The sequence below is a fragment of the Anopheles gambiae genome, chromosome 2 (genome assembly GCF_943734735.2).
Source record: "Anopheles gambiae chromosome 2, idAnoGambNW_F1_1, whole genome shotgun sequence".
NCBI lineage: Eukaryota > Metazoa > Arthropoda > Insecta > Diptera > Culicidae > Anopheles > Anopheles gambiae.
In genome coordinates, this window is record NC_064601.1 from 66,263,406 (window position 1) to 66,334,486 (window position 71,081).

Sequence of the window (71,081 nt, forward strand, 5' to 3'; positions counted from 1 at the left end):
GACGAGTACTTTTTGGACTGACTGTATTTATGTTATCCATCCAGCGATGGATAGCATGAATTGCTCGAAAAAGATTCGTCACAGGCTGCTAAATTTTCCTTACTTCAGTGAAAAAGTGTTTGACAGATATTTTCTAGCAGAATATGCCGTGTCTGAACGCGACTGTTGTACATTTTTTACAGCAATGTCATGGCCAAAGTGTGTTGATATATCAGGTGGGCTTATCCAGTGCAATTTTACGCCTAAAAACGAAAATAGGAATAAAACCTGGTTTGACAGTTACATCCATAACAAACTGGATGCTTTGATGATTTTTCTATGGACTCACTCCTAACTCTATCCAATTTTTTTACAATTTTACACGATATTTGAGATCAATCGGTGATCTGTTGAACAGGACCAAAGGATATATACGCACTGGTAAGTTCCTCACTTTAAGTATAAAATCATATTTGGTACGGTTGGTACCAATTCAATAATTGTTGCCTATGTATCAGATTTGGCGAAGGAAATGTTTTTTCGGAATCTATAGCCTTCAAATCTTCGTTTTAATACAAGAACTGGCAGTCACGTTAGTCTTTTTTTGCTTCTTTCTTCGTGCTACGTATCAGCGTCGAGCGAGTAATAGCATAACGAATGGCTACTATTTTGACCGGTGTTTCATTTCTCGCTTATTTTAATACTTTTTTTAGTTGCTGATTGATTTATAGCATCGGAATACTCTTATTTAAGGTATTTGAAGAAATCTATTCATCACCAATTGATATAAGAAGTAAAATAAATCAATAAATTCGGTGTCCATCTTTCCCTACCACAAGGTGTCCGTCTTTCCCGCTTTTGTGTCAGGATGTTTAAACTACCAGCAAACAATATTTTGTATTGCTTTTATTCTCGTTCTTTCGCCAGTTTTTTCATTAATGATCACGACAACCCATTCATAAAATAAAACTTCCGGAAATATAAACAATACAAGTTGTAGAGCTTAAGATCGGCAGTAGTCAAATTAGATCATCAAGGGTGCACATGATTGAAAATTTGTTTTGTTCGTGGATTTAACCAATTTTATATATATTATGCCAAAAATGTTCTCAAATGTGTTGTTTTACCTTCAGTATGGATTCTACATTGTTGAATTACTCGAAAATTACCTTTTTCATGCATTTATGAGAAGTGTCCATCTTACCCGGAGTTTCCGTCTTTACCTACCTTCCCCTACATCATATCATATACAGCTAGGCACTTCTACTGGGCAAGACGGAATGTTGAAGATTTTTTTGCTACGGGGGAAATTGTTTGGTCAATCATGACAAAAATCAACAAACTATTGAAACTAATACGTTTCATCTTCATAAAGCATCCCTAGAGAAAAACTTACTAGCAGCGGATAAATCAACTCAGTATATAGCTTATCAAACTACTGATTCTTCTTCTTTGGCTCAACAACCGTTGTCGGTCAAGACCTGCCTGTACCACTTGTGGGGTTGGCTTTCAGTGACTTTTGGATTACCAAACGCCCCTCCCCCCCCCCCCCCCCCCCTCCTCCTCCCATAGCAGGATAGTCATTCCTCGGTCAGCACGGTCCATTTAGAGTTTGAACCCATGACGGGCATATTGCCTTGATAAACATATATTGTATATAACATATATGATAACATATATGATAAACATATATATAGTTAAAGCACTAAACCACTTCCCCTATATTTCAAGGTGAATTCACAAACTTGACATTTACAAGGATTTTAAGACAACTATTAATTTTCTTAAATTGCCTACAGAAGTAGAAGGAATTATTTTAATGCCATCTCAATAAATCTGTATTAGTCCCATCAATAACAATTTGTTCGATTTTTTCCCCTTCGGCGGTTCCAATAAAGGAATGCTCTTCAACCGTAACCATTGGACAACATATTTTTATGCAGGGGACAGCAATAAATCCAAATTAGAATTTGCATATTGACTGAAAATATGTACTGTACTAGTTTCTCCGGCAATGAAAGTTTATTCTTAAGGAACGTTTCAGACATTGCTATTAAACTTTGATGTTGATGACCACTACAAAAAATTCTATGAAATAACCTCGTCTTATTGGAATACCTTGGAGTTTAATCAAAAGGCAAATAATGTTTTTGCCCTATGTTTTAAAGTTATACAGTTATACAAGTTATACAGTTGCAGTTTGAACTCACTGGTTGAACTTCGATTCCCTGCCAACTATTGAATATGTGCTTTTTAGTTGGCACGTTTTTCTATACATAAATATTCTGAAATTCCCAAATAACCAAGATACTGAAAACTAAAAAATCAGTTGTATCAAACAAAGCCAAAACACTGTCAGTTTGGTGGGTTAAACCACACGGCTTCAAAAGCGGCCACTTCAATGTTGCTAAAGTAAGTTTTTATACACGGGCAATTCTTTTGCTAAACATGTTTCACCCCAATATTTGTTTAATTATGCAAAGGAAGCCATTAAACGTGTGGGTTTATTGTATATTAGTTGATTAATTCTATACTTAAAGTATAACAAACTTCTTTGCAAGCCATTTGTGGCTTGCAAAATACCTTATACCGGGTAGTCTCACTTTACTTAAAGCTATCTGTTGATTTTATTGTCCGTCACAAATGTGGTTTTGGTGAGAGTTATTTATAAAGATTAGTGATATGGAGGAACTTTAAAAGTTTACGCTGATAATCGCTGTCTGGTGAGAGGATGGTGTCGATACTGTGGTCCAATTTGCAGGTGATGCGTTCCGCAGTATATAAATGGCATTCGGCTAAGATGTGACGGACGGTGATGTCGACGCCACAGAAACTGCATAGTGGTGGGCTTGATTTTTGTAATAAAAAGGTGTGGGTGAACCAGGTGTGTCCTATCCGGAGTCGTGATAGGATTCTTTGGTCTTGGTGTGATGGATGGTCTCTCCATGGTGGTGTTGTGGTCCTTATGGTTCTCAAGAAAGAGCGACCGCTGCTAACCCAATAACCATTCCAGCTATTGGCGATGATGGTTTTGCTAAGGCGGGTGAAGTCACGGCATAGAAGAGTGTTATGGCAGTAGGCCGGGTGGGCAAGGTCAATACATCTTATTAGAACCAACAGCTCCAATTGTTGTAAAATTTGGTGGGTTAACGACTGAATGGACCACCACTAATCCATGTGGGCTTGAAGTGGCGTTACAGTGGGTTAAGGCACTGGTCTAATCTTGTTGCGCGTAACATTATTGCTGGCAAAATGTATGGATTTTGACAGCTAGCACAACTTAGGCACTGGTCTAATCTTGTTGCGCGCAACATTATTGCTGGCAAAATGTATTGATTTTGACAGCTAGCGCAACTTTGTTGCCGGCCAAAATCAAACCAATTTGATTTTTGTCTGGCAACATTTTCTATTTACCTTGGTCATGGTAATCGGGTGTATGAAATGACACAGCAGCAGTGTGCGTTTTGTTGACATCCGCAAAATTTGGATTTTAAGCATTTATAATACATTTTTTGGTGTATATTTTGTTTTTTCAACACTTCATTCAATAAATGAATGATAAAAAATAAACTCTGAGCTGTTAATTGGCAATTTTTTTACGCTAAACAATGTCAAAGCGAAATGTTGCCAGCAACATTCATAGACCACCTCAGCGATATGTTGCCGAGCAACAATGTTGCGCGCAACAACATTAGACCGCTGCCTTAGTTGCCGGCTAAATTCAAACCAATTTGATTTTTGTCTGGCAACATTTTCTATTTACCTTGGTCATGGAAATCGGGTGTATGAAATGACACAGCAGCAGTATGCGTTTTGTTGACAGCCGTAAAATTTGGATTTTAAGCATTTATAATACATTTTTTTGTGTTATTTTTATTTTTTCAACACTTTATTCAACAAGTGAATGATAAAAGTTTATTTTTTCTGAGCTGTTAATTGGCAAATTTTTACGCTAAACAATGTCAATGCGAAATGTTACCAGCAACATTCATAGACCACCTCAGCGATATGTTTACAATAAATATGTTAACAATGTTGCTCGCAACAAGATTAGACCGCTGCCTAAGGCCCATTTGGTTATTTGGGTTTTTCTCAACAGGCCATGAGATTTTTGTCAATTTTTCAAAATCCGGGTTTTCCATACAAGCGCATGCTTTTTAATTGCACTGTCAGCCAACTATCGAGCGTTCAACTAAAAAGCATGCCAACTAAAAATCGTTCAACCATTGAATTCTGACTGTAACTGAATGTCATTACGGCTTTGGCCTTTTTGTTAGTTCTTACATGTTTTAATATATGGCTTTTACAGTTAATTTTAATTTTAATATATATATACAGGGTTTTAATATATACAGGGTTTTACAAGTCATTTTGCAATGTGTGCTACATATTTGGTCGAGCACGAAATTTAAATTTTACTACTAGCACGTACTTGGACTGGTCCAATGTTAATTTTATCCCATCCAAGTTTAATGTTGAAAGCCCTATCGTGCAAGGTTGCCGGTTTTTGACTCATTTTATGGCGGAACAAACTCTCGAATCCTTGGCAACCAACATCAGTGAATTTTCGTTCGACCCGGAAAATGGAATCCCTTTCGAAAAGTGGTACAGCCGGTATACGGATCTTTTCGAATCGGATGCTAAGAATTTAGATGATTCCGCCAAGGTACGCCTGCTGTTGAGGAAGTTGGACACACCATCCCACGTCAGGTACGTCAACTACCCAACCAGCAAAACCGAAGCTTTTGGAAAACTTTCCTGTGTGCCAAAGCGAGAGAGCATGTCTTCTTTCTCTAGATTTTGGACGGCACAACGCCGATCGTGTGGCCTATGAACGGAAAACGGGAGAAGGGGAAACCAAAATCCTTCGAGTGACACCCACACATGCATCTGCATGCGGATTCCGCTGAACCGAGACTACCCATCTGTCTAGATCTCCCATGATTTTTTTGCTATCGCGCTCATCCGGGTGTTAGGCATCCTCAGTCTGTCCAGAACTTTCACTGCGGAAGGATGTGTTGGAGTGATGTGTGATTTCTTGTGCCCCGTAGTTTGCTCGTTTACGTTTTGTACCGTGTTCCTTCTTCTTCAATTATGGAATGATTTATCCTTGTAAATTTCTAAGGTAAGTTTCTTATCCTCGTGTATGCTTCAATGGGTACATTCAACTAACGCTTGTCGTCTAAAAAGTTACAGGTGCACGCGCATGATAATCGACGGTTACCTGTTGTCCTTGCCAACATCCTGCAAAACGATCGACGGAAGGAAAACAGTGTCCGGTTTTAAAATATCAAGGTAAGCGTTTCTATAATCCTATGTGCAAAATGTTGTTTAGCTATTTTTTTTATAAAACACGTGGATTAATTATTGGTTAATTTTCATCAAGCGATTTATGTTTATGTTTATGTTTATTTGTCTATCGATGGACAATAATGCCCTCTCGAACCATTTTAGCAATGTTTTACAATGAGTTCTTTACAGTAGATTACAATAACATAGAACATAAAAATGTGCACTATGGAACCAAATTTACCAAACACAGAAACACGATCATTAAGCTCAGTTGGCGAAATCCTCGGCTCAAAAGCGTCGCTGACTGCGTTGAAAGCACGGCGCATGAGTAGGAACGGGTCAGAGGAGCCAAATTGCGTTCTACGGTCGTCGAGGGCCAGCATTGCCCGAGTCCGGAGCGGCCTGGCCGGAACGTACAGGTTGATGGCAGCCAGTAGTGACGGAGAGTCAATACGGCCGTCGAGAAGTCCCGTGATGAACGACAACCTGGCTTTTCGTATTCGCTCACTTAGGGTAGGTAACCCGAGTAGTAAACACCTAGTCCGGTAATCGAGCCTTTGGTTCCATGAGCGAAGTGCAAATCGTGTAATTTTGCGCTGGATTGATTCCAATCGAACTAATGGACGCGCTGCAGTTGGCCACCAAACGATATTTGCATATTCCATCAACGACCGGATAAGTGAGCCATAGAGCGCCTTGGTGCAAGGTATATCGTTACGCTCGCGAGTCATATTGATAACTAGTCCTAGCATTCTGTTGCTGGTGGCTACTACGTGATCCAGCTGATCCTTAAATGATAGTTTTGTATCGAGCAAAACACCTAGATCCAATTTCAACACAGCTCTTTTGTAGAAGAGCGCACTTCAAGGACGCCAAGGATACGGCTAAACATGCGCAGCACCAGTCCGTGACGTCATTTCCAGACAGGCGCCGGCTGAACACGCGCAGCACCAGTCGAGGATGTCCTAGCGAGAAGGGCAGAAGGCGGAACGAGAAGAAGGGTAACGGAACCGCTACAATTGTAGGGGGTGAAGCATCCAGCCGTGCACAGAGTGTAAGTGTGCCAAAACGCATGTGGAAAGAGTAACACCAATAAATAGCATGTGAAAGTGTGCATAAAGCAAAAAGAAAAAGCGTCAATACTACAACCAGCAATCCGAAAATATAAGGGGAGGGATAAATACAAATGTATGCGTAAGCAGGACCAGCAATCCAAGCATTTGAATATGTGCGTCGGTTTGTGCCGTGCTGAAAGTTTTTACTTTAGCTGCTGCTAGTGTAAAAACTTAAGGAAATCTTAAAGTAAAAAAATTTCACAAGAGGCGCTTTTGGCAATTGTTCGTTGAATTCAACTTGCCGAAGCTTCCCAAAGACATCGATTTTGCTGGCACCATCAAGATACTATCGCAAATGTTCGGCACACACACCTCCATTTTTAACAAGCGGTACCAGTGCATCCAGCTAGTAAAATCTGAAGCAGAAGACATCATTAGCTACGCAGGGAAGGTGAATCGTTCATGCGAAGATTTGGACTTCAAAAATATGAACATCGATCAGTTCAAGTGCTTGGTGTTTGTGAGTGGCCTTAAGGGTCATGCCTAGGCCGACACTCGACCAAGGCTTCTTTCCCGGATTAGATGTGAAACAGCAGAAGCTCCCGTGAATCTTCAGACCTTGATTAACGAATATCAACGACTCGTTAATCTCAAGAAGGACACATCGATGATTGAGAGCCAGTCAAGCTTGAAACAAGCGGTTCACGCTGTCCAGGAGAAGGGAAGTTTTCATCATCCACACACTTCAAAAACGGAAGGTAAGCTGCCTCGCACCCCTTGTTGGCAATGCGGACAAATGTCGGAAAGTCAACGCTAGAGGAGTATACATCGTGAACCACATCGTGAATCACATTGCTAACCGTTCCAGTAACCGAAAGTACGTGCCTACTTTGATCAACGGCTTGGCTACCAGGCTCCAACTGGACACAGCAAGCGATATCACGGTGATATCAAAGCAAACCTGGAACAACTTGGGTAACCCTTCAATCATCAAACCGACGATCCAAACAATCAACGCGTCGGGCAAACCACTTCATCTGATGGGTGAGTTCCAGTGCGATGTCAGCATCAACGGAAAAACTGCTCGAGGCAGATGTTTTGTCAATACGACTGCCAACCTCAACCTTCTCGGTATCGACTGGATTGAATTGTTCAAGCTGTGGTCAGTTCCTCTCGACTCCGTTTGCAATCAAGTAAAGACGAAGTCGATCGACCAGCAGATTAATGAATTTCGAGCAAAGCATGCAAATGTTTTCAATGATTCACTGGAACACTGCAGGAAATTGAAGGTAAAGCTTTTTCTCAAACCAAATGCAAAACCCATTTTCTGTTCAAAGCGCCCAGATCCTTTCAACACCATCCGATTGGTCGATGCTGAACTCACACGGTTACAATCATTGGGCATCCTCGAACCTGTCGATTTCTCAGAATGGGCTGCTCCCATCGTGGCAGTGCGCAAACCTAACGGTCGAGTGCGCATATGTGCAGACTAGTGTTGGCCGTTCCGGTCCGAACCTAGTAAAAAAGTTCCGTTCTTTATGTAGGCCGTTCCGTTCCGATCCTTTATACAAAATCGTTCCGTTCCGTTCATTCCGTTCTTTACGTTCATTCCGTTCCGTTCCGTTCATTCCGTTCCGTTCCGTTCATTACGTTCATTCTGTTCATTCCGTTCCGTTCATTTCGTTCGTTCCGTTCATTCCGTTCCGTTCAATTCGTTCTTTCCGGTCTTTGCCGCTTCAATATTGTTAGCAAGGTGTTGTCGTTCGTGCGTTCCGTTCTTTAAAAAAACCGGCTTTGTCCGGCTGTTGCTTGCTGCATGCAAGATAACTGTTCACTCTTTCTCGCATACAGTATGTGTTGCCTGTGCACTCTCCCATGCTCACAGGAATATTCATCGCACTTCGTCGCGTATCGTTTATAAAAATCGTGATAAGCAAAACCAAAAATGGTGTTGCATTTGGCATTATGGTGCAATTTGTAACATCTAATATACTTTTTGTTATAATTTTGCTTGTCTTAACTAGACAAATAACTATCATCAAATTAAAATCTGTACTCATATGGCAGAGCGGGTTAGAAAATATGTATTATAATATGCGAATATGAACAACGAAAAATAAAATGTATTTATTTTTTATGCCACGATATCCACTTGATCTTGGCACTCGGCATGATTCCAATATTTGACCCTTTGATTCGAAGCATTCTGTTCCATTCGACAACCATTTGAGTGCCGTGATCTTGTAAACGGTTTGTGTAAAAAAAAAGTATTTGTTTTAAATAGTAAGTGAAATTCAAATAATTAGTCAATCTCGTGATACAATCGTCAATTCGTACCACTCAATAACATCGGCATGGGTAAAAGCCTCGAATAAATCGTGCCCCCAAACGCTGGGATGATTATCCTGCTATGGGCATTTAATAAGTTACTGCTAGCCAAGCCTATTATAGGATGGAAGGCTTTGACCGAAAATGGTCGTCGCATCTAAAAAGTTTTAAAAATGCTAGATAATAAATGTATGCTTTATATTAGCACAGCTGGTAGAGCTTACTGGGCATAGGTTGAACCCATCTAGATTTGGTGTCAGAACGCCTTTTCATATCCTGTAACAAGTAACAAACCCCCCCCCCCCCGGATGACAGTTTGGCGTCTAAGCTCTGGGTCGGTTCTTTTGCACCCCAGGTTCACGTTCCGTTCTTTTTGAAAAATGAACTAGTTCCGTTCCGTTCCTTTTTTTAAACGAAATTCCCAACACTAGTGCAGACTACTCGACGGGGCTAAACGAGGCGTTGGAACCAAATCACTATCCGCTTCCGACGCCGGAGGAAATTTTCGCCCAACTCAACGGCAGCACCGTTTTCAGCATCGTCGATCATTACGATGCGTATCTGCAGTTTGAGGTGGATGACGACTCCAAGAAGCGGTGTTTGCGCCTATGAGTAGGCAATCCGCTAGACGGATCTAAAATGTGTATATATTGGTGACAGACTTAGGATTAGAATAGGATTAAGGTGTCAGTGAATTGTAAATATGTATAATAAATTAGTCTTAACGTAACCACCGCAATGTTTGGAAGTGAACCGATCGATCCGAAAGTGAATTGGTTGTGAGCTAGAGAACATTTGGTCCTATCGAACCGGATTTGGAAATTGTGTTAAGTACAGTCACAATTTATAAGGCATGGGTGAAAAGTTTCGGTAGAAAATCGTTCGGCTGTTTTGTGATTCACTCAAACATGTTGATGGTGCGGTGACCCTTGTCAAACAGGGATAAAGGAAAGTTAAGTCCAACGTGGGACAAGAGCGGACTAAAGAAAAAAGAAAAAAAAAGACGTTCAAACGGACTGTAAAACGAGTTGGTAATATTGTAAGAGTTTGATTCTGTGCACCTTGTGTGAAATTGTGCGAACTACAGCTTGGCTTAGTCGGTCATTGACCAGGAGTTTTAGGAACAGCCATCGCGATTAGAGAAGTGAGTGCGCAAAGCGGTAGCATTTTGTGTTCGTGTGAGTGCTGGTGCACTGTGAAGTGCGTTGAGTGAAAGCGCGCACGCAGCGGTTGGCTTGATAGGTCATTGACATTGTATGAGTTTAGAAGTAGCCATCGTGATTCTCGTAAATTGATAGCGTTCTTGGATTAATAATAAAGTGGTTTAAATAAAGCAAAATGCCTGCGGACAAAAAGGTTACGAAACTAACAAAAAGGTATAAGGACCGCCGTACGTGGATGGAGGAATTTGTGGATTTTGTGGATAACTATAAAGATTCTGAACAGCGGGTAGAACTACAAAGTCAATTGAAAGCATTAGAAGGAGCGAAGGATGCGTACGAAGAGGCGAGGGAAAATTTGCTTATTGAAGATGAAGAAGCAGATGAAGTGCAGATGCGAAGTGATAGAAGGGATTTCTTTAAAAAGTTTCACCGTGTGAGAGGGTTTATAATGGATATGTTGAAGACTGATGAAAGTTTGCAGCCGATCGCAAATAGCACGATGGCGAATACGACTACCGCGAGTGTTAAAATGCGTTTACCAAAACTCGAGCTTCCGACGTTTGATGGTAACATTACCCAGTGGGTAACGTATAAGGATCGTTTTGTGTCTTTAGTGCATGATGTGGCTGAGCTACTGGATGTAGCTAAACTTCAGTACCTTTTAGCTGAAGGGAGAAGCTGCACTACAGTTTGAGCATGTGCCGCTGGAGGAGAAAAGCTACTCGTCAACCTGGGAGACCCTGTTGCAGAGATACGACGACAATAAGCAGCTGCGAAGGGAATATTTTAAAGCACTTGTTCAGCTGGAACCGATGAGTGCCGCAACGTCATCTGAATTAACCAGAATTGTTAACGAAACACGACGACTGGTTCAAGGAATGAAACGGCTGGAAGAACCAACGCAACATTGGAACACACCGCTCACGACACTGGTAATGTACAAATTCGATAACACCACACTAATTGCGTATGAACATTTTGCAGTGGAAAACAAGACCGACACCTACGACCTGTTGATGGAATTCTGCGAGAAAAGGATACGAATTCTAAACAGCACAGCGCTTCATAGCATCGGTGTGATCGGGACAAGGTCAGCAACAAAGGCATACCAGCGGAATCGTTTGCCTGACCAGAAGATAAACAGATTGCCGCACTCATATGCTGTCACATGCGCCGCCCAGTCTTCATACAATGACAAAAGGGTTTGTCCAGCATGTAAGGCAAATCACCTCTTGTTGGAATGTACGACGTTTGAAGGTATGTCACTTTTGCAACGGGAAGGGTTGGCGAAGAAACACAATTTATGTTTTAGCTGCTTGAAGGGGAACCATCAAATAAGATTTTGTCGGAACGAGAGTAAATGCAGTCATTGTCACGGCAAACATAACACGCTGCTTTGCAAACGACAGGAAGCAATCCAAGTGGCAGCACAGGCATCACAGGTAGAGCAGCTTACACCCAATGGAGAAGAAACGACAACGATTAATGCGACAACCAGAGTATCAGGTAGAACTAGAAACATGGTGTGGTTGTCAACAGCACTGGTATGGATATGCGGAAGTGATAATGAAGAGTTACCAGCTAGGGCGTTGCTAGATCAAGGATCGCAGTCTAACTTTATTACTGAACGACTGGCACAACAACTAAAATTGAAGAGATTGCGAATGTCCAGACCGTTATCAGGAATTGGTGCAGTGGCAGTTACTGCAACCAGTATGGTTTCTACCAGCATTAAATCGCGTGTTTCCGATTTCCAAGCAGGATTGCAATTTTTGGTGTTACCGAAGGTTACATCCGACTATCCGAGTCAGATGGTAGAAGTCAATCGATGGAACATACCATCAGGTATAGCCTTGGCAGATCCAACGTTCAACAAGCCAGAGCAAATTGATATTCTAATAGGAGACGGCTTGTTTGCAGAGTTGCTGGGTGAAGGAAAAATAAGGTTGGCGTCATATCTTCCTCGATTGCTCGAAACAAAGTTAGGCTGGATTGTCAGCGGGAAAATGACAGAGGCTATTGAGGACAATTTCAACGAAAGCATTGCGGGATGTGCGATAGATGATGATTTTAATGCTGCAATGGAAAGGCTAGTAAGATTGGAAGATATTCCTGAGGAGAAGATTTTGTCAACAGAGGAGCAACTATGTGAAGAATGGTATGATAAAACAACACGACGAAATGAAGATGGGAGATATATAGTACAATTGCCAAAGAAGGACAACTATAAAAGGGAAATAGGAGAATCATATGAAATTTCTCTAAAACGATTCGGAGCAGTAGAGCGGCGAATGAAGAGGGATACATGCTTGAGCGAAGAATATTATAAGTTTATGGATGAATATCTTCAATTAAGTCACATGACAAAGGTAACCGATGAGAGGAACAAACAGAGTATACAATACTACTTACCTCATCATGCCGTATGGAAGCTAGACAGCACAACTACCAAGTGCAGGGTCGTGTTTGATGCTTCGTGCAAAACAGACAGTGGAAGGTCTTTGAACGATATTTTGTTGAGCGGACCTCAATTGCAAGACGATCTTTTCTCTATTTTATTGCGCTTTCGATTTAACAAAGTTGCAATGGAAGCCGATGTGGAGAAAATGCATCGGCAGGTGTTAATAGATGAGAAGGATCGAGAACTGCAGTGCATTTTTTGGCGATCACATGAGTCAGAGCCAGTGGGTACATTTAAACTAAACACTGTCACGTATGGAACCGCATGTGCCCCGTACCTGGCAATAAGAACTTTAAGGCGAGCCTTTCAAGATGGTGAGAGTGGATTTCCGGCGTCAAAACGATGGAATTCCAAAGGAAGATCTAGCCAAGACAGGTGTGCACGTATTAAATGTGGGAGAAAGCATGGTCAGTACATTAGGAGTAATATGGGAGCCGAGGACGGATATAATGAGAGTACAAGTTCCTAGCATCATGTTGTCATCCAGTGTTACCAAGCGAAATGTAATGGGTGCGATCGCTAGGATTTACTATCCTCTGGGATTTGTGGACCCCGTCAAAATGGAGGCAAAAATCTTTATGCAGAAGTTAAGGAAGCTGAAAGATGTTAATGGAATTTCGTGGCCTTGGGATAAAGAGTTGCCGGAAGACTTGTATCGAGAATGGACAAATTTTGCAACCCAACTTCATGTGCTGCAAGATGTAAAGCTTCCACGGTTGGTGTGCTCGAGTGAGACGATTGAGTATCATATATTTTGTGATGCATCTGAGCGTGGATATGGTGCATGTTTGTATGTGCGAAATGTAGATCCGTCGGGAGCAGCGAAGGTGCAGCTGCTGATCTCTCGATCCAAGGTTGCTCCATTGGCAAAGCGTTTGACCATTGCGAGATTAGAGTTGTGTGCAGCGCTGTTAGGAAGCCGTCTATGGGACTTTGCAAGAAAGGGGAGGCTGCGTGGAGGGCCGTGTTTCCTATGGACTGATTCTATGACAACATGGCATTGGATCCAGTCCCCTCATCATGTGTGGAAAACGTTTGTGGGCAACCGCACGGCAAAGATCCAATTGTTGACCGCTGGATGTAATTGGCGACATGTACCGGGAGTAGACAATCCAGCCGATTTAGTGTCGAGAGGATGTGAACCATCGCGATTAATCAATAATGCGCTTTGGTGGTCGGGGCCTACTTGGCTATCAGAAGCTGAAGAAAGACAGAAGAGACATTTGTTGACTGGTTGTTCGATCGTTATTCATCTTTCGCTAAGCTTCGGCTAATAGTAGGTTACTGCTTAAGGTGCCTACAAGGTGTGCGAATGCGATCAATTCGAGAGGATGTCTAGAGGATGTGAACCATCGCGATTAATCAATAATGCGCTTTGGTGGTCGGGGCCTACTTGGCTATCAGAAGCTGAAGAAAAATGGCCAACATTGCCTGAAGCAAGAGCAATATCAACAGGCGAAGAACGGAAGGTGGAGTTAATAGCCTCTTCAGTCAATGAAGAGACATTTGTTGACTGGTTGTTCGATCGTTATTCATTTTTCGCTAAGCTTCGGCTAATAGTAGGTTACTGCTTAAGGTGCCTACAAGGTGTGCGAATGCGATCAAAGAGAGAGTCAGAACAGCATGGATCTTCAGTAGTTCAATACGAGACGCTAATTCTCACCACAGAAGAACGTTTGCGATCAGAGCGGGTATTGTGTCGACTAGCTCAGAAACAATGTTTTGAAAAGGAATTAAACTGTCTCACAAGTAAGAAGGAAATTCCCCAGTCATCTCCATTGAGAGGATATAAGCCATTTATCGACGCAGAAGGGATCATTCGGTTAAATGGAAGATTACAAAATGCTCACATGGGTATAGATGCAAAAAATCCAATAGCTGTGCCAAAAAACCATATGTTGGGAAAAATGCTGGCTGAACATTATCACCTAAAACAATTGCACGCTGGAGTACAAACAACTCTGACTGCGATCAGACAACGATTCTGGATATTAGGGGCAAGATCGATAGTGAAGAAAGTATGCCACAAATGTATTAGGTGCTTTAAATGTAATCCAAAGGGAGTGGTTCAACCAATGGCCGATCTTCCTGCAAATCGAGTAACAGAAGCAAGACCATTCGCGATATCGGGGGTGGACTATTGCGGACCTGTATGGATCAAAGCACAACATCGAAGAGGAGCATCGACAAAGGCATTTTTAGCCGTTTTTGTTTGTTTTGTAACTCGAGCCGTTCATTTGGCTGCACTCAGGAGATTTGTTGCAAGACGAGGGCTGGTGACGGAGCTGCATTCAGACAATGGAACCAACTTTAAGGGAGCAGCAAACGAGCTACATCAATTATATGAAATGCTATGCTCGCTAAAGCATAGAGAAGAGGTTTCAGCATGGAGTGCGGAAAATACAATCCAGTGGAAGTTCATCCCACCTCGTGCCCCACACTTTGGTGGATTGTGGGAAGCTGCCGTAAGATCAATGAAATTTCACTTAATAAGAGTTCTTGGAAATGCTTCAGCATCGTACGAAGACATGACCACTTTACTTACAGAAATCGAAGCGTGCTTGAATTCGAGGCCCATTACCCCACTGTCAGATGACCCGTCGGACTTTGAAGCACTAACCCCAGGGCACTTTTTGACGGGATCTCACCTGCAACACGTTATAGAGATCGATGTGAAGGACATTCCAGATAACCGTTTAAATCATTGGCGGTTGGTCAGAAAACGGTTGCAGCAGTTTTGGGTCAGATGGAAGACTGAATATCTTCAACAGCTCCATGCGAGAACTAAGTGGCATGGATCTGTAACCGCATTCGTGCCCGGTATGTTAGTCTTGTTATGCGAGGATAATGTACCCCCAACGAAATGGCCATTATCAAGGGTGTCAGAAGTCCATCCAGGGAGTGACGGTGTGGTACGGGTAGTAACATTGCGAACGTCCAACGCGAAAGATATCAAGCGACCAGTAGTTCGTATTTGTATTTTGCCTAACCAGTGATCGTCGAAAAGGTGAAAAGGAAGTAGCAGTTAGAGGAGTGATTGATAAAATATAGATAATGAGTACAACATACATAAGTGGTACATATTTAAAACATCAATTTATGAAATTGATGTGAGATATGATGAATTAAGGTATCGGCAGATAAATAAGGAAATTCAATGAAGTGGGTAAAAATATGAATTTTTATGTGGTCGGGAATGTTTGCGCCTATGAGCAGGCAATCCGCTAGACGGATCTAAAATGTGTATATATTGGTGACAGACTTAGGATTAGGAGAATAGGATTAAGGTGTTAGTGAATTGTAAATATGTATAATAAATTAGTCTTAACGTAACCACCGCAATGTTTGGAAGTGAACCGATCGATCCGAAAGTGAATTGGTTGTGAGCTAGAGAACAAGCGGCTCACAATCAACACGCATCGAGGATTGTTCCGGTTCAATCGCCTGGCTCCCGGAGTGAAATCTGCGCCGGGCGTATTCCAACGTGTGGTGGATGGAATGATAGCAGACATACCTGGTGTCCGCTCTTTCATCGATGATGTCATCGTGTTTAGAAAGGACATCAGCTCACACGCAACGTCACTCAACCTACTCTTCCTGCGGTTCAAAGAGTATGGTTTCCACGTGAAGGCTGAGGAGTGTCATTTACCACGTTTTGTCACTACCCCGAGAAAGTGAAGGCTATCGCTGCACTCCCACCGCTAACCAACGTTCCCGAGCTTCGATCGTACCTGGGTGCGGTCAACTTCTACGGTAGGTTCGTGCGCAACATTCACGAATTGCGGCATCCAATGAACCAGCTGTTGAAGAAGGACGTGAAATGGCAATGGACACCGACATGCCAAAAGGCTTTCGATCAGTTCAAAAGGACGCTTCAATCAAACCTGCTGCTAATGCGTTACGACTCTAAGCTTCCAATCATCGTGGCTGCGGATGCATCAAGCACAGGAATCTGGGCAGCCATCTTTCACCAGTTCCCTGATGGCAGGCCTTATGAATGCAGAACAACACGGTTCGAGGACGCTCGCACCTGCGGAGCGTAATTATGGACAACCAGAGAAGGAAGCGCTTGCGGTGGTCTATGCAGTGACCAAATTACACAAATATTTGTTGGGACGCCATTTCACGCTGCTGACTGACCACAAACCACTACTTTCCATCTTCGGTTCTAAGAAGGGGATTCCCCTACACACTGCGAACTGACTACAACAGTGGGCTCTCACGATGCTCAATTACGACTTCGAGATTCAGCATGTATCCACCAACGAATTCGGATGTGCAGATCTGTTGTCCCGACTGATCGACCAGACCATCCAGCCCGAAGAAGAATACGTTATCGCTGCGCTGAGCCTTGAGGAAGATTTAGTAAGCATTCTTGCTGACACAACAGAAAAGGTTCCTGTTTCATTCGCAGTATTGCAAAAGGCTACAACAACCGACGCCACACTCCAATCTGTTGCTCAACACATACGCGACGGATGGCCCAGCTGCTCCAACAACCTTTCCGCTGCAGTTCAACCGTATTTTCTACTGTTGTTGTGTACGAATTGTTCGGATGAAGGCAATTGCACGGAGCTTTGTGTACTGGCCTGGCATCGATAACGAAATTGAGGGCTTCGTAAAACGCTGCAACCCGTGTTCGACTGCTGGCAAGACTCCCACCAAGACCACGTTGGAATCTTGGCCAGTACCTACCAAACCATGGTCGAGGATCCATATCGACTACGCAGGTCCGGTTGATGGAGTTTACTTCCTGATCATAGCGGATCCCTACTCCAAGTGGCCTGAGGTCAGTGGCGTATTTAACGGTAAGCAAAGTAAGCAATTGCGGGGGCCCCGTCAATGAAGGGCCCCGGAATCTTTAGTCCATTATCCATAACAGTTGATAGAATATGGAACTGTATTAGCAAGGAGGGCCCCGTGGGTGATGGACGTTGGGGCCCCGACACTGTAAACCCGCTACTGCCTGAGGTACACATGACCAAAACAACAACAGCGAAAGCCACGATCAAAATGCTGAAGCAATCATTCGCAACTTTCGGAGTTCCGGAAGTAATCGTTTCGGACAACGGCACCCAGTTTTCAAGCCACGAATTCCTGACGTTCTGCACTAGTGAAGGTATTCGACACATTCGAATTGCTCCATACCATCCACAATCTAACGGTCTTGCTGAAAGATTTGTGGACACGTTGAAAAGAAGCCTTCGAAAAATTCGTTCGGGGGGAGAGACGCTCGAACAAGCTGTAGTCACTTTCTTACAAGTGTACCGCTCCACTCCTTCCAGTGAACTGGGCGGAAAATCCCCGGCTGAATTGATGTTCAACAGACCTCTTCGTACTGTTTCGGCATTGCTACGGCCAACCACAAGTGAAGATGGTCACACAGTGCGAAGAGATAGAAAATTGCAGAACGATGCGTTCAACCTCAAGCACGGGGCTGTCAAGAGAAGTTTTCAGCACGGAGAATCGGTTTACGTAAAGGTTCATCAAGCAAATTCTTGGCAATGGAAACCTGGCACCATAATTGAAAAGATCGGTTCTGTCAACTACAACATATTTCTTGAGGATCAACAACGACTGATAAGATCGCATGCCAATAAGCTCAAGTCGCGCTTCGCAGAAACCAGCCAACATACAGATCAGTCTACTCCACTATCTATCTTTTTCGACAATTTCGGCCTACAATTTCCAGCTGAAGTACCTTCAACCGAAATTTATGCAGATGTTCATTCACAGGATGAAGAAGCAGTAGCCGTCAGCCAGAGCAACTCCTTCTTAACAGAAGAAATTTCAGAAGATGAACACGAAAACAGCGACGGTTCAATGGTCGAACCAGTAGACGACGAACCAACTCCTGTTCCAGGACTAAGCGAACAGGCAACATCCACAATGAACAGACCGCGACGAACAATCCAACTTCCTGCTCGATTCAAGCCCTATTGGATGTTCAAACCCTAAGGGGGCAAATGTTGGATCCCAGTTACCACAGGGATAATGGATAACACATAGCAACACATAGCAATCATGCGGTATATACAGGGTTTTCGAGGATTATATAGACATGTTCAGCGAGTTGTAGATTCGTTCAAGCATATACAGTCAACTCTCTCTTATTTGAGAGGCGATGGGACTGTCGAATAAGAGGGGTTTTCAAATTACAGAGGTTGAAAGTGAATGAAAGGTCCATACAAACTAGAAAGAAACAAAACATTTAGTATGCAGCCTTAACCGTTACTATGGGAAACTGCGAACATAATCGCCAATTTGAGCATACATCATTCAATAACCATGGCAACACCATACACAAATAAGAGGGATACAGATTTCAGAGGTTTTCCAAATTAGAGGGATAAAAATGTACTGGAAATCAAGGGACTGTGAAAAATGTTCAAATAAGAGAGGTTTCTCAAATTAGAGAGGTGTCAAATAAGAGAGGGTTCACTGTAATAGACTCTTTCAGCGAGATATAGAATTGTTCGGAAGTAGGCGTTGACATGTTCGGTTATACTGTAGAGCTGTCACTTTCGTACCCCTTGGACTGCAACTTGCATCATTCTCATCAGGAGGTAAACAAACAGTTTTCGAAAAAATAAGCTTTTTTCAACTAATTTATGTATTAAACAGCTTGGTGAATGATTATTAGCTACTTTTATGGTATTTAAGAATGAAGAATTGAACCCTTCGGCACAGTGTGTAAACAAAACAAATGACAGCTCTACAGAATCGCTGAACATGTCTAAGCCTACTTCCGAACAATTATATATCTCGCTGAAAGAGTCTATTATATGCCTGAACGAATCTACAACTCGCTGAACATGTCTATACAATCCTCGAAAACCCAGTAAGCAGCTCGATAGCTCATCACCGACTCACTCTTAAGTTGACTTCCAAATACATATCTTAAAACTAGAACCTGTGTGCAATAGTCCGAGTAGTTCGAACATATCACTAGTATATACATATTCTAAGGTGTAAAGGAGCGTCACGCTTCAGCCGTTACATAGTGCAAAAATTTATCAATTGCATAAAAACGCGCTACGAAAGCGTGGTTGCTATTGACTAAATCTCCAAAGTTAACATCCCTCTTCTTTTCTCCGTTGCTATTATTATTATTTATTTAATTCAACGAGCACAGTGACCCAATTGAAGATGAAATAGAAAGCGTTTACAATTATTATTACAATTTACAGGGTTTACAAATTAAATGCGCAACACTACATAGGTTACGGCAGGAGTCGAAGTCTATCTTTGAACTGCGCTGAAGATATCCCAAAGTCAAATGCATCGGAGCTAGCATTGAACTCTGCAGACATACGAATCATAGGGTCTAACCGATCAGCACTGTATCGAAGCTGAGGTATCCGCAGAATATTACTAGTCCTAAGCGGGCGAGAGGGTTGCAAAAAAGTTAATGCAGGACAACAAAGACGGTGAGTCGATGGTACCATTGAGAAGACCACCGATGAAAAGGCACTGTGCGTTGTGTCTCCTTACGGCAAGAGGTTCAAGGCCTAGAAGACGGCATCCTGCAGTATACGATGGAAGATTAGAATAGTCGCGCCAGGGAAGAAAGCGTAGAGCATAGCGAGTAAATTTGCGCTGAATAGCTTCAATCCGATCAATAGTAGAAGTAGTTGCAGGGCTCCAGAGCACGCTCGCATATTCTAGCACCGGACGAACGATGCTGCAGTAAACGGCTTTGTTGCATACCGGATCGCGAAGTTCTTTGGTTGTCCTCTAGCACCAAAAGGACACCAAACAGTTTGTTTCTTCTAGCAACGACATCTAGCATAACACCAAGATCCTTCACACATGCTTCCCTTTTGACAGCAGTATTCTCTATGTAGTAATTTGCTGAAATCGGGTTCCTCCCTCGGGAGAAAGAAACACAGCTGCATTTTTGGATACACGTCAGGCCATTGCGTTTGCACCAGGAACAGAACAGATCCAGGCATTCTTGAAGAAAACCATAATCTGATGGCTGGCGAACGGGACCAAAAGTTTTGGCATCGTCTGTGTACATGATGATTCTGCCAGGAGATAACAGGTTGGCTGATAAGTCCCCGGTCTGACACATAGATGGCGTCGCTAGTATTAAGGCCGGGCTACATTGATCGTACTCGCAAGTGTAATTTCGATTTTCACTAGCGCATCTGGCGGCGGCTGACCGAAGCATTTTACCAAACAATTTGGGGATGCTCCAGAAAATACGTAATTTTGCTATGTTTTTTACTTTAACTGGACTGGAAAAGCTTTGTAATTGATACATAAATATGTTGTGCAAGTATTTCAGCCGTTTTCGCATCGAAAAACGGTGAAAAAACATCTTAAATTTGAGATCCGGTACGACCATTCCCCCGACGACCAAAAAAAGCTTGCACCAGCTGCCGCCAGATGCGCTAGTGAAAATCAAAATTACGCTTGCGAGTACGATCAATGTAGCCCGGCCTTTAAATGCATATTATTTTTATATAGTACCAACCTTCAAATGATTCGTGTCAAAATTTGACGTCTGTATGTCAATTAGTTTGTGAGCCAGAGCGTCTTTTGTCAAGCAACTTTTGTTATTTTGTTGTTCCACCAAGACAACGCACCGTGCCACAAGTCATTGAGAACGATGGCAAAAATTCATGAATTGGGCTTCGAATTGCTTCCCCACCCACCGTATTCTCTAGATCTGGCCCCCCGGCGACTTTTTCTTGTTCTCAGACCTTAAAAGGATGCTCGCAGGGAAAAAAATTTGGCTGCAATGAAGAGGTGGTCACCGAAACTGAGGCCTATTTTGAGGCAAAACCGAAGGAGTACTACCAAAATGGTATCAAAAAATAGGAAGGTCGTTATAATCGTTGTATCGCTCTTGAAGGGAACTATGTTAAATAATAAAAACGAGTTTTGACCAAAAATGTGTTTTTCTTTGTTAGACCGGGGACTTATCAGCCAACCTGTTAGTGCGAAAGTGACATCATTCATAAAGATGATGAAGAGAAGCGGACCAATGTTGCATCCCTGAGGCACACCCGACTCGCTTGTAATCTCATTACTTGTACTCATAAATTTTGACGGTATACTAACGATCTATGAGATATGATTTCAGCCACTACAGGAGCAAAGTTGGAAGTACCAATTTAGCGAGTTTAGCGAGCAAAATGGAGTCCGGTAAAGAGTCAAATGCATAAGCGTATAAATTGCGTTAACTTGAACGCAACTGTTGATCGTACGAGTGCAATAATTTAAAAAAAATCCACAAGATTTGTGGCAGTAGATTTTTTTTTGCAACAAATCTATGCTGGGACGGGCTTAGCTAGCTAGAACAAGCGGCAAGCAGTGGATTGTAAAGTGCTAGTTCGAAGACCTTCGCGATTGCGCAAATAGAAGTAATGCCTGTATAGTTGGAAGTATCTAATCTATCGCTTTTTTTTTAAACTCGAAACAACCAGGATTTTTTCTAGAAGATACCGATAGCGAGCACCTTGTTGAATATTTTGGCAAGAATAGATGCCACTGCCGATTGTCATCTCTTCATAATGGTTGGCGATATACTATCGGGTCCAGGAGCGAATGATGGTTTAAGTCGGCCCAGCGCTGCGGTTACAGTTTCGTTGTAAATATACGGAATGCTCATGTCGAGTATGCCAGCAGATATTAATAAGCGCCAAGCTGACGAGAGAGGCATCAATGACTGCAGGTGAATAGCAGTCCGCAAAACGTTGCGCGAAGAGATTGCACATATCTGTGGCAAGGTTATTAGACTCTATACAGGTTACGACAAAAGCCCGTTTTGGCCGATTTCAAATAAAAAAATTAATGAAAATTTTGACAGACAAATTGGAATGGTTTGTTTACAATTCGACTGGTTTGTTTACAATTTGTCTGGATTGCAATCGTGCAATGGTATAGTGTTTGGTGTTAAATATTGTAAGTTTTACTTTATTTAATTATTTTGTAATTTTATAATTACTAATTTTGTGATAAATTAACAGTTGTGATAAGGGAGAAATCGAGTAAGTGAGAATCCAAGACATGAGCTCATCGCGTGTTGGCCAACATTGGAACCTGGCAGGCACGGAAACATGGAGACATGTCCTTCCATTTGGCACAGGTGCTCTCGGGGCATGGCTTTTTCTGGGAGTACTTATGTATCAAGGGTTTCACGTCGTCCTCGGACTGCCAGTGGTGTGTCGGTGTACCAGAGGATGCAGAACATGTGATGTTCGAGTGTCCCCGTTTTGCTAGTGTCCGACAGGAGCTGCTTGGCGAGGGTGGCTCAGATCCGGTTCGGCCAGATAACCTTCAGCAGCATATGTTGCGAGACCAAGCCACCTGGAGTCGTATCTGTGAAGCCGCTCGACAAATAACTGTGGAATTGCAGCGTTCCTGGGATGCGGAAAGGGCCAATCGCGCAGCTGAGGACATGGCTTAGCGCGAGGCCGAGCTGGAGGAAATTACGGCACATAGAGCGGAGGTGGTTGCCGCTCGTAATTATCGACGTTATGCGAGACGTAGAGAGCAGCGTACGCGGGAAAGAGAGGAACTCCGGGGCGGACGGTCCTCTTCCCCTCCACCGTCACCATCTACCGCTTCCCGACGTGAGGCGAATCAGGTAAGAATGAGTCTGTACCGACAGCGACACCGGTCAACGAACATGCTGGGGCAATTGTTCGACGAAAAGGAACGGCCCGAATATTGCATCGGAGGAAGACGATGACGGCCGAGTAATTGAGGGAAGCTCAGACCGACCGTCTGTTGAGGAGCCCCGCAATGGGCTAAATGCGGCAGAGTGGGTCGCAGCTATAGGCAGCTAACGGTGATAGGTGAAAGGGGAAAGAGAGGCTCATTATGAGCAAACAACAATTCCTTTCCAAGATCCCTCGCGGGACACAGGGTAGGACTGGGACGAGGGCTTAAATGTTTGTAAAAAATAACGATGATAGTATTAATATAACAAGAACGTATGTTGAAAAAAAGCCAATAGGGTAACGCGGAGTCGGAAACAAATCCGACCCGAGGAAGTAAGGACTTCGAGTTGAGTCGAATGATTAGTAGTTGTAAGAAAGCATAAGCGGCTCCGACCCGTTGGTGCAGCGAGTTTGGGTCAGATCAATATCCGATCCGTACTCACTGCACCAATGGGTCGGAATCGCTTATGCTTTCTCGTATCTAACGAAATCGTTTCACCTACTACATCTATTTGTACGTTTCAGGTTGACCTGCACGACTCCGGGATGCTTCGGATTGCTCCGACCCGGTGAGTTCCAGTTGTCCCGCCTTTCACTAGTGTGTGTATGGAAGAACGTGCGTGAGTTGTTGGATCGCTGACCAAGGAGTAGGAGAAGGAGGTAAAAGTGAGTTAATGTTTAACGAGCCCGTTGTAACAATAATGATTAGAAAATAAACATGTTGATACTCATACTGTACGGGCCGCACACCAGCCGCACCGTGCACCCCTACCGAGAGCACCTACTTGACCAACCTTTAATGCACTCGTCTCACACAAATGTGGGGATTTGTCTCCTATGATGATGTGGTACCCATCACAAATGCTTCAAACATCCTTTTCGCTCTGATGTTGTAATTGACTCGAGCATAAATGAAATGGACCCCCGCCGTTGTTTAACACTAGCAGCTGCCGGGACGACATTTATCTCTCGTCTTTTCACTCTAGCACTTAAATTAAGCTGAGCCCGAGGCGGCATGAATCCTCGACCCCCAGTGGAACAAGACTGCAGCCGGGACAGCACGAACATTCGTTTCCTATGAACCGGAACTAGAACAGGAGCAGCATAGACGATCAACCTGAACCCGACGATTGTGGCGAATCGGAATGGAGCCTCGCCGCTTCCCACCCAACGCAGTAGGGTCGCGTTCAGGACTGCATAATTTCTCACCCTTTTGAACAATGCCGTCTAGCAGCATAAGCCCTCGTCCCCAGAAGCTGTGACTGCAATTTCAAACCTGGAGAGCAAGCGGTACTGGGAAAACAATGGAATGATATCCTTGGCAAATCAGCAGAACTTACTCAGCATTGAACAGGCCAACAAAGAAGTCGTATTCTACTAACGATAGAACGTGGTAGGATGAAGAAAACTTGAAGCGTTAGTTTCAGCTTCTGCAATCTTATTTATGTTGTTTATTACAACCATCAGCTGACCAGCGTCGATTTTGACAGACAAATTGTAAACAAGGTTTACAAAATGGTAACCCCCTCAATCGCTCTGTCGTAACCTGTATAGAGTCTAATAACCTTGTATCTGTGGTAATCTAAAGGACGTGTGACACAGCTTCGTCAAGTGGGTTAAAATTGGAGCTCTCGAAGTGATCGTTATATGATAAAATCATGTCATTTAGTTTGACTTAGTCGGCCTTAGCGAAGTTAAAACGACGAGGTATAGTCGCCGTAGCATTACGTGGACGGATTATGACATTGAAATTGAATTCAATCGCTGGATGATGTAGGTGAAGTGGTAGACGACGGACAGCACTAGGAAATACGGGCGAGCAAGAGTTGGCTGCAACGTTATTATAAAAGAGCAGATCAAGCATACGACCTTGCGAGTTGTTTATGCGGTTTAGTTACACCAATCAGTTGAGCATAAAACCATCGATGAACATAGAGATGGCCATCGAGCGCGCATTAAGCTCATATTGCTGGGATGTAAAGCAAGCGTGCGGGGAGGATGGTGTTGATAATCTTATGGCAGGCTGATTAAAGTCGCCGATTACTATCAATGAATCTGCAGGCTTCATGACGAGAGAGATATCGCTAATATACTCATGGTCCATTCGTTGATGACAGATAAATCAGAGCTATGGTGTGGTGGAATGTATACCACCATGAAACAAAAGGGTTCCGTTATTGAGGGCAATGCGCGCACAAATACACTCAGGTGACCGTGCCCGTGAGGATATTTCGACGGAATCGTAAGCATCTGAGATTGCCAAGAAAACGCTGCCACCGTGACAACGGATACTGCTAGGAGAGCGATCTTGAAGAGCGTCGAGTTTGGGGCAGTCCGTTAACAAGGGTAGAGTTCGGTGCTTCCGAAGTATCATCCATCGTAGGGTCAAGTTGTTGTGATAATGTTGGTGCAGGACCTGATGGTTTTGTTTTCTTTAATTTTATAGAGACTTTGAGCCGGTTGGCATCATTCGCCTCTTTAAATAATTTAATTAATTCTATACTTAGAAACTAACATTCTTCTTTGCAAGCCATTTGTGGCCTGCAAATTACCTTATACCGGGTAGTCTCGGTTTACTTAAAGCTATTATCGGGGTCCTTTCCGTTTTAAGTTCGTAGGCTGAAATTTCAGCCTGTCAGCTGTTTGCATTGTGTAGCAGATTTCGAGCAGCTATCTAAGTGGATATAATATACAGGTGGGCTTATCCCAAGGTGTATGAATTTAAATGGCTGATTTTTATCGCTTCTGCTTCTGAATGAATATTATAAGAGTGTTTTGTGTATTTGTCTAGCATCCAGAAAGCTAGTTTGAACAAAAGTTTTCAGCCATCCTGTCAAAAAGGGATATTCAAATTTGGTTATAAAAAACATGCTATGAGACCACCTGGACTACATACACTTTGATTCTGGATTCCATCACCAGATCTCTTTAATGCACCTTGGGATAAATGTAAACAAAACCGTGTTTTCGAGCAGGTACTCGAATCTAATTCTAGCTTTAAGGCTACAATACTCTAGACTGAAAATCGCAGGCTAGTTTTATGTGTGGTTTTGTATCTCTCCTCATTGAATTATATTCTTAATGGCAATCAGTGCTGCAAAATGTCATGACTATCACGAGATTTTCACCAACGAAAACAATCAACATATCCGTGGTAGCTTGATGTTCATTGTTGATAGTCAATAAAAGTGCATCATCCCAAGTGACATTTGCTCGAAAATGTTTTCCCATATCTGCTCGATTAGTAGTCGATACGTTTGAAATTGTGGATTTGTGTGTGATCAAGTGTGTTGAAAGCGCCAAGATTTGGTGTGTTCGTAAATTAGACGCTCCTTTATCGATGGACGATGCAGTCGAGCTTATTTTTCACTAATAGCTCTGGGTTTTTGATGAAAAACAAAAGTAAATTTTGTGTGACGTTATTCTATAAAAATGGATATTATTTAAGTATAAAATGGGAACATGACCAACTGTAACGATAGAAAATATCATTTCCGAGCGAATCTAGAAGAAAGTAACGAAAAAGTCACATCACAGTTGATTTTAAAGGACTTTTTCTAAATTCCCTTAAACTGGTGCAGTTTAAGGGAAGTTTAAGGCTCCAGTTTAAGGGAATTTGCTCGAATTCCCGATTATTCGTGGTCTAAAATGTCAATTGGGATGACATGCTGAACACGACATGTGAATTCTTGAGTCCAACGCGATACTCTGACTGACGAGCTTAGCTTACTGCCCGCATAAGCATAATCATGACTATTGCTGGCTGTGTACTGTGCTGCCAAATATCACTGTTTCAGTCACCAACGCTCATGACTGAAACGAACCTCAAATCAGCTCACGTACACAAGTGCGATGATCAGACGCAAGATGAACATAGCTATAGTCGTTGTATATAGACTAGTCGTTGTGACGTGTGACCAGATTGGTGACATTGCAGCAACCACCTCTTGGTCGGTCACTTTGACGTGACTTTGTTTATCTGTGATCAATTTCGAAATGTCACTGGTTCTATCACGAGCACTCGTGATTGAAATGAAATTTATTTCGGTTCACGTACACATGTGCGATGATCAGGGGTAAGACGCACATGGTCGTTGTGACGTCTGATCTGATTGGTGATATTTTGGTAACCAACTCCTGGTCAATCAGAATCAGGATCAGGATTGTCGTGATTTTTTGGTATTTTATTATCGCGATAGACTTAGAATATACGTGGCGCGGGCGAGTGGTGTTTTACAGGGTTTCACACTTTATCTCAAGACCGCGGGACCCCTTCCCGAATCTGTCTTAGCCAAAGCCAAGATTGCGGTATGATGCTTGAAATCGTTGATGATACCTGAATTCATCGGATGCAATGCTGAATCTGCGGCACATTTCTCGAAACACACTGGTCCGCGCCGAGGACATGCGGTCGAATATTTTTTTACACGGATAACCTTTGTGTACATCAGTCTATTAGAAACACTCAATTATCCTTTTCGTTTTTTTACCAAAAAAAGACAATTTACAGGGTTTCACACTTTATCTCAAGACCGCGGGACCCCTTCCCGAATCTTTCTTATCCAAAGCCAAGACTGCGGTATGATGCTTGAAAACGTTGATGATACCTGAATTCATCGGATGCAATGCTGAATCTGCGGCACATTTCTCGAAACACACTGGTCCGCGCCGAGGACATGCGGTCGAATATTTTTTTACACGGATAACCTTTGTGTACATCAGTGTACTGAAAACAGTGAATTATTTTTTCGTGTTTTTACCAGAAAAGATTATTTAAACAGTTCAAACTAATTTCTTAACACTTGTAAATATTTTAATTAAACAAATATGCATTCACTCATTTTATTAAATTGTCTTTTTTGGTAAAAAACGAAAAGGATAATTGAGTGTTTCTAATAGACTGATGTACACAAAGGTTATCCGTGTAAAAAAATATTCGACCGCATGTCCTCGGCGCGGACCAGTGTGTTTCGAGAAATGTGCCGCAGATTCAGCATTGCATCCGATGAATTCAGGTATCATCAACGATTTCAAGCATCATACCGCAATCTTGGCTTTGGCTAAGACAGATTCGGGAAGGGGTCCCGCGGTCTTGAGATAAAGTGTGAAACCCTGTATTAGCCATGTGCATATGATTACAAGCAGTAGTCGGTTCTGCTAGCTGGTTAAATGATCCCGCATCCTACATATATTGCCAGACTCATTTTGCTGATCCAAACGTTTATGTATGAACTCTCGTAAGCAGTGCACATGCAAGGATGCCGCGAGCGTTGCCTTTCTGTGAAAAATTCACAAACCCGCGACAATCACGGTTGCCTCTGATTTAGTTCTAAAACTGAGAAGTTGTTTTAGAACAAAGAGCTCGCAAAAAATTGTCGCGGAAGATTTTGTGGGTCGTCTAGAAGCAGTGTGACAGAAAGTAGCCCAATTTTGCAAACAGAGCTACTTGCCTAGCGCAATTATTCTGCTGCACCAAATAGAATCAAATTATCCAGTTTGTTCCAGCCAGATTAATGCCAAACTAAAAGAAAAATAAAATTGAGCACAATTCAACTTGTTTTTTATGTTTTTTTTTTAACAAAAAACAAGCAGGTTGACTGGGTAAACTGAGCTACTTTGATCTACTCGGTGTCAAATTTATCACTGCTTCTAGACGACCAACTTTTGTACAGCGACAATTTTTGGCGACAATTTTTTGACAGGTCTTTGTTCTAAACCTGCTGTCAAAACCTATCGTTTTTAGTACACATCCGGCAGCCCGCGAGTGTCGCAGAGTTGTGAAAATTTCACAAAATCTCTATTCATTTTTTGCGCGTAACGTCAGTTTGGAAAAGTTGCCTGTGGTTGTGCCGAACAATATGAATAAATATACTGTAAGTACACGAAACAAACAATCAAAACAATATCAATAAGTGGACTTTGTTTATTTACTCGTTTGTTTCGTTTTTAGGGTGCAAACATGTCTCAGGAAGACTCTTTGTTCTTCATTCAGCAAGTACAAATGCGTGAATGCTTATGGAACCGACGTGATATACACTATAAAAATAAAATAAAACAGGCCGACGCATGGGCTTCAATTGGAGAATTAATGGGAAAAGATCCATTTGAGCTGTGGCAGAAGTGGCAATCTCTGCAAAGCTCGTTCCGACACTTCAAGGGTGTTTACAAAAGCAGCGAACAAACGGGATCTGGTAAGTAAATTATGTGTGATAAAGAAATAGGTTACGTTACTATAGGCTAAACAAAACAATCGAGCACCTGGAACACCATACTTGGCAGTACTGTGAATTTCAGTAAAATCCTAATCGCTATACTTTTTTTTCAATCGAAACCGATCCAATGGACGGTTCCATTGCATGTTCTTGCACCTGGCCGGCTGCTCTATCGATTTAAGTGTATCACAAACCGTTATGGTAATTCTATTCTAACCTACTAACAGTATGGAAAAGTGGGACAAATAGCTTAATTGTATTAAGCGAAAAACTCGTGGCTGCCCCCGTACCGTTACCCGGCACACGGATTCCCACCGGATGCTTCCTCCAGACGCAGCTTCCCGCCCTTCAGTAGTTGATCGGTCTCGCATTCCTCCCTCTCGTCGTCCAGGTCGAACGATTTGAAACTAAAGCTGGGAACGTAGCTGTACTTGGAGCATATACTATGACGTCTCCTAGGCATCAAAGGATAAGGAAAGGATGCACACCATTTCGCATAATGTATCAAAATGATAGAAACAATGTTTTAATGAAATAAGCAATTTCTATTCAGCTTCCTAGACGATGTTTAAAACTAATATTATTATTTTATTTTATTTTAGCTGCGCAACCCAATAGAAAAAAATGGTTTGCATATGATGCAATGAGTTTCATGTCGGTGACCAACGAATGTGGAACTACAGTAGATACGTTGGTATGTATATAAAATCAATCTGGTATTTATTTTAAAAAAGAAGGCAGATCTAAGCAGAGAGAGCTTTTTCATAGGTTAACGCAAAGTCCATATAATACAGAGGTCGATGCATAGCTCGATTTTGGTCCACCATTTTGAAAGCTTATTTTTGACAGTTAGATGAAAAAGCGTTCACAAACGATTCCAAACAACCATACACTTTTTAGGGCTAATTGTGCATTTTGTGCTCAAGACTTAGTTTAACTATACATTTCTTTCTCATGAGTAGTTTTTTCAGTAATTCATCACTTAAAAATGACCACAATCAGAAATCTGGCCTCTTAGCTTTGACCCTCTTGAGCTGCACAAGATTTCGTCGTAATTTCGGGCGCTGATCTTGTTGTAATTGATAATTTCACTATAATTATATCTTTTCTTGATATTCGTCAACTTTTTAAAGTACAATATTACAAACAAACGATGTAAAAATGGCCGAAAATGCTTTCAGACCACTGCTTGCACAACAACTAAAACCTCAATGTATGCTACGATGAAACCATTGAAGCTTTTTCATCCAGCTGTCAAAACTTTCCCACGCTTTTTGATCAAATGTTCTGGACGACTCGACCTCTGTATTATATAGACTTTGGGTTAACGGACAGGCTGAATCGTTCTAGATATGCTCATACTTTTACACTTACATTTCACGGTGTGATGTTATCCTTTCTCCCTCTCCATTCGTCGTAACTAAGCAGGCGGATTGGTAGTATTTGCTACGGGTAAACGATCCGAATGAGGCTATGTCCGAAATCACGACGGGTATGTTCTTAAGGCGAGGAATCGTTTATCTTATTGGTATACACTTGCTGTATGTTGTGAATTTATATATTTATTTTATTACTCAAGTAGGGACAGTCCAGCAAAGAGGCGTAAGGGAATAGTAGCCCGTGTTGGTACTATGATATCTATTGAACGCACGGCACGTTATGAAAAATATTACAACTCGGAATAAATTCCAATAAACCCCAAAAAGATCCTTCGAAAATAATATCAATGTATTTTTTAGATAATTCTGACTAAACTACTTTCGTTCATTGAGAAAATCCTATAAGTCCTTGTAAACGAACATTTGCGGTACATACACACTACTTTTTTATTGTTCTTCAGTGTACAATCGGACGCTTTTTCTTCTTCAGATTACATACTTATCTTTTTCATACCTGTACATAACTGCCAAGAACTTCGATTAAAGCATCGCAAACCTCTGGGATAAACGTAGATATTGTTTGTGCCGAAACCTATTGGATGATCAATATACAAGTATTAGTTGTTGGTTATAAGATTCATTTTACGGAACCCGCAGTTGATGCGAGGCAATCGGAATGGATTCCCATCTGTGGGTGCCACGAGTGTACCCGTAGGTTCGGTTAATCCAAAAAATGTAAACAATGAAAATCGAAAACAAGTAAATTTAGTTGTGGTAGTCACTCCGATGGATGCAAGAAAGCATGATCGACTTGCATTCTAACTGTTGGTTTGCAGTAACTGAACCTTTAGGGTCTCTGGAAAGGCTTCAGCAATATTCTTGATTGCAGTTGTACAGAATTGCCAGCGAACGAAGCGTCTACGTTGCTAGACGATTTCAATATATTTTGATGTCTTTCATGTTGTCAACAACATTAGACCATTGACTAACGGATGTCTCCAACCCGGCAGGTGCAGGTTGATCCGGAAGTCAGTAAATATCTACTTATATAAACATGTTAATAGCTAAATACTTACGTTGAATGTATACTCCAAACTTCTATAATTGTCCCCAGTTGCCAAAAATCTTATTAGTTATTAGTTATTATCAAACGTTCTCTAGCACTTATAGCATTTCTCATCTCCGTATCTTTTTTTTTGCAATCTTAGGAGTGATTAGAGCCAGTAAATAATCAAAATCTTCTCTTGAAAGTCGAAGGAAATTCACGACGGTGTTATCCAATTCTTCTTCTAATATTTTGTTGTACTTATGACTTGCATCTTCATTTCTACCTCGTAGAATAGGTCGCATCCACAACCGCTTTTGGGGTTGTCTCAGTTGCAGTATATGCAACCGAATAAAATTGGTCCATGCAGCTGTATATCCCAGCAAAACATTTGTTCGATTCATTTTCCTGCTGAGTATATTTTAAATTAGGAAAACTTATACAACATTTCATTAGATGAGTTGTGTCTACCTTATATCTGCTTATACCGAACAATCAATTCAAGATTGAAAAAACAGCTTCATCACAAGTGAATACAATTTGACAGCTCCAACACAATTTGCGACATTTGCTTTCTAGACGTCCATATAAAATTTCGGCGACATTTTCGATTTTGACAGCAGGTTTAGAACAAAGATCTGTCAAAAAAAATTGTCGCCGAAAATTGTCGCGGTACTAAAGTTGGTCGTCTAGAAGCAGTGTATCAATGCAATTCACCAAAAACGTGAGCGAAATTGTCGCAAAAAACGTTGTCGCTTTAAGTCTATTTAAACGGTTACGGGTTTCAATCATAATATGCCATTCTATTAAGTCACTAATATTAAGATGTGTCGTACAAATTTGGAAATTAAAAAACAGGCTATGAGCAGCCTGGTCTCCATACACCTTGGGCTTGGAACGATTGTTGTTGATGTGTGTTTAATATTTACATTTCAAGAGGCATAGCAAGCGGAAAACGGTTTGGTTTGTTATTCGAAGCTAGGAGATAAAATTGCAAACGGTTTGTGTTTCATACCATTTAACATATCAGCAAGTCAAACTACACGTAGAATGGAATCGAAGTAACGGCTTCAAATTTTGGAACCATGCACCAGCGTTGGATGCTGGTGTCATACTTAGCACTCATACTTAATTCATGGTACGTTTTGCTTCTTTCTTTCACTCGATTGATTGATAAACATTATTATTTGCTATTTTTAGCAACGGTTTATAATGTAATAAGCTCGCGTGAAGTTTTTCCAGCTTAGTTAGATTGCGTTTCAACAGCTTCTACCGTGTGATGTAGCTGTTTCTCCGAGTGTTGACGGTTTCAAAGGATACCCGCTCGCTGTCGGTTACTAACCAACGCTGGATGTATACAGGAGTGCATTGCCACGATTACGACGGTGCAGGCCATTTGACGTGCCGGCTGATTCTCTGACCGATCCAGTTTTGACTACCACATTTGCTCGCTTTGATGTCACCATGCTGTTGCATGCCATCGCCGAGATAAGCATCTACTTGGCTGTGAATCCACTGGATTCGATATCGCGTATAATGAACCCAATACATCACCGACGCTGAGCATTATAACATTTACCGTGGCGTGCACCGGATCCTGTAGAACTACAGGACGCTCCAGGAAATAATTCCCATCCTGACAATGAATGAGCTGTTCGTAGTGTTGCACATAGTGCATTGTGCTAGCACTTTTCGCACAGTTTGGTCTACGAGAACGGTGCGCTTTTTGTGCTCTTAACGTGCTATGCGCTTTGAGTTTTTGAGCCCTGTCCGCTCTTTGAGCACTTGAGGTTTGGTCTCCATTTTTTCCACGTCCACGTAAAACTTTCCGCACAGTCGCGTACTTTAGGGCGGTGGCAACGCTTTTTCGCATGCGATTTTATCGGACGGCCTGTCAAATTTTTATATGGGACTTGACAGATAACGTCGGACGACGAAATCGCACGTCCGACGTTATCTGTCAAATCCCATATAAATCTCGTCCGATAAAATCGCATCCGATGAGCGTTGCCACCGCCCTTAAGCGCTGTGTTGTAATGCGCGCATAATATGATGTGCTATGCGCATGATGCGCCGTTTCTAGCGTTTCGAATTACAGGCGTTTCAGGTCACAGAAGTGTTCACGGGCTATGCCGGCAAGCTGGTGAACAAAGAGAACATTATCAAGGTTTACACCATGCTCATGAACGGCAAACTCGACCAACTGACGGAGATTGCCTTTTGGTCATGGTCGGTACGATCGAGAATTTTGGCAAAACGAAGTAAAGCGTCTGGCCAAGGAACCGGCCTAAGAATCCGGTCGACTCAAAAAGATAAAGTAGGCAGTTTTCCAGTAGTTGCGTCGGCGTTCGAATTCGGTTGGAAAACGATAAAGCAGAGCTCCTCGGATGTGAACTCACTTCAGTGGCACCTCCTCATTCACTGTGCTGTTAGTGTAATAATTTTAATCGAATCGATGATATTCTTAGCATACGAGGCGTGTAATTTGTTAGTTTCTCCATAGTGCAAATATAAAAAGATGTTTTATAGATGGATGAAATGGTAGATAGTTTTTGTTTTTGTTGCGGGCGCTAGCAGCGCCGCACGACATTGGTACTCTGGGTTGTCGTGACCGTGCGACAACTGTCAGACGTTTCGGTGTCAGCGATCGGGAGGCTGCGATCGTGCGCGAAAGCCGATCGTGCTTCTCTTCGGGGTTCAGCAGCGAGGGAACACAGACGTGCCGCGGACAGCTATTTTTAGCGTGTTAGCTTTAAGCAGTTTTTGTAATATATGTTTTGTAAAGTTTAAACGTTGTGTCCGAAGTTTTAATCGGCCTCCGTCCCATATCACCCCAACACCGGACGTAACAACTGGCGACGAGAAAAGGCAACAGAAGGAAGACCCATACAGCATCGTGAAGGAAACCGCCATCGCAACAGAAGGAAGCTTCACACAGCATCGTGAAGAAAAGCGCCATCGCGCAAAACACTCACCGCCTTGCAGCAGAAACCGCTATCAGTAGCGCGGTTTATCCATCTCAAAAATGGAACCGAACGCAATGGAGTTCGAAGTGGAAGAGAATCTCAGGCGTCTCTCCCAACCAAGGCAAAATTTAACTAATCACAGTATTGGAACTGTTTTTCAGCCAAACAGTGCCACGGCCGGCCCAAGCGACACAAATGCAACCATCATGCAGATGATGAAACTGATGCAGCAGCAGATGGCTCATCAGCAGGAGCTGCTAACCAGGCTTACGCAGCGCTCCACACCCGGCCTAAGCAGTGAATCACCAGTAGAAACAACGCTGGATTTCATTGCGCGACAAATCAGTGAGTACAAATATGAACCCGAAGAAAACAGAACGTTTACCGCGTGGTACGCACGTTATGAGGAGCTTTTTGAGAAAGATGCTTTACACATAGAGGATGCAGCTAAGGTTAGGGTGCTTCTGAGGAAGCTAAGTACAAGTGAACACGAGCGTTACATGAACTTTGTGCTACCCAAGCATCCCGGAGATTTTTCGTTTGCGGAAACGGTGACCAAACTGAAAGCGTTATTTAGTGCGAAAGAGACAATTTTAAGCAAGCGTTACAAGTGTCTGAAAATAGTGAAAACTCAAGCGGAAGACTTTATGTCGTATGCGTGTAGGGTTAACCGTGCGTGTGAGGATTTTGAATTGAAAGCTATGACGGAAAATCAACTAAAGGCATTAGTATTCGTGTGTGGTCTCAAGAACGAAAATGATTTAGAGTACCGAACGCGGTTATTAAATATGATCGAAAAGCACGCAGAAATTTCCCTGGAACAATTATCTACCGAATGTCAAGGCATAATTAATTTGCACGCAGATAGCGCAATGATTGAAGACAGTGCAAATAGAAAGGTAGCTGCGATAAGAAAATGGCCGTCAGTAAACTCGAAATTTCTGCCAAAAGCAAATGGCAATCAGCAACGATTTCAAAATGGTAGTCAGCAACGTTTCCAAAATGGTACTCAGCAACGTTTTCAAAATGGTAGTCAGCAACGTTTGCAAAATGGAGGAGGTCCATCAGGCATCAAACCATAAACCCCATGCTGGTATTGTGGTATACAGCACTGGGTGCGTGATTGTACATTCAAATATCACAAGTGCAAGCAATGCGGAACAGTAGGTCACAAGGAAGGATTTTGCAGAAATCGAAAGAGCCCTCAGAAAACAATCTATTCTAATGCACACGTAAGGGTGGTGCGCGTGAATGCGTGTTGCATAACGAAACAAAGAAAATACGTGACAGTGTGCGTGAACGGAAGGTCGTTACAGTTACAATTGGATACTGCTTCTGATATAACGGTAATAGGACAGCAGTCCTGGAGACAGATAGGCGAACCGCAATTGAATAGGCCAACAGTGAAGGCACTAACAGCAGCAGGCAGCAGCGAATTTTGAACTATACGGAGAGTTCTCGGCGAATATCATAATTCATGGTGTTGAACGTTTTGCAGTAATTCGGGTGGCAAAAGCAGATGTAAAGCTGTTAGGTGCAGATGTTATCGAACTTTTCGAGTTGTGGTCCGTGCCAATGAATGTATTTTGCAACAATATCAGTAATAATTCAGCAAAGATGACGATGATAAGTCTCCAAAGGCAGTTTCCAGAAGTTTTCAATGGAACAGGAGTATGTAAAAAAGTTCAGGTGCAATTAAAGCTTCGAGATGATATTACCCCTGTTTTTCGACCCAAAAGGCCAGTGGCCTATGCTATGAGAGAGGTAGTCGAAAAGGAATTAGATAGACTTGAGCAAAACGGTGTGATTACTCCCATTAACTATTGTTGAACGTTTTGCAGTAATTCGGGTGGCAAAAGCAGATGTAAAGCTGTTAGGTGCAGATGTTATCGAACTTTTCGAGTTGTGGTCCGTGCCAATGAATGTATTTTGCAACAATATCAGTAATAATTCAGCAAAGATGACGATGATAAGTCTCCAAAGGCAGTTTCCAGAAGTTTTCAATGGAACAGGAGTATGTAAAAAAGTTCAGGTGCAATTAAAGCTTCGAGATGATATTACCCCTGTTTTTCGACCCAAAAGGCCAGTGGCCTATGCTATGAGAGAGGTAGTCGAAAAGGAATTAGATAGACTTGAGCAAAACGGTGTGATTACTCCCATTAACCTGTTGTGGTTGTGCGGAAATCCAACGGAAAGATACGTATATGCGGTGATTACTCGACAGGTTTAAATCAGGCACTTCAAGCACACGAGTATCCCCTTCCAATTCCGGAGGAAATTTTTACCAAACTGGCACAATGCAATATTTTTACAACCATAGACCTTTCTGATGCTTTTGCACAAGTCTCAGTAGAAGAACAATATAGGCCAGTACTGAGCATAAATACACATCGTGGCTTATACCAATACAACCGCCTTCCGCCAGGAATAAAGGTAGCCCCTGCAATATTCCAACAGCTTATAGATACAACCCAAATAGCCAGCTCGTACTTTATAGCTGATTTGGGGCTGTTTAACGAAAAATCGTTCCAATGTCGTACTTTGTGGCTGATTAAGAGATAGACGGCACTTTGCGGAACTATGGAGCTTTTTAACAGGCACATGGTACTCTTTGGAACTTTGCGGCTGATTAACACTATGTGTAGGATTCATGATGGAACTTTAAGGCTTGTTAAGAACGTGTACCGAACTTGGTGGAACTTCATAGCTTTTTAATGCATGACATCGGTACAAGGTGGGTCTTGTCAAAGTGTCAAAGACAGACGCCGCCAATCATCTCATTGCTGCTGTACAAGTTAGATTAGTTCTTTGAAGAAGGGATTTTGAAGGAAGTGATGTGATTGTACAGTAAATTGTGATACGTTTCGTGTAATTTATGAATATTAAGGGTTTAAAAATATACACATGTACACAAACAAAACAAATCCTGTTGTTTATTTAATCGATGACGCTTGCTTGAAAATAAAACACAAAGAAAAATAATCCCCAGCACCGTAGCTTAAGGAAGCTGCTTAGGCGCTATTTAGAAGGACCGCCTGGAACTTTGATGCTGTTTATCTACTGCAAAAGGCGAATTAGAGCAGCGATCTTTAGCGTGCCAAAATGAGCTGCTTAAGCAATTCTGGCTATTTGGGAATGATAGCAGGCATGGTAAAGGTATGCGGGTACATGGATGATTTGATAGTTGGAGGTGTGACACAAGAAGAACACGACACGAATGTGAAAGAAGTTTTAAGCCGCATTAAGGAATACGGATTCACAATCCGAGCGGATAAATGTGTATTTGGCATGAAGCAAATCCGATATCTTGGTCACATTATAGATGGAAAAGGTATTCGTCCAGACCCGGCAAAGATCGAAGCAATTTTAAACCTACCACCGTCAACAGATATATCAGGGCTTCGTTCGTTTATTGGAGCTGATCAATCTTACGATTTCGGATAATGTTCTTTCGCGTTTCGGTGTAACTTTTTCTAGCGTTTTACAGGGTTTTCAATGATATTATTGACGTGTTCAGCGAGTTGTTGATTCGTTCGGGCATATAATTGACACTTTCAGCGAGATATTGAATTGTTCGGAAGCAGGCGTTGACAAGTTCGGCGTTGACCCCAAAATTTTTGGTTCAAAGAAGGGAATCCCAGTGTACACAGCTAACAGATTACAAAGATTTGCCCTTACATTACAACTATATGATTTCGATATTGATTACGTTCGCACTGATCATTTTGGAGATGCTGATTTATTATCAAGATTAATCAAAAAGCGAAATCAGCCGGAGGAGGAGTATATCGTAGCAAGTATTGAGTTGGAAAAAGATATACGATCAGTTGCCGTGAGCTCGTTATGTACGCTTCCATTAAACTTCAGAGATGTTGCAAACGCCACTCAAACAGACAAATTATTACGAAAAGTATATCAGTATATTCAGCAAGGTTGGCCAGAAAATAATACTTTTGGGTTGGAGTTTGCTCGATATTACAGCAGAAAAGATGCACTCTCCATAGTGGATGGAAGTATTTTATTTGGTGAAAGGCTTGTTATTCCACAGAATCTGCAAAAGAGATGTCTAGAGCAGTTTCACCAAGGGCATCCGGGAGTGCACCGAATGAAGGCGTTGGCACGCAGTTATGTATATTGGCCCACCTTAGATAAAGACATTGCTGAATGTGTGGGTACGTGCTCATCTTGTGCAGCTGCAGCCAAGTCACCTCCACACGAGGTTCCATTGCCTTGGGAGAAAACAATAGTACCATGGCAGAGAGTCCATGTGGACTACGCAGGTCCCATTGACGGGGATCATTTTCTAATTGTTGTGGATGCTCACACAAAATGGCCTGAGATAGTTAAAACAAATAGTATCACAACTGCAGCAACGGTAGCTATACTAAGAGGTATATTCGCTAGGTTTGGAATGCCAACTACATTAGTCACAGATAACGGAACACAATTTACAAGCGAAGCATTTCATGATTTTTGCACAGCGCATGGAGTACATCATATAAGAACAGCACCATTTCATCCGCAATCGAACGGTCAAGCCGAGCGTTTTGTCGATACATTCAAGAGAGCACTAGTGAAAATCAGGAACGGAGACACGTCTCTGCAAGAAGCAATTGATATATTCTTATTGGCTTATAGAACCACACCAAACGCACAATTACAAGAATGCAAAACGCCAGCAGAAGCAATGTTTGGAAGAAGATTAAGAACAAGTTTCGAACTGTTGCGCCCACCAACAAAATCCCAGTACAGATCATTCGATACAGAGCTAAGAGCATTTACAATTAACGATCCAGTGTATGTAAAGGTGTACAAGCGGAATTCGTGGAGTTGGACTCCAGCAGTAATTATCAAACGATGCGGAAACGTTATGTATTTAGTCAAAACCAATACGCAACAAAGAGTATTAAGAAGCCATGTAAATCAGATGCGTAAAAGGGTCATAGCGGGTGCTCGTCAAGCAGTAGGCACGTTGGCGAGTCGCATGCCATTAAACGTCCTGTTGGATACTTGGGGTCTATCCACATCATCGTCTGTACCATCATCATCTTCGTCACCTAAGTCATCATCTTCGTCATCTAAGTCATCGTCTTCGTCATCTACATCCTCGCCTGCTTCTTGGCTGTCGGCACAGTCATCATCATCATCATCATCATCGATGCCAGAACAGACAGTAGAGAATCGTCATCAGCACCAGGACAACTTCATCCCTCCAGAGCAGAGTACAGCAGAACAGATACCGCCACCTCGCCGCTCCTCTAGGCCTAGAAGAGTTCCGCGAAGGTTTGACTCCTATCAATTATCCTAAAGGGGGAGATGTTGCGGGCGCTAGCAGCGCCGCACGACATTGGTACTCTGGGTTGTCGTGACCGTGCGACAACTGTCAGACGTTTCGGTGTCAGCGATCGGGAGGCTGCGATCGTGCGCGAAAGCCGATCGTGCTTCTCTTCGGGGTTCAGCAGCGAGGGAACACAGACGTGCCGCGGACAGTTATTTTTAGCGTGTTAGCTTTAAGCAGTTTTTGTAATATATGTTTTGTAAAGTTTAAACGTTGTGTCCGGAGTTTTAATCGGCCTCCGTCCCATATCACCCCAACACCGGACGTAACAGTTTTACATCCTGGTTTTATTATTTTCATATCCGAAAGCACTAACTCTAGACAAAGCCAAAAAATTCCTGCACCTTTCATAATCCACCTTTGGCGCAATTGACACCGCGCACGGGTACGGATTTTCTAACGGGCACGGCATGCTGACACCTAGCGTCTATCCACTGCCACCAACAACAGCCCGTGTATCCGCCCCCGGAGATCATCATTAACATAGGATTCCCGTTACCATCGAACAGCGTAAAATTGGTCATCTGGACAAGAAACTTAGGTAATGTCCGCTAAAAGTCGTACTGACTCTTCTTCCAAATCGCCTGAAATTCCAGTGCCGGCTGTTTGTGGGTCTAAGTGTTTTTCTAGAGTAATTAATAAATACATTATGAAGCGGTAATCTTTGCATGTGCACTGCTTACGAGAGTTCATACACAAACGTTTGGATCAGCAAAATGAGTCTGGCAATATATGTAGGATGCGGGATCATTTAACCAACTAGCAGAACCGACTACTGCTTGTACTCATATGCACATGGCTAATAAAACACCACTCGCCCGCGCCACGTATATTCTAAGTCTATCGCTATAATAAAATACCAAAAAATCACGACAAACTGATTGACCAGGAGTTGGTTACCAAAATATCACCAATCAGATCAGACGTCACAACGACCATGTGCGTCTTACCACTGATCATCGCACATGTGTACGTGAACCGAAATAAATTTCATTTCAATCACGAGTGCTCGTGATAGAACCAGTGACATTTCGAAATTGATCACAGACAAACAAAGTCACGTCAAAGTTGTTATGGCCCAACCTGCCTAACACATTAGGCCACTCACCGACGACAGGCAAGGGTCTTCGTGTGATGTGTGAGTGTAGGAGGTCGGGTCTCTCGGGAGAATGAGAGGGCATCAAGCGGGAACCGAGCGGCGGTCGGGCACTCGGTACGGGCCGGCAGAAGGGCAACGACATTATCAGTGAATACACGGTTTTTACCTACATCGTAAGCTTAAACCCTTCCCGCGTTGTTGGCCGTTGTTGAGTAGCGCAACATATCACAACAGTGGCGACGAGAGTAAAAGAAAAGAGAGACTATTTTATTCCAAACAAGTATTTATTTCTTTTATCGAACCCGACGAATTTTAATTTGCGTGCTATTTGTTAAAAGTGTGTCGTTTATGGAACTCTAAGTGTTTTATATTGTGTGTATCGCGCTAATAAGACGGGACAATTTCGCGTAAGCGTAGAAGGATGTTAAATCCGGACGAAATGATGGAGGATGAAGAACATCGACGTTTATCGCAAAATTGGGGAAACGCGGGTTTTAGCAACGGGCAGCAGCAACAGCAACAGCTATTGCCAAACAGTGCAGCGTTACCAGCTCAGCCACAGTCGCAGAACATGGCCGGAGCGCCATCGCAGCAAGGTGCATCGACCTCGAGCCCGGACGCTGGGCTTTCGCAGATGATTCAACTATTGCAGCAGCAAATGAGTCAGCAACAACAGCTTATGACGCAAATATTGCAATATCAACAGCAACCGACAGCACAGTTGCTACAGCATCCACAGCAGCCACAGCATCCACAGCCTCCGCAACAAAGTTCGACACCGACAAACCCCGAGCTTATCCTCGAAGCTTTAGCAAGCAATATAAGTGAATTCCGGTATGATGCAGAGTCGGGAGCAACATTTAAGGCATGGTTTGAGCGGTATGAAGATCTGTTTCTACGGGACGCTTCCCGACTCGACGACGGTGCAAAAGTAAGGCTCCTAGGACGTAAGCTGGGCACCGTAGAACATGCACGTTATACCAGTTTTATTTTACCCCGCGCACCCCGTGACATGTCATTCGATGAGACAGTTGAAAAATTAACGGCGCTTTTCGGCAGAACAGAGTCTCTACTAAGCAAACGCTACAAGTGTATGCAGATAGCTAAATCGTGCAAAGAAGATCTGCTCACGTTTGCTTGCCGTGTGAATAGGGCGTGTGTCGATTTTGAGTTCGCTGGGATGAATGAGGAGCAATTTAAGTGCCTTATCCTGGTGTGCGGGCTTAAGGAAGAAATCGATACCGACATGCGCAATCGGCTGCTTGCCCGCATTGAGGAGAAGAATGACGTTACATTGGAGCAACTATCGGCGGAATGCCAGCGTATAACTAATATAAAGGTGGATAGCGCGTTGATCGCTAATGATCACGGAGAACGAGTGTTTGCGGTGAAAAACGGTGGCCAAAGATCGCATCAACAGCAGTTTTATCGGCAGCAGTACCAACCTTTCGGTCAACAAACTCAGACACATCCCAGAGGAAACACCATGTATTTACAAAAGCCAACGAATGCGTGCTGGTCGTGCGGTGGTCCCCATTGGAAGAGAGAATGTCCATATAAGTCACACGTATGCACGGATTGCGGGAGATATGGACATCGGGAAGGATATTGTGAAAGAGCAAATCGATTTCAGCGTCAGGACAACAAGAGAGGGAGCACACAAGTTGCAACGCGAGTCGTAAACGTAAATGTGTGCAACGTAGAAGCAAGGCGGAAATATGTGAACGTGTTGATAAATGGAACACCTGTTAAGCTGCAGCTCGATACGGCGTCCGATATCACAGTGATCAGCGAGGGGCTATGGAGGGATGTCGGACAGCCTCCTTTGATGGCAGCAACAGTAAAAGCGAAGACAGCCTCGCAAAATTATCTGCAACTAAAGGGTGAGTTTGATGCATCAATAACCATCGCTTCTAGAACTCAACAGGCAACAATCCGAGTCGCACGGGCCAACCTTTTCCTGCTGGGAGCGGACGTGGTGGAAGCTTTTGAGCTCGGATCAATCCCGATGGACCAGTTTTGTAGTAACATCGATGCGGTGAGTACACCTGAGTCAGTATGGGAGAAGCGTTTTCCGACAGTTTTCAAGGGCATGGGGCTTTGTTTAAAATCGCGCATAAAATTGGAAATAAAAGAGGGCAGTCACCCTGTATTTCGTCCTAAGCGCCCCGTGGCTTATGCAATGCTACAGACTGTCGATGAAGAACTGGACCGTTTGGAAGCCCTGAAAGTCATTACTCCCGTGGATTACTCGGATTGGGCTGCCCCTATAGTGGTTGTACGGAAGGCAAATGGAAAAATCAGGATTTGCGGTGATTACTCGACAGGGCTGAATGACATCCTACGACCACATGAGTACCCGCTTCCACTGCCAGAGGACATTTTTGCTAAGTTAGCCCGATGCCAAATTTTCAGTAAGATTGATCTCTCCGATGCTTTTCTTCAGGTGCAGATTGATGAAAAATTTCGCCCGCTGCTAACAATAAATACCCATCGTGGGCTATACCACTACAACCGTCTACCGCCCGGCATAAAAATAGCCCCAGCAGCATTTCAACAACTGATTGATACCATGTTGGCAGGAATAACAGGAGTTTGCGGCTATATGGATGATCTCATAATTGGAGGCATGTCAGATAAAGATCATGATAATACGCTAAATCTTGTACTAAAACGAATTGAGGAATTTGGTTTCACATTACGACCTGACAAATGTGTGTTTAAAATGTGTCAGATTAAATATCTCGGGCATGTAATCGATGGCAGGGGAATACGTCCTGACCCTGAAAAGATTAGCGCTATACAGAATTTACCAGCCCCACCGATATTGCCGGAGTTAGATCTTTCCTAGGGGCAATTAATTATTATGGAAAATTTGTTCCAATGATGCGCGATCTAAGATTCCCCCTTGATAATCTTCTAAAGAACGAAAAACAATTTAAATGGACAACAGAATGCGAAGCAGCTTTCAAGAAATTTAAAGAAATACTGTCATCAGAGCTGCTATTAACACAATACGATCCTACGGCAGAAATAATTGTATCAGCAGACGCTTCATCCGTTGGAATCGGAGCTACTATTAGCCATAAATTTCCAGATGGAAGCGTTAAGGTTATACAGCATGCTTCACGAGCGCTGACCAAGGCGGAGTTTAATTACAGTCAGATTGATCGCGAAGGCTTGGCCCTCGTTTATGCAGTTACCAAGTTTCATAAGATGCTATACGGCCGTCATTTCAGACTCCAAACAGACCACCGTCCCCTGCTCCGGATTTTTGGCTCGAAGAAAGGCATTCCCGTCTATACAGCTACCAGATTGCAGCGATTTGCCCTGACCATGCAGCTGTACGACTTTTCTATTGAGTACGTGCAATCAGGACATTTCGGGAATGCAGACATCCTCTCGCGGCTTATAAGAAACCACGTGAAACCGGAACGCGAATACGTAATCGCCAGCCTTAGCTTGGAGGAAGATGTAAGGTCAGTAGCAGTGAATGCAATAATTAATTCCTCTCCTCTTTGTTTTAGAGACGTAGAACAAAGTACGCAATCGGATTCTTTGCTGCGAGAGGTTTATCGTTATATACAAGAAGGCTGGCCGCGTGAGACTAGCTACGGCTCGGAATTAGCGCGTTTCCATGACCACAAAGAGGCACTATCGACGGTTGAAGGGTGCATTTTGTTCGGGGAGAGGCTGGTTATACCCGCAGACCTGCGAACACAGTGCTTGGAACAGCTCCACCGTGGTCATCCAGGAATCCAACGGATGAAATCGCTTGCGCGAAGTTATGTGTACTGGCCACTGATGGACAATGAAATAGTACAGTACGTAGCTACTTGTGAACTATGCGCAGCGGCTGCCAAGTCACCACCTCAAGCAATACCAGCACCGTGGCCGAAACCTTCCGGCCCTTGGCAACGACTACATGTGGACTACGCTGGGCCAATCCAGGACGCCTACTTCCTAGTAGTGGTGGACGCGTTTTCCAAGTGGCCAGAAATTATAAAAACTTCCACAACTACTACACGAGCTACAGTTGCCATATTACGAGGATTATTTGCACGTTTCGGAATGCCCCTTACAATTGTGAGTGACAATGGGCCGCAATTCACAAGTGATGCATTTAAGGAATTCTGTGAGAGCCGCGGCATTCAACATATAACTACGTCACCATTTCATCCGCAGTCCAACGGACAGGCAGAGCGGTTTGTAGACACCCTAAAGCGCGCATTAAGAAAGATACAAACAGGAGACATGTCTATAGATGAGGCGCTGGACACTTTTCTGCAGTCTTATCGTACCACGCCTAATCCGGCGCTTGAGGGGAATGAAACGCCAGGGGAATTGATGGTTAAGTTTCCCGTAAGAACCCACCTCGATCTTTTGCGCCCGCCAACTGTAATTGAAAGGGAAACTAATATCGTTTATGGAGGATTTATGCCAGGTGACGCTGTTTTAACAAAAGTGTATGGGCGGAATTCATGGAGATGGATATCGGCTGAAGTGATAAGTAAGTTGGGGAACGTCATGTATCAACTAAAAGGGTCAGATGGCAGAATGCTCCGAAGACATCAAAACCAAATGCGGAAGCGAGCATCGAAGGACATCCCTCAGATACTGCAGCCAGGTAGCGAATCCATTCAACTACCCATTGATGTTATACTGGATGAATGGAAACTTCCGTTGGTGAGCGATGAATTACCACTAACCGATACGTCAGGAGGATCGTGCTCGGACCCTCTCCCTCAACCACTCTCCCCGGAGCGGACGGCACCCCCGGAGACCAGTACTACCATGTTACGTTCACCTCGTCGGTCTTCAAGGAATAGAAGACCCCCGCGATGGTTCGACGCGTTCGTGTTTTAAAGGGGGAGATGTTATGGCCCAACCTGCCTAACACATTAGGCCACTCACCGACGACAGGCAAGGGTCTTCGTGTGATGTGTGAGTGTAGGAGGTCGGGTCTCTCGGGAGAATGAGAGGGCATCAAGCGGGAACCGAGCGGCGGTCGGGCACTCGGTACGGGCCGGCAGAAGGGCAACGACATTATCAGTGAATACACGGTTTTTACCTACATCGTAAGCTTAAACCCTTCCCGCGTTGTTGGCCGTTGTTGAGTAGCGCAACATATCACAACAAAAGTGACCGACCAAGAGGTGGTTGCTGCAATGTCACCAATCTGGTCACACGTCACAACGACTACACCAGCAGCACCGAAGCTGTCAAAACACAGATTTGTGAGCCTTTCTGTCTGAAACAGTGTCGAAATCCAACAAAATCATACACTTTTCAGAGCTTTGTGCAAAGTCCGATAGGTGACGCTACTGAGAAACTTGGCAGCAAGGGAAGAGGGAGAATATGTTTGGAAGAGAAGAAGGAAAAAATCAAAACATTTTTCGTAGCGTCTTTTGCATGTTTGTGGTTCGCAGCTTCGTGGCGTCTTTCGCAGCATTTTAGCAACCTTGTACGCATTTGTGTTGATATTTAAGTTAGTTTTCTTTATGAAAATGGACTCAAATGAGAAAAAACTCTCGGTTATAAACAAATTGTGTGGCAAAAATCGCCATTTACAGGCTCTGCGTAAGTCTGGCGTTTTATACCGAAGAGCCGCAAAACTGTTAAAGCAGTATAAAGAATCGGTGGAAGATATTGTGAATGTGGTATCGCCATCAGAACTACAAGGTAAGTATTCTAATGTAACAGCTATTAAGTTTACAGTTCTATAATTAGCATTTCTTGTTGGCTTTGTAGCAGCGTCGGCTTCACCGGAGCTGTTCGATGGCGAGAATACCGATATGGCATCATCAGTTGATCCCGAACTCATGCTTTTTCAAGAAACTCAGGATTTGGAACTGAACCTAAGTGAATCGGAAGATGAAGCATCGATGGACGACGATCAGGACATAGCATCTGAGGACGATGAAAACGATCCTGACTACACCAAAATGACAAGCGAAGAGGGCTTACGGTATTGGGCGCTAGCTCGATCAGAATCGCACGCATCTTTAAAAAGTTTGTTAAAATATCTTCGAGCCAACACAGATCTCCGTGTGCCTAAAGATCCAAGGACATTGCTGCGGACACGACGAAATCCTGCTATCCTTTCGTCCATAGGAAATGGCAAATTTTGGTATAATGGAATACGCCACTGCTTGACAAGTGAAATGCGGTAAGTAAATTTACATTGCTTATGAATACGAATATATGCATTTGTTTAGAAGGCTCCCGAAAAGCTGATGTGAGAATACTAAGTAATAATTTAAATAACCTTCTCTTTTAAAAGAAAACATACTGCAGTGCCACAGACGCTTCAGTACGATCTTAACATCGATGGCCTTCCTCTTCATACGCGATCTAAAACACAGTTCTGGCCAATTTTGTTGAAGATTGTTGACCAGCCGGATTGGCCAGTGATGATCGTGGCTATCTATTGCGGACCAACAAAACCGGAAAGTAATGAGCTTTATCTGCGGCAGCTAGTCGATGAGATAAATTTATTATCGAGCACTGGACTGATGGTGGGAGAAAATGCCATCACGTTAAAATTACGAGCCATCATCGCAGATACACCAGCACGAGCTTTCATTAAAGGTAAAATATAAGCATTTATGACAGGTAAAATTTTCTAAATGTTGTTTCTTTGCAGGTGTCCAAGGTCATACTGGAAGACACTCCTGTTTAAAATGTTGCTGTGAAGGAGAATCGGTGTCACAACGAATGGTCTTTTTGGATACGTCTGCGGCAAAGCGCACTCACAAAGGATTTTTAGATGGAGATTATATTCTGCATTGTACGGGGTCTACGCCGTTGATTGATTTGGACGAATTTGACATCATTCTGGATATGATTGTTGTTGATCGTCTCCATCAAATAGACATTGGTCTTACAAAAAAACTACTTCACATTTGGTACATGGGAGTGTTAAAAGAATGGAAAAGATGGAATCGCCAGCAACGTGAAGAATTTAAACAAAGACTCCTAAAACAAAAACTCCCCTTTGAAACGAACCAAAAAATGCGCCCGATTGACGACCTAGCATATTGGAAAGGATCAGATTGCAAAACGTTTCTCCATTACGTGGCTCCCGTAGTATTGGAAGGATTGTTGAGTGAGCAGGAATATAAGCATTTTATGCTTTATTTCTGTGCTATAACGATATTTTCATCGACCGAACATAAAGAACACTGGAAAGCTGCTGGTACTATGCTAAAAACTTTTGTAGAAACATTTGCCGATGTATATCATAAAAAAGCTGTTACGTCCAATGTACATAGTCTAATCCACCTCGAAGAAGAAGTAGAGCGGTTTGGTCCTCTGGACTATCACTCAACATATGCATATGAACGCAAGCTAGGAAATATAAAAAACAGGCTCATTAGAATTAACTATAGATGTTTAGAACAGGCAATTCGTAGAATATCGGAATTTGAAAATTTTACAGGAGCTCAACAAAACGATCAACCATTTCGTCAGCCGTTTTATACGCAAAGAGGGCAAACTATTACTATGAATGTGAGGAAAAATTTAAAGCTGCGAAATGATGATGTCAACGATTTATTTATGACCAACAAAAACGTAATTTTAAAATTTGTTTCAGTAAGACAAGAGCAGGATAAGTTGATGATAGTTGGAAAAATGTTTTCCCGTATTTTCGAATATTTTGACGAGCACATTTCTTCCACAAAGCTACATATATACTCTGTTTATAAAGATGATTTGAAAAATGACGAGGTTTTATTAGAATGCTCCGATGTCAAACTTAAATTTGCTAGAACTATCAAAGAAGCTGATGGAAATATGGTATTATTTCCATTATTAAATACACTCAATGACTAATACAAAATAACTTGATGAGTGAATAATAAAAACTATTATAACTTGTTAACAAAACATCGATTTCATTTATTTTGTACTGCATTGTATTGTATATATAAGAGTTCTAAGATATCACATGAATTAAGAGGCGAAATTCAATGAAGTGTAAAGTCAAAGGCTTTTAAACCTCAATTAAACTTAAAGATTCCTCAACTATTCGTTTGGTTGCATTCCTGCCGGCTTAGATAGTATGTAGCGTATCTCAATTTAAGGATGAAGAAATCTGCAACTTCACGGTCTCCTACTTTGGAAAGTTCAGTACTTCCTACAGTTTTAAACAAGTCTATTATTCCTTTATAATTTGACAAAGTGTACATTGCTCTTTTTCTTCTTCCACTCCATGTCAGAAGGCAAAGAAATTTGGGTGTAAATAACGCTTTGAGCAGTTTCGACATCCTTTTTGTACTTATTGGCACGTTAATGTACCTTTGAACCCATGCAACAAACGTATTTTTATACTGATCATCGTTTTTAAGTCGCTCGTCAAGTTCAGTCAATGCTTCGCCACTGTCGATGGTATCAAACTCGAAATTTTCCAACACTTTTGGATCAACATTCGTTTGATTGGTCTGTGACGAGATTTGATTATACAGTGAAGCAAAAGTCGCTTCCATTCCGGCCATGCGTCGAAACATTGGTTCCATGAAACTATCCCTTTGTTCCTGGAATACGCTAGTATCTTCATCTAAAATCACAAATAAAAAACAGATTACCATATATTCAAGTCACCCTTCGGACCCATATAAGTACCACGAATAAGCTGTCGTAATATGTTCTTGGAGATTAAGAATGGAGTATCGTCGGGATCTGAAATAAAGATGGAAGAACAAACCAAATATTAAAAATAAAACAAATATATTTACAATATATATTTAATGCCTTATTTGGTTTTTTGTTTCTACGCTCTGAATATGTTTGCTCATAATGAGTTGTATTGGCTGCTGTACAACAAGTTGATTAGGTCTATGAACTAAATTTTAATTCTTTTTCACTCACCAAGCAAACCACCAGATAGTTCGGTATTAACCATTTGCAGACTCGGTTTGCTCGGACCTATAAAATGAGATAGATTACCACAATTATAATTAAAACATGTTTCAATTTGCTTACCCGGAGTAGCGTAAGATGTTTTGGAATGCTGTTTTAGTTTGCTATACTCTGAATGGAAAACATATTATTTGTCACGAATGTAACGAACTCATATTTAAAGAAGGTGTCGTCAATTATCCTACCCATAATATCTCCTGACGTTTCCAAATACGTTTGTTGGATTGATTTACTATAACCTATGCAGGAAGAATATGGTCATTACAAAGCGTACGAAATTGGTTAAAATAAAACTTACTCGGCGTAGCTCCAGCAGTCTTTAAAAAAATAGTTTGCTGTGTTTGTGTAACGGGATGTGGCTTTCCAGCAGACTTTTTAACATCTAATGGCTGTTGTACAGGTTTGCTAGTACCTGCAAAAAAAGATAACGATTATTAAAAAGGTTGAGGGAAGGGTGTTCATGAATCTCACTTGGAGTAGCTCCAGCAGTCTTTAAAAAAATAGTTTGCTGTGTATGTGTGACGGGATCTGGTTTTCCAGCAGACTTTTTAACATCTAATGGCTGTTGTACAGGTTTGGTAGTACCTGCGAAAAAGATAACGATTATTAAAAAGGTTGAGGGAAGGGTGTTCATGAATCTCACTTGGAGTAGCTCCAGCAGTCTTTAAAAAAATAGTTTGCTGTGTTTGTGTGGAGCCTGTAAGAAAAAAAGTACTGTTAATAACGAAGTAACATAAAGGATCTTGAAATAACTCACTCGGATTAGCATCTAATGGTTTCGCACATACAGTTTGATCCAGATTGACAGCACCTGCATGGAAACGATAAAATTACTCATGAACGTAAGAACGAATTCTCCATTACACTCACCACAAATAGTGCCACGAATTTCTAGTTTTTGTCCATTTGGAAAAACAATATAATTCTTCATTGTCCCAGATGGTTGCTCTTTTTGCTGCTTTTTAGCGTTTCCAGAATCTGTATAAAAGCAACATCGAAGCAACATAACGCAAATTAATTACAAAGTTTAAGAATGGTGAAAATCGAACTATAACATTTAAATAAATACCAAGTGTTGTTTCTTCTTCTTCTTCAAAATTTCTTAGCATGCTTAAGGGCCGCTTACCAGGATTCCCATTTTCGTCTACGATGCTTACGTTTTTGTTTTTGTTTTCCATATCTGTGAACAATAATGAAACATTACCATCGCATCATGAAAGTGGTAAACACAATATTAATTTCTATATGTAGCAACGTAACACACTCGTATTCGATCCAGACCAATAGATAAATGAGAACGCCGACTGTAGCGAAAGGCCCTACTTGATGTCGTCGATGAATCGAATACCAGCAGCGCCACGGTAAGTTTAATTAAAAAAAGTCTAACCTCTCTCTCTCTTCTCTCACACAGGCCAAGTATCAAAAGAGTACGAGAGTACACGATGGCATACGAATACACACAACACGCAATGGCACACAACGGGAGCACACGGTGGAATACCAATACACAACAACAACACGAAATGAAATGGTACACAAGTGTGGGGGACAATATCACCTACTTTTTTTTAGCCAAACGATCCACAGTCAAATAGGGCTTCTTTCACCCACATTTTTGACAGCAAGCGCTCCCCCGCCCTTCGTTATGAATGTCAATTTGGACTGTTTTTCCACACTCACTCCACACTCACAGTGAGGGCTCAGATGACACTCGGGTGAGCCTGAATTTTGACACTGGTGCTGCTGGTGAGCATCTTTTGATACTTGGCCTGTGTGAGAGAAGAGAGAGAGAGGTTAGACTTTTTTTAATTAAACTTACCGTGGCGCTGCTGGTATTCGATTCATCGACGACATCAAGTAGGGCCTTTCGCTACAGTCGGCGTTCTCATTTATCTATTGGTCTGGATCGAATACGAGTGTGTTACGTTGCTACATATAGAAATTAATATTGTGTTTACCACTTTCATGATGCGATGGTAATGTTTCATTATTGTTCACAGATATGGAAAACAAAAACAAAAACGTAAGCATCGTAGACGAAAATGGGAATCCTGGTAAGCGGCCCTTAAGCATGCTAAGAAATTTTGAAGAAGAAGAAGAAACAACACTTGGTATTTATTTAAATGTTATAGTTCGATTTTCACCATTCTTAAACTTTGTAATTAATTTGCGTTATGTTGCTTCGATGTTGCTTTTATACAGATTCTGGAAACGCTAAAAAGCAGCAAAAAGAGCAACCATCTGGGACAATGAAGAATTATATTGTTTTTCCAAATGGACAAAAACTAGAAATTCGTGGCACTATTTGTGGTGAGTGTAATGGAGAATTCGTTCTTACGTTCATGAGTAATTTTATCGTTTCCATGCAGGTGCTGTCAATCTGGATCAAACTGTATGTGCGAAACCATTAGATGCTAATCCGAGTGAGTTATTTCAAGATCCTTTATGTTACTTCGTTATTAACAGTACTTTTTTTCTTACAGGCTCCACACAAACACAGCAAACTATTTTTTTAAAGACTGCTGGAGCTACTCCAAGTGAGATTCATGAACACCCTTCCCTCAACCTTTTTAATAATCGTTATCTTTTTCGCAGGTACTACCAAACCTGTACAACAGCCATTAGATGTTAAAAAGTCTGCTGGAAAACCAGATCCCGTCACACATACACAGCAAACTATTTTTTTAAAGACTGCTGGAGCTACTCCAAGTGAGATTCATGAACACCCTTCCCTCAACCTTTTTAATAATCGTTATCTTTTTTTGCAGGTACTAGCAAACCTGTACAACAGCCATTAGATGTTAAAAAGTCTGCTGGAAAGCCACATCCCGTTACACAAACACAGCAAACTATTTTTTTAAAGACTGCTGGAGCTACGCCGAGTAAGTTTTATTTTAACCAATTTCGTACGCTTTGTAATGACCATATTCTTCCTGCATAGGTTATAGTAAATCAATCCAACAAACGTATTTGGAAACGTCAGGAGATATTATGGGTAGGATAATTGACGACACCTTCTTTAAATATGAGTTCGTTACATTCGTGACAAATAATATGTTTTCCATTCAGAGTATAGCAAACTAAAACAGCATTCCAAAACATCTTACGCTACTCCGGGTAAGCAAATTGAAACATGTTTTAATTATAATTGTGGTAATCTATCTCATTTTATAGGTCCGAGCAAACCGAGTCTGCAAATGGTTAATACCGAACTATCTGGTGGTTTGCTTGGTGAGTGAAAAAGAATTAAAATTTAGTTCATAGACCTAATCAACTTGTTGTACAGCAGCCAATACAACTCATTATGAGCAAACATATTCAGAGCGTAGAAACAAAAAACCAAATAAGGCATTAAATATATATTGTAAATATATTTGTTTTATTTTTAATATTTGGTTTGTTCTTCCATCTTTATTTCAGATCCCGACGATACTCCATTCTTAATCTCCAAGAACATATTACGACAGCTTATTCGTGGTACTTATATGGGTCCGAAGGGTGACTTGAATATATGGTAATCTGTTTTTTATTTGTGATTTTAGATGAAGATACTAGCGTATTCCAGGAACAAAGGGATAGTTTCATGGAACCAATGTTTCGACGCATGGCCGGAATGGAAGCGACTTTTGCTTCACTGTATAATCAAATCTCGTCACAGACCAATCAAACGAATGTTGATCCAAAAGTGTTGGAAAATTTCGAGTTTGATACCATCGACAGTGGCGAAGCATTGACTGAACTTGACGAGCGACTTAAAAACGATGATCAGTATAAAAATACGTTTGTTGCATGGGTTCAAAGGTACATTAACGTGCCAATAAGTACAAAAAGGATGTCGAAACTGCTCAAAGCGTTATTTACACCCAAATTTCTTTGCCTTCTGACATGGAGTGGAAGAAGAAAAAGAGCAATGTACACTTTGTCAAATTATAAAGGAATAATAGACTTGTTTAAAACTGTAGGAAGTACTGAACTTTCCAAAGTAGGAGACCGTGAAGTTGCAGATTTCTTCATCCTTAAATTGAGATACGCTACATACTATCTAAGCCGGCAGGAATGCAACCAAACGAATAGTTGAGGAATCTTTAAGTTTAATTGAGGTTTAAAAGCCTTTGACTTTACACTTCATTGAATTTCGCCTCTTAATTCATGTGATATCTTAGAACTCTTATATATACAATACAATGCAGTACAAAATAAATGAAATCGATGTTTTGTTAACAAGTTATAATAGTTTTTATTATTCACTCATCAAGTTATTTTGTATTAGTCATTGAGTGTATTTAATAATGGAAATAATACCATATTTCCATCAGCTTCTTTGATAGTTCTAGCAAATTTAAGTTTGACATCGGAGCATTCTAATAAAACCTCGTCATTTTTCAAATCATCTTTATAAACAGAGTATATATGTAGCTTTGTGGAAGAAATGTGCTCGTCAAAATATTCGAAAATACGGGAAAACATTTTTCCAACTATCATCAACTTATCCTGCTCTTGTCTTACTGAAACAAATTTTAAAATTACGTTTTTGTTGGTCATAAATAAATCGTTGACATCATCATTTCGCAGCTTTAAATTTTTCCTCACATTCATAGTAATAGTTTGCCCTCTTTGCGTATAAAACGGCTGACGAAATGGTTGATCGTTTTGTTGAGCTCCTGTAAAATTTTCAAATTCCGATATTCTACGAATTGCCTGTTCTAAACATCTATAGTTAATTCTAATGAGCCTGTTTTTTATATTTCCTAGCTTGCGTTCATATGCATATGTTGAGTGATAGTCCAGAGGACCAAACCGCTCTACTTCTTCTTCGAGGTGGATTAGACTATGTACATTGGACGTAACAGCTTTTTTATGATATACATCGGCAAATGTTTCTACAAAAGTTTTTAGCATAGTACCAGCAGCTTTCCAGTGTTCTTTATGTTCGGTCGATGAAAATATCGTTATAGCACAGAAATAAAGCATAAAATGCTTATATTCCTGCTCACTCAACAATCCTTCCAATACTACGGGAGCCACGTAATGGAGAAACGTTTTGCAATCTGATCCTTTCCAATATGCTAGGTCGTCAATCGGGCGCATTTTTTGGTTCGTTTCAAAGGGGAGTTTTTGTTTTAGGAGTCTTTGTTTAAATTCTTCACGTTGCTGGCGATTCCATCTTTTCCATTCTTTTAACACTCCCATGTACCAAATGTGAAGTAGTTTTTTTGTAAGACCAATGTCTATTTGATGGAGACGATCAACAACAATCATATCCAGAATGATGTCAAATTCGTCCAAATCAATCAACGGCGTAGACCCCGTACAATGCAGAATATAATCTCCATCTAAAAATCCTTTGTGAGTGCGCTTTGCCGCAGACGTATCCAAAAAGACCATTCGTTGTGACACCGATTCTCCTTCACAGCAACATTTTAAACAGGAGTGTCTTCCAGTATGACCTTGGACACCTGCAAAGAAACAACATTTAGAAAATTTTACCTGTCATAAATGCTTATATTTTACCTTTAATGAAAGCTCGTGCTGGTGTATCTGCGATGATGGCTCGTAATTTTAACGTGATGGCATTTTCTCCCACCATCAGTCCAGTGCTCGATAATAAATTTATCTCATCGACTAGCTGCCGCAGATAAAGCTCATTACTTTCCGGTTTTGTTGGTCCGCAATAGATAGCCACGATCATCACTGGCCAATCCGGCTGGTCAACAATCTTCAACAAAATTGGCCAGAACTGTGTTTTAGATCGCGTATGAAGAGGAAGGCCATCGATGTTAAGATCGTACTGAAGCGTCTGTGGCACTGCAGTATGTTTTCTTTTAAAAGAGAAGGTTATTTAAATTATTACTTAGTATTCTCACATCAGCTTTTCGGGAGCCTTCTAAACAAATGCATATATTCGTATTCATAAGCAATGTAAATTTACTTACCGCATTTCACTTGTCAAGCAGTGGCGTATTCCATTATACCAAAATTTGCCATTTCCTATGGACGAAAGGATAGCAGGATTTCGTCGTGTCCGCAGCAATGTCCTTGGATCTTTAGGCACACGGAGATCTGTGTTGGCTCGAAGATATTTTAACAAACTTTTTAAAGATGCGTGCGATTCTGATCGAGCTAGCGCCCAATACCGTAAGCCCTCTTCGCTTGTCATTTTGGTGTAGTCAGGATCGTTTTCATCGTCCTCAGATGCTATGTCCTGATCGTCGTCCATCGATGCTTCATCTTCCGATTCACTTAGGTTCAGTTCCAAATCCTGAGTTTCTTGAAAAAGCATGAGTTCGGGATCAACTGATGATGCCATATCGGTATTCTCGCCATCGAACAGCTCCGGTGAAGCCGACGCTGCTACAAAGCCAACAAGAAATGCTAATTATAGAACTGTAAACTTAATAGCTGTTACATTAGAATACTTACCTTGTAGTTCTGATGGCGATACCACATTCACAATATCTTCCACCGATTCTTTATACTGCTTTAACAGTTTTGCGGCTCTTCGGTATAAAACGCCAGACTTACGCAGAGCCTGTAAATGGCGATTTTTGCCACACAATTTGTTTATAACCGAGAGTTTTTTCTCATTTGAGTCCATTTTCATAAAGAAAACTAACTTAAATATCAACACAAATGCGTACAAGGTTGCTAAAATGCTGCGAAAGACGCCACGAAGCTGCGAACCACAAACATGCAAAAGACGCTACGAAAAATGTTTTGATTTTTTCCTTCTTCTCTTCCAAACATATTCTCCCTCTTCCCTTGCTGCCAAGTTTCTCAGTAGCGTCACCTATCGGACTTTGCACAAAGCTCTGAAAAGTGTATGATTTTGTTGGATTTCGACACTGTTTCAGACAGAAAGGCTCACAAATCTGTGTTTTGACAGCTTCGGTGCTGCTGGTGCTGGTGTATGTTCATCTTGCGTCTGATCATCGCACTTGTGTACGTGAGGCTGGAAATAGACGAATCGAGATCGTCGCGGTACCGTGAAAATCGCGTATGACTTGAGCTGTCAATTCTGTTATAAAATCTGACAGATAGGCGAGATAATTGCGGTTCGTGTATGGAACCATCCGAGGTCTGGTGACGATTGAATGTGCCAAAAAGAAATAATGTTTATCAATTTTCGAATCAAATTGGTTATTTCACATAGTTTATGCAAAATAAAATACAAAACTCTTTTCCCTACACGTTTTTTCAAACGAATTCACCAGAAAAAGTGAAAACAATCGGTTCGCGCTACCGCGAAAATCTCAGGAATACCGAAGTTGGGTATCTCTGCGAAACAGCAGGCGCGATCGGAGGCGCGGAAGATTTGACAGCCCAACTGTTCTACAACTGTTATAAACAAGGCGCGAATTTCGCGGTACCGCGACGATCTCGGTTCGTCTATTTCCAGCCTGAGCTGATTTGTGGTTCGTTTCAGTCATGAGCGTTGGTGACTGAAACAGTGATATTTTACAGTGCTGCTCCTGGTCCAGAAAATTTCATAACACTGATTGACTAAAAGTTTATTCCCAAATTGTCACCAATCATATCACTCGTTACAACCACTTGAGAATTTCACCTGTGATAATCGCAATTGAGTACGTGACGCTGACAAGGTTTTTGATTCACTCAGTTTTTTTTGTGATATTGATGGTGACATTTTGCAGCACTGATGGCAATCTTGGCCAAAAGAATTTAGTTGGTTTCTAACTAGGGTAACTGTACCAGTTTTCGGCAGGCTAGTGCAGCAGTTTCACAAAAATTGCTCACACATCAATATTTTTCATTATTTGTCTTGAAAGTGTTGTTGTTCTGGTTGATAAACTATCATAGTATGTTACAATATTTTTTTTTGCCGGTTCAAAGCCTTTTTTCATAAATATTCGTGAAAATGCAAACATTGATTTTGCTCCTATTTTCGGCAGTTAGTTCCTATTTTCGGCAGACTGTGTTCCTATTTTCGGCAGCGCGAATATGGGTCAGAAAATGTTTGTATCAATGTGAATATGTACAAAAATTTTTTTAAAGCAATTTACTTTCCTAAGATTGGTCTTAAAAAGCACTTTAATTATTAATTTTATGTTGCTTATTTTGGCCCGTTTTGACAGCCATTTTGATGCGACGTTTAAACAGAGCAGCCATTGACAGTTTGATGGTTAAAGCGTACGGTGCGACCTGGCTTACAAATATTTATTTTTCTCTTAAGTTAGTGCACTGTTTGTCGTAAAATTGGTGATATTTGGTATATGAAAGGTCATATTATGTGTCTACTTACGCATTGTAGTGTTCTGATCAATTTTAAAAGGAATATTCAGCCAAATTCAAAGTGTGTTATTGTTCCGAGTTTCGGCAGGAACAAATTAATTAAGGGGGAAATACGATTGGAATTAAAACCCCTTTGGCTGAATACAAGACTTAAATTAAATTTCACTGCATATGATCCTATGTACAGGCCTTAACATAACGTAAACCTTCACGCTTCATTTATTTCGAGGTGACTAGATAGAACAGTGGTCGGCAAACTTTGCGTCCGAAAGAGCCAAATTATACAAAAATGTTCGTAGAGTTTCACCCAGAGCAAAATTGTGTGATAGTTCTATAAAATATTTGAACGGGTAAGAGCCGCCATCTCGATATCAAGAATCTGCATGCGGATCGCTAGCCGTTCATTGCCGATCGCTGAGATTTACTATATATGGGCATATGACTCTCGGTTTGTTTGCCATAATAAATGGAAATTGCAGGAATGGAGTAAACGTAAAACTTGTAGGACACCTTTTCAAAGAAAGAATTGTCTACGTATAATGGACGGACGGAATTGTAGTTGTTTATGGACCTTGGGCAGCATAACAAATAATAATTCACAGTTTCTAATGAACGCAAACGCTCAGAAACGAATGAACGCAAATGTTCAGAAATATTGATAATCAGAATTATACCAATATCAAAAAAAGACTTACTATTCTGCCATTGATAAACCAACCTAGTTGGACATTGTCTGTTATTGCCATTATTTTTGGGGTAACAAAATTTAGTTGACTCAAAACTATCCAAATTATGGAAATATCGGAGGCCTATCTCCTATTGTAAAATAATCTGCTACAAATGTCCTTCAGTTATACGTTTCTTAGATTTGATAAAATGTACTTTGTACTGTTATATTCACTATTATTCCAATATTAAATGAAAGCAATTGCTAACAATAATATTGTTTTATCATATAATAGCATTTAATAACTATGTTGCAGCCCGTGCTACTATTTGAATTAGCATTGATGTGGTCAACCCAAGCGCCACCGATTAAGCTAAAACGACTGGAAAATCAAATATCCATGGAAAAAACGAAAGCTCCACAGCTTCACTGCTTTTTTACTCAATAGATGGCGTTCTATAACTCATCATTATATTATATAGCTGTTCTTTCTTACAATGTGTTTCACTTGATCATGGCGTATGTATCCTTTAAACTTTCCGAATAATAAACCTATATGGCTGACCGTGTGGTCTGGTCTGGTCTGATACACGGGTATTGAAGGTATTGACCTACGGCCATTACTGAAATCTCATTTGCTTCATTTCTAATAATTCCATATGGAGGTTAGTATTTAAACAATCGTATCGCCGTTCAAGTTCTAGCAATGCATAACTTCAATGCAAAACCATACAACAGTACAGAGGGAAGGTATCACCGACGAGTTGTTTATTATAATTTGCGGTAGCAAAATAGCCAAGCGCACTGTTTCCGCGGTTAAAAAAAACACACTAGAATAAGCTAAGTCGCGATAAAAGTACGAAATTAGGCCAAGAATGTGCATAACAATAACCGAACTATAGTGGCGAACTAACAACATTTTTTTTTATTTTGGAAACATAGATAAAAAAGGAGGAAGTATTTACGGACAACGGTCAACACTTTTTAGGTATAAATTTCATGAGTTATTTAAAAAAAATCGCTGTTTGCAAAGAACTGACAAGAACAACGTGCTCTTCATTGTGGTAAAGCCGGCGTGTACAGCACCTTTCTTAGCGGTCGTTCCGCAAATCATTTTCGTGTGCGCAACAGAAGAAGAAAGCACTGAAAGCTAAGAAATCTCTGCTGTGTGGCTATCCCACCAACAGATGGCGCCACCAGATTTTTGTTATTTTTAGAATACTTGAGTCGTTTGCCGCTCTCTAAACATTGCAAGGGTTTCGAACAGTTTTTATTGCTCGAAATTGCTTGCAAGTATTTCTCAATGGCATTGCTCATGCATTCGTGATTCCTCCACAAGAGCACATGTTCAATATTCGTGGATTATTTAAAAAGAATGATCAAGTTTCATACATTTAGCTAGTTATGATTCTTGCTGTAAACACTGTTTTCGAGGTGCTATTATTATACAGCTCTGTAATGGGATGGGATCCGAAGCCCCATTGAGGGATAATACAGGCTCTCCCATCCAACTCCTATTCCGACACGTCCTCGTCGTGCAGAGTGGTAACATGTGTCACCACATATCCAAGCTTGGGTACACGGGCTTGACCCAACCCCTTGGGCGGATGGTGGCACATGGCGAACCAGGAGGGGGGTGGGTATCCCGGGAAACTGGGTGCCTGAACGTCGGGGGGGCAACCCGACGCTAAACAAAACGGTCACGTGGGCGCGGGGCCAGTCACCCAGTCCCATGAATCAACGACTACGGAAAGCACCAGGAATCATCGAAACGGAACCAACGATACCGACCCTACGCAATGCCCCAGGACTACTCTGAAAATGGGCTCATGGAACGTACGCACTCTAAGCGAAGCCGGAGCCTTGAAAAAACTTGATGATGCCCTAGCCACACTGAGCATGGACCTCGTAGCTTTACAAGAGATTCGGTGGCTAGGGAACGGTGTGCACAACAGGCGTGGTAAGCATTGCTACGACATATATTTCAGCTGCCACGACCGCCACCGCGTGCTCGGAACGGGTTTCGCCGTAGGTCCCCGGTTGAAACCCGCAATCATGGATTTCAAGGCTATAAATGATAGGCTATGCACCCTGCGCATGCGAGGCAAATTCTTTAATATAAGCCTCATAAACGTTCACGCCCCTACCGAAGACAAAGAGGAAGAGGAGAAGGACCTTTTTTACGGCCGCCTCGCTAGAATTGTAGATGCTTGCCCCAGGCATGACCTCATAATCATCCTGGGGGACTTCAACGCAAAAGTCGGTAGGGAGCCAATGTACCGCCAATACACTGGCTGTCACAGTCTGCATGAGCACAGTAATGATAATGGTAGTAGATTGGTCCAGTTCGCCGCAGCGAACAATCTGGTTGTAGGAAGTACCAAATTTGCGCGCAAAAAAATCCACAAGATTACGTGGGCGCACCCGGGTGGAGAATCCTTCAACCAGATCGACCACGTGTTAATAAGCCGCCGACGACAGTCGAGTCTGTTAAATGTCAGAACATATCGAGGAGCCAATATCGATTCCGATCACTACTTGGTTGGCTTAGTGATACGTTGTAGAATCGCCCGCCCCCACGCCAAGGGGGGCGGAGAAAACACGCAGGCTCGGCTCAACACGGACTCTCTAAGGGACATTGCTGTCCAACAGGAATTCAAAACCGCTTTAGAAGAGTCTCTACTACCAGAAGACAGATACGAAACTACGAGCGAGAGGTGGAACGCTCTAAAAACAAAAATAATAAACTGTGCAAGAAATATACTCCCACCACGTCGTGGCAACACCAAATCTGGCTGGTTCGACGATGAATGCAGACAAGTGACCGAACGTAAGAATACTGCATACCGAGCAATGCAGCAACGGCATAGAACGCGGGCATGCGCAGAGGAATATTCACGGCTTAGACGCGAAGAGAAACGAGTTCACCGCTCCAAGAAGCATGCTTTGGAAGAGCAAAACATGCGGGAACTCGAGCAAACCAGAGAGGCGTACGGACCGACACGAAAGTTTTACCAAGCGATAGCAGGTCACCGAAACAACGTTGTACCTAAGGTAACCTGCTGTCGCAACAAGGATGGAGATCTGGTTAGTAACCAGCCAGAGGTCCTCTCGCGGTGGGCTCAGTACTTTGATGAATTACTCAACGACCAGTTAAACGAACAGCTAGAAGCGCCACTAGCAGATAATGTCATGCTACTGCCACCTAGCATAGATGAAACACGAAAGGCTATCCGTCGGCTGAAAAATAACAAGGCACCCGGAACCGACGGAATTGCAGCCGAACTGGTCAAGAATGGAGGTGCACGACTAGAAAACGAGATTCATCAAATTGTTACTGAGGTGTGGGATAGCGAATCGATGCCTTGTGATTGGAATCTCGGCATCATCTACCCCATATACAAGAAGGGAGATAGGTTGGACTGCAACAACTACAGGGGTATTACGGTGTTGAATACCGCCTATAAAATATTCTCCCTGATCATTCAGGATCGCCTTGTCCCGCACGTCGAAGAGATAGTAGGAAACTATCAAAGAGGATTCCGAAACGGAAAATCAACCGCTGATCAGATCTTCACCATGCGGCAGATCTTGGAGAAGATGGCTGAATACAAAAACGACACATACCATCTCTTCATAGACTTCAAAGCCGCATACGATAGCATAGCCAGGGTAAAACTGTACGACGCTATGAGCTCATTTGGAATCCCGGCCAAACTGATAAGGCTAGTTAGAATGACTATGACCAACGTCACATGCCAGGTGAGGGTAGATGGAAAACTCTCAGGACCTTTTGCTACCACCAAGGGTCTGCGCCAGGGGGACGGGCTTGCCTGTCTCCTATTCAACTTGGCGCTAGAGAGGGCCATCCGCGACTCGAGGGTGGAGACTACGGGAACCATCTTCTATAAGTCAACCCAGATCCTGGCATACGCTGATGATATAGACATCATTGGTCTGCGGCTCTCCTATGTAGCAGAAGCCTACCAAGGGATTGAGCAGGCGGCAGAGAACCTCGGATTGCAGATAAACGAGGCAAAGACCAAATTGATGGTGGCAACATCAGCGGACCTACCAATAAATAATCCAAATCTACGTAGGCGTGATGTACAGATAGGTGAACGCACTTTTGAAGTCGTCCCAGAATTCACCTATCTTGGGTCAAAGGTCAGCAACGACAACAGTATGGAAGTTGAGTTGCGCGCAAGGATGCTGGCTGCCAACCGGTCATTCTACAGCCTGAAAAAGCAGTTCACCTCAAAGAACCTGTCGCGACGGACGAAGCTGGGACTATATAGTACCTATATAGTACCAGTACTCACATACGCCTCTGAGACATGGACACTGTCCAAATCTGACGAAGCCCTCTTAGCCGCGTTCGAGAGGAAGATGCTCAGAAGGATACTTGGCCCCGTATGTGTGGAAGGACAATGGAGGAGCCGCTATAATGACGAGCTATACGAGATGTACGGTGACCTCACTGTCGTACAGCGTATTAAGCTCGCCAGGCTCCGGTGGGCTGGCCATGTTGTACGCATGGAAACGGACGACCCAGCCCGTAAAGTCTTTTTAGGCCGTCCACAAGGACAGAGGAGGCGTGGTAGGCCCAAATTGAGGTGGCAAGATGGCGTGGAGGCGTCCGCCATTAAGGCCGGGATAACGGACTGGCAGACGAAGGCGCGAGACCGTGAGCGGTTTCGGACACTCCTGAGGCAGGCCAAGACCGCAAAGCGGTTGTAGCGCCGGATAAGTAAGTAAGTAATTATTATACAGACTGTCCCCGAGATACGCTTTCAATTAGACCAAGAAGAAACCGCGTATCTCGAATTTTTGCGTAAGTCGAATCACAGTTTTTTTTTATGTAATTATGCATGCAATGGGTGGTTTTACTCACTAAATTAATTATCTAATTTTGAATGAATACTACAATTTTGCTCCTTTTTTAATTAAGTTTAAAATTGGGCTGAAAGATAAATTATTTTGCTATCGACAATTTACTTACAGAACTGTTACAGAACTCCGAGTCCACGTATAGGAGGGACCGCGAATCTCGGGGACTACCTGTATCTGCTAAAAAACTATGGACAAAAAACCGCTTGTCCTCACAAGCTGCTTAAATTTCGCAGGCGCGTTATTTCGCCTGCTGAAAAATATATGGATATGATAATTCCCTTTTAATTTTGAGGTTGAGCCGTTTAGTGGTCATTTTGTGGATTTGTGGGACTAGGGAAATGAGTTTGACATAGATGGTGTAGAATGAATGGAGTGAATTGGTGGATTGAGCACCATGTGGATATGTTTCTTTTTTGTTTATAATGATTAACAAAATAGGTTCAAATGAGTTATGTTGTATTTTTGGAGTTTGACATTTATTTTGTGTAAGGAAACTGGATAATTTGAATGTTCCGGATGATGGAGAAATTTGACTCGGCTCTGTTTGCAAAATTGAGCTACTGTTATAATCGTCGTGCGCGGCAATGTCACTCTACTTCAATTTGCACGGTGATATTTTTGCCGGTTCATTGCACAATGGGCATTTGCCGGGATGAAATTCAAAAAATCAACTTTGTAATAGCGCAATTCCAAATAATAGGTTTTAATACTAAGGGTTAAACTAAGAAAAATACCAAATATGAGCTCTTTATCTTTTCTGGTTCTCTAGAAAAGTCCTCTCAAAGTCGAAACTTGTTAAAAAAACGCAGAAAAATTGTCACTTTTTTGGAAAATTTTGAAAATTTGTAACTTTTTCAAATATGAACCGATTTTGATAAATTTAGACATTTTAAAAAGGATATTTAGTCAGCTTTATAAATATATTAAAGATTTTGAGTGAAGTTAATTTTTTGCAAAAAAATACAATAATAACTGAGAAAACTTCCCGAAAATTTTCATCATTTTAATTTTTGACTTGATGCCATTATGGAAGTGGCGTAGAGTGGCGTTGTCTCATATATGTCACATAATACTTACTTACTTATCCGGCGCTACAACCGCTTTGCGGTCTTGGCCTGCCTCAGGAGTGTCCGAAACCGCTCACGGTCTCGCGCCTTCGTCTGCCAGTCCGTTATCCCGGCCTTAATGGCGGACGCCTCCACGCCATCTTGCCACCTCAATTTGGGCCTACCACGCCTCCTCTGTCCTTGTGGACGGCCTAATGTCACATAATAGTGTAATATATATACCATCAATCTGTGAAGAAATATTCTGCGAAAGTTTGTGAACGCGAATTTTATTGAAGTTTTTTCACATCAACTTTTTCTAAAAACAGACATATGCGTAACTAGTTGCGTAACTAACCTAACTTAATTATTAAATTTATTATTTAGAAAAAACGGCTTCGGCCGTATTGCTGACTTTATTATTAAATATAATGAAGCAAATCAGAACCAAATACCTTTTGGTGCTGCTCCAGATTATAGACGGATGTAAGGAAAATAATTCTAAAATTATACGCATAACAGCAAAATGTTATTTAGCAAAATGTTAGCTACAAAGAATATTTTGCAACAAAGAAAATGCATCCAGAAGCACATTTTGTATAATGAGCTGTATTACTCTGATTCGTTAACCAGTTCAATATCAGTAGCTACACACACTAAAACAAAGACAGGGTTTAACTTTACAAATGAAGTAAATACTTTGTTTGTAGCTATAGTTGAATTCTGATTTTTCAGATAGTTGTAAAACCAAGAACATAAGATTTTTATTTTTATTATCCTTTCTGAAGGCAGTTCAGGACTTGGAAAAGTATTGGATGAATATTGTGTGATATCAATGCCCAGGAAAATGTGTAATTCCTATTTTTTTAAACAACAGATTTAAAATTTTAACCTTCAAAGACACAAAATAAGTGCAGCTTTTCATTACGAATTTGGGAACTACTTTATTTCAATGTACCTGCTCTATCTAATTATTTAAATTCCTTTATTCATGTCTTAAGAAATGTGAACTAGACGTTAGGAGCTTGTAATAGCATCCACCTAGGTTGTGTATGTACATTTTTAATATTTGTACTACCTGTGAGTAAAAGTGATGAGAATGAGCTACAATTGTCCTACACAAAGCAGAAAATATTATCTTATTCAAAATTATTATGTTTTGTTCATATATTATGGAACATCACAGTATATTTTAAAATGGTTTATACTATTAGAAACAACAAATCTTCTTCTTCTTCTTTGGCACAACAACCGCTGTCGGTCAAGGCCTGCCTGTACCACCCACTAGTGAAGTGAGCTTGGCTTTCAGTAACTTTTTGTTACCATAGCAGGATAGTCAGTCCCACGTATGGGGGCACGGTCTATTCGGGACTTGAACCCATGACGGGCATGTTGTTACGTCGTACGAGTGACGACTGTACCACCAGACCGGCCCAGAAACAACAAATACAAGAAAAAAAACACACAAAATTTAAAAAAAAAACAAAGCAAAGATCCCTTAAAAAACTATTTTATGTAGCGCCACCTGGTGTTATGGATGCAAACTACATATAAAATGTTATTTATTATCATAACACTTTACTACAAAAGATAAAAACTAACAATGTCTGCAAAAATAATTTTATCAAAAAAATTGTTCTAAACTGCCCATTGTGCATTGGTATGGAGCGCTCTCTTATCTGGGACAAACACCCTTTTGACAGTTCCTAATTTTAGATAAATAGATGGCGCCACTGTTAAATGTGAGCCATTCTCTGATTGTCTCTAGATGGCACCGTAAAAGTAAGGCTCTGCCCTCTACATTTCGCTAGCGCTACGCGTAACGCCTGTTTATCACAAACCCAAGCAACATTTTTGGACGCCTGTTTTAACCGCCGTGGATGAGCAAATTAATAGATTACCATGTCTTAATATTGCTTATTTTTACATGATAATAAGAAAAGCAACAATTTTTGAACAAATATAAAAAAGAACAGCAATCGCTATTCCTGAAAATCGATAACTCCTGAAAATAAAAAAGTAAGAATATTATTATTTCATATATTTATATAATATAATATTTATAATATATATTATATATTTTAAATTTTAAAAGCAATCCGAGTTGTAACATTTTGAATAATTACAATTATAAAAAATTTAAACGCAAAAAGGGTTAATATTAAAAAATGTTATTTATTTATTTACCCAGCTATTGGTAAAACAAGATTACGAAATGTATAAAAGTAGTTATTTACCTCATAATCGCTTTAAAAAAGGACCACCTGCACCTAAAGTAATTTTTATTCGATATGGCCAAAAAACATACAGTAGAACGTCGATTATCCGGGGGCGGATTAACCGGCGGGCGGCTTAACCGTGCGCATAAATGTGACAGCTGTTTAAACGTACAGCGAACATTTGCAGCGATAGTCAAGTGGGCAACCAGATTTTTGTGTAGCTCTGTAGTGTCTAGTGGTATTTTCGAAATTCATTTTTGGTCATGAAAAGTTGTTAAACCTATAGTTATTGATGAAAATAATATTCTACTAACGATTTATCGATTGATTCAAGGTGAATTAATAATAAAGTTAGTGGATTTTATAATTTTTATATGAATTTGACATTTCTTGGACCATTATCCGTGCAAATCGTTTAACCGGCAACCGTCCGGTCCCGAGCTGCCCGGATAATCGACGTTCTACTGTATTTTGAACAGGTAACGAATATATTTCGTATATTTCATTTATTTATAAAAAAAAGTTTATCTTTTAAAGTTTTTAGTTATTAGAAATACTACTCAAATTGAAGGCCTTAAGTGTGTTTACGAACTTTTTACTTTCAGACTATTCTTCATAAACCATAGTGCAACTATGAAACATATTAAACCAGTTATTTCCTTGGAATTTATAAATTTCATCTCGCTAATATCAATTCATCTTAAACGATTTTGTTTTTTCATTGCAATTCAAAATATTTTGTATTTAAATAATTTACACTGGTCGGTCGCATGGATAGCACAACTGTAATAAAAATGCTGCTTGGTACTATTTTAAGTAATGTAACGCTTCTCAAATGTAACGTAGAGGGCTGAACCTTACTTGTACCTAAAATGCTGCTTGGGAATATTTAAGGAATGTAACGCTTCTCCAATGTAACGTGGAGGGCTGAGCCTCACTTTTACCACAAATATTAGTTGCCCAGTTAGCCGAGACAAACTTTCATTTCCACCATGGATCGCATGAAAAACTGGGTAGATGGCGCTACTATAAAATCTTGAGTCTTTAATCTTCACTAGATGGCGTTATTTATAGTAGATTTTACAACGACTATGGTGCAATGCAAATTGCATATACGTCGAAGAGATTCCAATCCCAAATATGGTGGCCAAGAAGAATAAACTGTGCTACATAGTGACGATCGTTTCCATTTGAATGGTGAAAATCCGCGAGGTTTTGAGCTACAGATCTCACCAGCTGGACCAAAGCTATCTAAAGCCGGAAATTAAAGCCATTGATACTTCTTGAACGATATTTTAACAGTATCTTGAATTTTTCAAGACCCAAATGACCCAACCGATAATTTCAAATGGTTTAGACGTCGTGTGTATGTCGTGTGAACGTTCACCCCACGTCGGGTTATCGCCGCATTTAAGACAACATACGACGAAAATTTTTTTTTAACCACGAAAAACACGATAATTATGGTAAATTTTATGGAGTATTCCACTCATGGTTTTTGTCTAGGACAAATGCCATAAAAAGGTTTCGATAGCGCTATCTCTTGAAAGATGTTTTCTAACCATGTGCAAAAAATTTAAAATAATAAAAAATGGCTAGAGGTTTTTTAAAAATAATTTAAGTTAAAATACGCTTCACATGTACAACCCGGGTAGGCCATACATTTTGTATGGAAGAATGATGTTTTTCGTGGGTAAAAGCGTATATCTTTTGAAAATCTTGTTTAATTTGAATGAAAACTGTCTCATAGGTTCATAATCATATTTTATGTCATATCGTAGGAAAATAAGAATTAAAAAAAAAATCCTATCAATATTTTTTTCAATCAAAAATGTGCTGTAACGTCAACACCCCAACCGGCCTTACCGCATGTATTTGAGTGGTCGCTTATGGATTTATTAACAATTTATTGAAAATAACACTGAAATCATCTTGTTTCAAATGATACCAACCACTACAAGCAAAAGAAATAGAATTCGCTGGCTGAATGTTTACACACACATTTAAACTTTTTGTTGTGTTGTTTAAACTTTAGTCTCTTTATTCTAAACGCCACAGATAAAATTAGCACTTAACAATTAAAATAAGCGCAGCACGCACGTCTGACCCTTATCTCGGTCCGTAAGAGAGAGCCCTCGTTCGTGTATCGATCTCTTGCATCATGCAGAAGACCGATCACCGATTATCTCTCCTGATCGTCACTCATCCTGTCGGCTTCCAGAGGTAGGCAACCCCTTGTGTGTTACACAACACTTTTGTTATAGTGTTACTGCCAAGTAGTGATGTGCGTTTCGGAGCGCAACAATGGCTCCGAAGCCAGCTCCTTACCCACGGCTCTGGAGCCGGATCCGCACGAACAGCCGGCGGAGAATCAATGGCTCCGGACCATCGGCTCTGGACTAACGTTTCAATAGAGACGGCGTTGTATGATAGCGTAAAAAAACGAATCTATCTTCTCGCAAATTTAGAAGCTAACCCGATCTGATTGTGTGATTGTTGAACATAATTGAAAAATCATCGATTTTCTTGTTGATTAATTTCTTTGAACATTATCTACTGAGTTGTTTACCGATCTTCCCGATTGAAACTTTATTGAAAAGGATTTTTTGGTGCAATCTGTCAAAACCGGAGCCGTGGATGCGGAGTCGTTGGTGCCGAGCCGGGTTCAGAGCCGTGGGTGTGGAGCCGGCTCCTTTGAATTGGAGCGGAGCTGGTTGCAGAGCCGGCTCCGAAATTGTCTGGAGCCGGTCGGAGCCGGTATAAAAAATATATAATAAGCATATGTTAAGGCCGGGCTACATTGATCGTACTCGCAAGTGTAATTTCTATTTTCACTAGCGCATCTGGCGGCCGCTGACCGAAGCATTTTGCCAAACAATTTGGAGCCGCTTCAGAAAATACGTTATTTTTCCATGTTTTTTACTTTAACTGGACTGAAAAAGCTATGCAATTGATAGATAAATATGTTGTGCAAGTATATCAGGCATTTTCGCATAAAAAAAACGATGAAAAAACTACTTAAATTTGAGATCTGGCACGACCATTCTCTTGACGACCAAAATAAGCTTCCTCCAGCCTCCGCCAGATGCGCTAGGTAAAATCGAACTTACACTACGGAGTACGATCAATGTAGCCCAGCATTTATAGATCATCAATGCATATATTTTTGAACAACAAGCAAAACAACTGAAAAATGTATATAACTTTTGAAAGAAACGTAAGTAAAACTTAGAACAAGCATCCACTCAAAACTTGCGACCTGGCCAGTTGGGGTGTTGGAGTAACAGCACATTTTTGATTGAAAAAAATGATATGATTTTTAAAATACTTATTTTACTACGATATGTTATAAATCATTATTATGAACCTATAAGACAGTTTTTATTCAAATCTAAAGGTCGGGGGACACTGTCCGTACTCGCTAGTGTAATTTAGATTTTCACTAGCGCATCTGGCGGCCGCTGACCGAAGCATTTTGCCAAACAATTTGGAGCCGCTTCAGAAAATATGTTATTTTTCCATCTTTAGTACTTAATTCCAACAAGAAAAGTTTTGTAAAAGGTAGATGCACATGTCCTGCACGCATTACATCCATTTTCATGACAAAAAAAACTATGGAAAAACTACTGAAAACTACATGACCAAAAAAAACTTCCACCAGCCGCCGCCAGATGGGCTAGTAAAAATCGAAATTACACTAGCGAGTACGGACAGTGTCCCCCGACCTTAACAAGTAATTCAAAAGATATACGCTTTTAATCACGAAGAACATCATTCTTTCATACAAAATGTATGGCCTACTCGTGTAGGCGGTTGTACGGTTACGTAGAGTTTTTTGGTCATACACAAGACGGTTAATCCACCTTGATACCCACATTGCCGAAAACCGCCAATTTAATCTGGCCACACTGATTACAATGACAACTTATGTCAAAAATCATATGATTATCCGTAATTTTTTTTTTCTGCTAGTCGGGCTAAATATTTATTTACTGTGCTCTAGATTTTTTCAGAAAAATTACGAATCAGTTTAAACAAATGATCAATGTTATCATCGACAATAACAGGCAGTCACCTTTCCCGTGGCTTTA

General features: G+C 41.5%; 6 protein-coding genes and 1 long non-coding RNA gene across 9 annotated transcripts in view; 5 read left to right on the plus strand and 2 right to left on the minus strand.

Annotated features, from left to right (window-relative positions):
* Nucleotides 1-17,220: 17,220 nt before the first annotated feature.
* On the plus strand, nt 17,221-23,575 carry LOC133391494 (uncharacterized protein K02A2.6-like). Its single transcript, XM_061646125.1, has 2 exons — nt 17,221-22,878; nt 23,480-23,575. The coding sequence occupies exon 1, from the start codon at nt 17,256-17,258 to the stop codon at nt 18,234-18,236; it is 981 nt and encodes a 326-aa protein (XP_061502109.1). The 5' UTR covers nt 17,221-17,255; the 3' UTR covers nt 18,237-22,878; nt 23,480-23,575.
* An 8,727-nt stretch (nt 23,576-32,302) lies between these two features.
* Nucleotides 32,303-34,134, plus strand: LOC133391552 (uncharacterized). The gene is made up of 3 exons (XR_009765043.1): nt 32,303-32,728; nt 32,791-33,443; nt 33,615-34,134. It is a non-coding gene; the product is annotated as an uncharacterized LOC133391552 (long non-coding RNA).
* Nucleotides 34,135-46,197: 12,063 nt separating this feature from the next.
* On the plus strand, nt 46,198-48,883 carry LOC133391667 (uncharacterized). Its single transcript, XM_061647279.1, has 4 exons — nt 46,198-46,675; nt 46,745-47,162; nt 47,277-47,584; nt 47,640-48,883. The coding sequence occupies exons 1-4, from the start codon at nt 46,495-46,497 to the stop codon at nt 48,827-48,829; spliced, it is 2,097 nt and encodes a 698-aa protein (XP_061503263.1). The 5' UTR covers nt 46,198-46,494; the 3' UTR covers nt 48,830-48,883.
* A 694-nt stretch (nt 48,884-49,577) lies between these two features.
* LOC133395108 (uncharacterized) lies at nt 49,578-51,296 on the minus strand. The gene is made up of 11 exons (XM_061663805.1): nt 51,180-51,296; nt 50,985-51,095; nt 50,786-50,893; nt 50,673-50,726; nt 50,559-50,612; nt 50,387-50,500; nt 50,214-50,327; nt 50,101-50,154; nt 49,979-50,026; nt 49,865-49,921; nt 49,578-49,675 (listed from the first exon to the last, which is right to left on the minus strand). The coding sequence occupies exons 2-11, from the start codon at nt 51,091-51,093 to the stop codon at nt 49,578-49,580; spliced, it is 810 nt and encodes a 269-aa protein (XP_061519789.1). The 5' UTR covers nt 51,094-51,095; nt 51,180-51,296.
* A 372-nt stretch (nt 51,297-51,668) lies between these two features.
* LOC133391612 (uncharacterized) lies at nt 51,669-53,471 on the plus strand. 3 transcript variants are annotated; one of them, XM_061646847.1, is made up of 11 exons: nt 51,669-51,708; nt 51,916-52,026; nt 52,118-52,225; nt 52,285-52,338; nt 52,399-52,452; nt 52,511-52,624; nt 52,684-52,797; nt 52,857-52,910; nt 52,985-53,032; nt 53,090-53,146; nt 53,336-53,471. In XM_061646847.1, the coding sequence occupies exons 2-11, from the start codon at nt 51,918-51,920 to the stop codon at nt 53,431-53,433; spliced, it is 810 nt and encodes a 269-aa protein (XP_061502831.1). In that variant the 5' UTR covers nt 51,669-51,708; nt 51,916-51,917; the 3' UTR covers nt 53,434-53,471. The 3 variants fall into 3 exon arrangements, with proteins under 3 accessions (XP_061502831.1, XP_061502832.1, XP_061502833.1); XM_061646848.1 differs by lacking the exon at nt 51,669-51,708 and adding an exon at nt 51,719-51,831; XM_061646849.1 differs by lacking the exons at nt 51,669-51,708; nt 52,118-52,225 and having other exon boundaries at nt 51,838-52,026.
* A 656-nt stretch (nt 53,472-54,127) lies between these two features.
* LOC133391611 (uncharacterized) lies at nt 54,128-56,807 on the minus strand. The gene is made up of 4 exons (XM_061646846.1): nt 56,336-56,807; nt 55,849-56,266; nt 55,427-55,734; nt 54,128-55,371 (listed from the first exon to the last, which is right to left on the minus strand). The coding sequence occupies exons 1-4, from the start codon at nt 56,514-56,516 to the stop codon at nt 54,182-54,184; spliced, it is 2,097 nt and encodes a 698-aa protein (XP_061502830.1). The 5' UTR covers nt 56,517-56,807; the 3' UTR covers nt 54,128-54,181.
* A 14,133-nt stretch (nt 56,808-70,940) lies between these two features.
* Nucleotides 70,941-71,081, plus strand: part of LOC1278513 (pyruvate dehydrogenase phosphatase regulatory subunit, mitochondrial) — a 5,111-nt gene continuing 4,970 nt past the window's right edge. The window contains exon 1 of the mRNA XM_318114.4: nt 70,941-71,081. This exon is cut by the window's right edge and continues 481 nt beyond it. Within this exon, the coding sequence (XP_318114.4) occupies nt 71,036-71,081 (46 nt within the window). The 5' untranslated portion in view covers nt 70,941-71,035.

Coding starts and splice junctions, on each gene's coding strand:
- LOC133391494 (XM_061646125.1), top strand. CDS start 17,256: ATGACCAAAACAACAACAGCGAAAGCCACGATCAAAATGCTGAAGCAA.
- LOC133391667 (XM_061647279.1), top strand. CDS start 46,495: ATGAAAATGGACTCAAATGAGAAAAAACTCTCGGTTATAAACAAATTG. Junction 46,676..46,744: donor ATCGCCATCAGAACTACAAG/GTAAGTATTCTA, acceptor TTGGCTTTGTAG/CAGCGTCGGCTTCACCGGAG. Junction 47,163..47,276: donor TGCTTGACAAGTGAAATGCG/GTAAGTAAATTT, acceptor CTCTTTTAAAAG/AAAACATACTGCAGTGCCAC.
- LOC133395108 (XM_061663805.1), bottom strand. CDS start 51,093: ATGGAAAACAAAAACAAAAACGTAAGCATCGTAGACGAAAATGGGAAT. Junction 50,613..50,672: donor ACCATTAGATGCTAATCCGA/GTGAGTTATTTC, acceptor TTTTTCTTACAG/GCTCCACACAAACACAGCAA. Junction 50,328..50,386: donor GACTGCTGGAGCTACTCCAA/GTGAGATTCATG, acceptor CTTTTTTTGCAG/GTACTAGCAAACCTGTACAA.
- LOC133391612 (XM_061646847.1), top strand. CDS start 51,918: ATGGAAAACAAAAACAAAAACGTAAGCATCGTAGACGAAAATGGGAAT. Junction 52,226..52,284: donor AATTCGTGGCACTATTTGTG/GTGAGTGTAATG, acceptor GTTTCCATGCAG/GTGCTGTCAATCTGGATCAA. Junction 53,033..53,089: donor AACATCTTACGCTACTCCGG/GTAAGCAAATTG, acceptor CTCATTTTATAG/GTCCGAGCAAACCGAGTCTG.
- LOC133391611 (XM_061646846.1), bottom strand. CDS start 56,516: ATGAAAATGGACTCAAATGAGAAAAAACTCTCGGTTATAAACAAATTG. Junction 55,735..55,848: donor TGCTTGACAAGTGAAATGCG/GTAAGTAAATTT, acceptor CTCTTTTAAAAG/AAAACATACTGCAGTGCCAC. Junction 55,372..55,426: donor AGCACGAGCTTTCATTAAAG/GTAAAATATAAG, acceptor GTTTCTTTGCAG/GTGTCCAAGGTCATACTGGA.